The following is a 72,089-nucleotide window of genomic DNA, read 5'->3' as shown; positions in this document are numbered from 1 at the left end:
AAATTACATAAATGTCTAATCTCTATGCTGTACACCTGAAACTAATATAAAATAATATTTAATGTCAACTGTAATTGAAAAATTAAGAAATGTCTTTCTTTAATTACCTATTTTAGGAAATAAGAAAAGTCTTAAAGAGCTCAATTTACACCTTAAAATAGGAAAAGGAGAGGATATTAAACCCAAAATTTGTAGAAAAAAGAAAATAATAAAGACCAGACCAGAAAGCAATGAAATTGAAGTAGAAAAAAAATTATGTAGAAAATCAACGAAATCAAAAGCCAGTTCTTTGAGATCAATAAAACTGATAATCCTCTAGGCTGACTGATGAGAAAAAAAAAGTGAAAACACAAAATACCCATATCAAGAATAAGAGAGATGACATCGGTACAAATGCTATAATTAATAAAGTATGGTAGGGATGATTATAAAATTTTTATGCTAATAAATTCAACTACTAAATAGCCAAATTTCTAGAAACAATTTATCAAAGCTAATTCAAGAAAATATAAACTATATAATCTTTTTTTCTCTTTTTTTAGTATTTTATTTTATTTCATTAATAATTTCAGTACATTGTTTAGACATTTATATAGTTTATGAAACCATCCCCGTGATTATTCTATCACCCATTTGGCTCTACACATAGCCGTTCCATTACTGCTGACTTCATTCCCTATGCTGTACTACCCATTCCCATGACCGTCTCTCAACTACTAATTTATACTTTTTTAACCCTTTACCCCTTTCTCCTAGCCCCATGGACACATAGAACTAGAAAACTTTTCACAAAGAAAAGTTCTGTAAATATGGATTTACTAGTAAACACTACTAAACTTTTAAGGAAAAAAATCCCATTTTACACAAACCATTCCCCCAAACTAAAAGAAATGGGACATTCTACGACTTATTCTATGAGGCTAGCATTAGGCTGATCCTGCAATCACACAGACATTACAAGAAAATAAAACTGTAGACCAATATCTCTCATAAACAGATGCAAAAATTCTAATTGAAATTTCAGTAAATTAAATTCAAATTGTATTATATCAAAAAATGTGATAACTCAAAACCAGATGAGGTTTATCCCATAAAAAGAAGGTTGGTATAACATAAAAAAAATCAAACAGTGTAATTTATCATATTAACAAATGTCATGAGAAACCTGTTTTGAGTGATGACAATATTCTATATTTTTATTGTGATGGTGGTTATATGATTGTACAATTTTGTCAATACTGATAGAACTATCTTTAAAAAAAAGGGTGACTTTTACTATAAGTACACTATACCTGGATAATTTTGACTAAAAACAGTCTTGTTATCTTAAAATTTATAATGTATTAAATTTTTTTTTTTACCAAAATATATATAGCTAGATATCTTGAAGATAGTGTTTTTGATATTTTACTTAAATGGTCTGTTGCTTCATGATTCCCTGACCACAAAAACTAACAATGGCTGGCAATTGATCAACATTATTTGTGTTGAGGTACAAAGCTGAATATAGTGTCTCCTGCCATAGATCTTCTTGACCATATGGTAAAAGTCCATTATTGGCACTGAAACTTAATGTCCATCTGGACAGAGATACATTAATTGCATGAGGTAAAACTTTCAAAATCAACCATCTGTTTGTATGTCATTTTTGCAAAAGAAATAATGTGACATTGAGTTTGCTTAGTAAAAAGCCTTTCAAAACATATGTTGAGAATTGTCACATATAATATTTTGTTGTCTTGAACATATAAATACTTTATTATTTGTGCAACAATAACTAATATGTGTATTGATTAAGTCCAAAAGTTTCTTACGTATTTTCGCTTACATTCCTTTCATCTGATAATTCATGATTGAGGCCAAACTAGGTTTTTACTGTTTTACTTAAAAATATTTATGGCTTTTGATACTTGCGGATTCCTGCATGCCAGTGAATAGATGGGTAAAATGTATTATTTTCGCGGGGGGGAGGGAATTGAAGATTAGTCTTTAATTGCATGTTGCTTCCTCAACAGAAATATGAGATCTTTAAAAGCACAAACTTTGGAGTCACACACACCGAGGTTCAAATTGTTTCTTCCTCTTGTCAACTGTGAGACCTTAGACAATCACTAAATTTGTGCCTCCATTTTGTCATCTGTGAAGGAGCAATAATAATATTGTCTTGTTGGTTAAGAGGATTAAAGGAGCTAAGAGAAGGTATAGCAGAATTATCACTTGTCATTATGATGACAAAAAAATTGTGCATTATTATGGTTATTATCTTTAAAAATACTTGTTTCTCACATGAGTGTGAATAGTGAAAAATAATGAATAAAATAATGAATCCTTTGGGAAATTTGGAAATAGTGATTGAAAACAATATTTCTTTTTTTCATTTTGTCTGTTACAAAGGAACTTTATTTTTATTTTATTTTGTTATTTTATTATATTTATTATGATGACATTGGTTAACTAAATCCAGTAAGTTTCAAGTGTACAATTCAATAGTAAGGCATATATATAATGCATTGTGTGTTCACCTCCCATAGTTAGATTTCTTTCTGTCACCACACATTTGACTCCTTTACTCCGTTTCCTTCCTCCCTCCCCCTACCGCCACCCGCTGGTAACAACTAGTCCATGTCCATGAGTGTCTGTTTGTTTGTCCTATTTGTTGCTTTTAGGTTTATATCCCACATATAAGTGATATCATGTGGTTTTCAATTTTTTCTGTCTGGCTTATTTCACTTAGCATGATTATCTCAAGGTCTGTCCATGTTGTCACAAATAGCAGTATTTCATCTCTTCTTATGGCTGAGTAATATTCCATTGTATATATGTACCACCTCTTCTTTATTCATTCATCTATTCATTCATCTATAGGACACTTTGGTTGCTTCCATGTCCTGACCACTGTGAATAATGCTGCTATGAACATCGGTGTGCAAATATCTTTTTAAATATGAGTTTTCAAGTCTTTGGGGTAAATACCCAGTAGAGGGATTGCTTGATCATAGGGTAGATCAATTCTTAGTTTTTTGAGGAACCTCCATACTGTTTTCCACAGTGGCTGTACCAATTTGCAGTCCCACCGGCAGTGTATGAGGGTTCCTTTTTCTCCGCATCCTCTCCAACACTTGTTATTACTTGTGCAAAGCTGCTTTAATATGCTGCCTACATAGCTATTCCTTGTTTGTTGTCTCCAAACTGTCTCACAGGTTAGAGTGGGATGATGTTGACCACCTGAGAAATAGAATCTCTTCACGGTTTATTATAAAACAAATTTAGTCTTTGTTGGCGTTTCACATGCTCCTTACTATTAGACAAAAAGAATAAAAGTATTAGATTCTCTAATAAGAGCTTCCGTGATTGAGATGAACAATGTTCTTTCCTTTTGATGAAATATTTCAATGTGAATTTTATTTCAGATGAAATGAAAGAACTTTTTGAGCAACATATATGGATTAATTTATTAGAATTCAAAGTTCCAGATGATCTTAGATGATTTACTTGAGCATGATTTTTACCTGAAGTAGTTTTTTTCTGAAATTAGATCAAGAAACTTAAAAAAAAAACTTTTCCTTTAATATTTATATGGTATTAGAGCATGTGAGTCTGAATCTTTTCTAAGAATTTGACCTCATTTAGTATTTCTGCTTTTTATTTCCTTTTTGGATTTGAGGAGTTTATAAATTTTATTTTTTAATAAAAATTATATATGTTTAAGGTACACAACATGATTTGATATACATACACAGTGAAATGATTACTATAGTCAAGCTAATTAACATATCTCGCATAGTTATTATTTTTGTGTATGTGACGAGAGCATCTGAAATCTACTCTTAGCAGATTTTCGTATTCAGTACAGTGATATTAACTATTAGTAACCACGTTGTACATTAGGGCCACAGAATCAGTAATCATACATAACTTCAACTTCATACACTTTGAACAATGTCCCTCGATTTCTCGCACTCCCTGTACCTGATAAGCACTGTTCTACTCTCTGCTTCTATGTATTAAACTTTTTTTTAGATTCTACAGATAAGTGAGATCATGCAGTTTTTAAATTTCTGTCTCAGCTTATTTCACTTAGTATAATGCTCTTCAATTTTATCCATGTTATTGTAAATGTCAGGATCTCTTTCTTCATTAAGGCTGAGTAACATTACATCATACATGTATATAACAATTTCTTAATCTATTTATCCACCAATGGACACTTAGGTGTTTCTATATCTCGGCTATTGTGAATAATGCTGTAATGAACAAAGGAGTACAGATGTTCCTTCGAGGTTTGGATGATTTTAAGTTGAGATCAGACAACTATCCTCTAAATGCAGTAGTTGTTTTATGGGAATAATATATGATGCCTCTGAACACATTTGTATGTATAAATTTTACCTTTTTAAATTACATTAAATAATTAATCTGATATCCATTTAATTGAGTGTAAGAATTATTGTGAATCAAGGTAAGTAAATATAAAAAGTAATTATTTCACCCACATTGATGTAATCTCTACTGAGGTGAGGCTGCTCCCTACCCTTCAACATAAAAGTTATTCTTTCTATCTATCTATCATCTATCTATCTGTCTATTATCTATCTATCTATCTATCTATCTATCTATCTATCTATCTATCTATCTATTCTCATTCCATTCATTCATCTAATTCATTCACCTACCAACATTCATTCATTCATTCATTCATCTGCATTCATTCATCTACTTCCATTCATTCATTCAGCCTATCATCTATCTATCTATCTATCATCTATTCATCTATCATCTATCATCTGTCTGTCTCTCTCATCATCTATCTATATCTATCATCTATCAACATCATCATCTGTTTGTTTATCTATCTACCTATCTAATCTTATTTTTTTCCTAGACCCATAGACTTAATTATCTAACTCAAGATTGTCTAGATTTTCACTTGCAAAAGATGAATTTTTTCTCTACATATTCATGAATTTACATTAGAAAAAAAAAGCTAGAAAATTCTAATATTCAGGTTATTTTAGTACTTCGATCATTAAATTAAACAATTGTTTTATAAAGAATGTTTTGAGGTTACCTAGTCTACTAAATGCATTAAATCAGAAATGAATACAAAACATCTTAAATTTGAAAATAATATTTTAATAATCTGTTATCTCTGTATTTATTTCCAGGGCTATCCTAACAAATTGCCACACATTTGGGAGATTCAAACAACAGATATTTATTCTTTCAAATTTCTGGAGGCTATAAATCCAAAAATAAGATATTGACAGAAGCACTCTCCCTCTGAAAACTCAAGGGGAAAATCTTTCTTTGCCTCTTACATTTCTGGTGACTCCAGGAATTCCTGGCTTGTGGTAGCATAACTCTAATTGTTGTTTCTATTTTCATGTGACCTTTTTTTCCATATCTTTCTCTCCTCTTCTCTTAAAAAGATGTTTATTAGCCTCTGTTGGACTCACCTTAATCTAGGATGATTTCATCTTGAGATCATTGATTTAATTACACATACAAAGTTATTTTTTCTAAATAAAACCATGTGCAAAGGTTCTAGGGAATGTATATTTTTAGGGCTCACTATTGACATACTACACTTATTTAACTGTTTGATTTACTTTCTTCTTACCATATGCTCCTTCAAATGAGAATCAACTAAATTTTACACATCCTATTTTTGCACCCAGACTCATAAACTTGTTTTATTCAAAGTGTTCTAGTATTATTATGTAAGTCTCGATATGAACATTGATGTACATGAGTCTGAAGTTCTCTCATGTAGCATCAGTCTATCTAATAATTCTCATAAGAAATAAGGATATAATTGAGTATTTTTATGAAACATGCAAGTACAAAAATGCATTTGATTTAGTGATTTGTACTTTATAATTGACAAAGTTGGAGTAATCAGCTCTACAAAAGTTGTGAACTCAGTTTTAAAATCAAAACAATTTTAACGTAAAAAATAGTTCAAAAACATCAAGGAGACAACTGAACATTAATCAAAGGAGAGTGGGGTTTCAAATCCTTGCTAAAACAAATCACATCTGTTCTCCTAGCTAGTCTATACATGAGTCACTGGGTTTTCCAATTTATGAAATAAAGAAACCCATTTATGTTTTGCAGTTAGATTTTAAAAAATGTTAGAGACCCTAAAATCCTTCAAATACTTTATCTGGCCAACTTCTGATATTTTTAGATTATATATTGGAAGCTATAGAAATACTTATTAAATTTCTGCCACCATAAAGGAAAAGAAATCTCACAATAAATATCCAAATATACGTGTCTGAAATATGTGACCAGTACATTTTGGTGACATGATTTTAATGAAAATCAAGAATGTCAGAGAAAAGAAATGCTTTGTAGCTTTCATTAGTTTCAAAAGCAATATCACAGATTCAGTAAGTTTAAGAAGTGTGTAGTTGATAAGTTTAATATGGTATTGGAAATTACCAATTTTTAATAAGTAAATTAATGATGTTACTACTAATTATTATTTATGTATTGTTAACTAGTAAAATGAAAGAATATTCTTGGGGCAGATGACTTGAGTTTGAATCTGGTTCCTTTCTAATATTATGATATTGAATAAGTTTCATATCAAATCTGAATTCAGTTAATAATGTAAAAACACAAGTCATAACACTTACCTTGGAAAGATTAAATAAGATAAGCCAACTAACGGTGCCTGTATTCTAGAATGTTAATAATAAACTTTCTTAAATTAGAATTTTAATTTTAATTTTAGTTTTAATTTGCCAGACTTTTTAAATCAAAGTTTAATAATTGCTAATATATAAATTAGTGACTAAATTGTATATTTATTCAGGCTTTTTTTGTTTTGATGGCAACATTTAAAATATCCTAACAGTGAGTTTAGAGTATTTTAATAAACTCCTGATATCAGACCATAGCAATAGCAAAATTCTTTTATTTTCTATGTCAAGGAAGAATCTCAATTAGGACCTTCTATACTGCTGTTCATGAAGAAGAAAACATTTCTGCTGCTATTTTGAAAAACTTGAGCTTGTATTGAAGGGGCAAAAAGAATGGAAACTTTTTTCACCTTTATTGTTTATGGCTCATCTACTTAAGAGAATAGATATTTATAAAATATCCTTTACTGCTCTTGATCAAAGATAGTCTGTCCTTAAAAAAAATCACAAACTATGGAAATTATTTTAGTTTACTCTGAAAACTAATAGCATAGAGGATTAGGGCAATACTTTTAGACATCGAAAGAATTACTTTGGGCTGTGAGTTCTTCACCTCTGTCCTTGTGGGCTTACAGAAATGGTAATGGAAGGAAATTTGACTTTGGTTGGTGAACACGCAATGCAACAACCAGATGATATATTGAATTGTATACTTGAAACCTATGTAATTTTATTAACCAATGTCACTCCAATAAATTTAATTTTAAAAAAAAGTGGTGCAACCTGTTCTGGAGGGAAGGTCATTGGGTCATGTCTCCTAACTTACTCTAACATAAAACAATTTTGCCTAATATAATTATCTCAAAATTTATTGATTTTATATGTAGTTAGCACTTGCAGATGTAAATGATTTGGAAGAAAACATGACATGACTCTGCCCTTAGGAAGCTTAAAATTTACTGGGGGTACAGTCCAAGAAATTCCTAGAACTTGTTATTTAAATTAACTTAATCAAATGTATTAGGTAATCAGTATTCTTGGCCTTTAGAGAAAGTATAAATTAATGTGGATTGCAATAGTTTCAAAAAATTGTCATGAAGGTTGGCAGATTTATAGTGTTGGATATTGAAGAATGAGTAGGGTTTAAATAGATGATGACAAAGAAGGTAAATTGAAGTCCTGGTGAGAGGCATCACGTTGATAGTATGTTCTTAGCTGTATGATGGAACTCTGGTTAATCTACTTGTTATGTGGGAATAACGATTGTGTATGAAGATACAGATATATATATAGACAGAATTGTATGAGCATAACTCTATAGGCAATGAAAATCTATTGTAGGATTTAGAAATATTAAATAAATTGATAAAAGAATTATGTAAGAGGTTGTATAATGTCATTGTTTGAATTAGAAGGATATAGGATTTAAGAACATGGAAGGCCATTACACTGTCCAGGCTTGGAATGGTGAGAATTCGAACTAGGACAATTGAAGCAGATTCGAACATTGTATTTCACACAGAATAACCTTTATTAGGTAGGTAAAACTAATACTCATTAGATAATTTAAAAGCAACAACAACAACAAAAATCAAAGTATCGAGATGTATTAAATGGCAAAGTCAAGTATGAAAATCCAGATGTGCTGGCTCCAGGTACTGAATGTTTTCCAGTAAATAATAAAAATGATTCTTAATAAAAATTGTCTTCCATAATAACTTATTTTGGGTAGAAGAAACAAATTATAATGTTAATTTGTTACAATTAATATTACCTTTCTGTCTTTACCCAATCTGTTGATTATTTTTTCTCTTGAAATGTAAGAAAGCTTTATCAAATGTGATACCGAGCCCTGAAAAATACTAAAGATAATTGGAATTTCTCAGCATCACAAATACTAATATATCTTCTTCAAAGGGTGATGTTAAAAATAAATGATTCTAAAGTAACTACCATACTATATGGTATACATTATTGTATGGTATTATAATTCATATATTTATATTTGTAAAAATATATTATAGTCAATATCAGTTTCATTCAAATGTTTGTTATATTTTGCTCTCTGTCAGTTCCTGGACTTTTTACTTGCCCTCCCTTGGCCTGGAGTATCCTTCTTGATCAATCTCTCAGGTTCCCTCACCTTAACTAATTCTTACAAATCCTTAAGACTGAGGATTCCGATCCACTTAAATTGGGTTAGGGCTCTATACTTCAACAGGATCTTAAGAATCATTTTTTTTTTTTACTTCTTTCTTTTTGTAGCAGTTGTCATAGTTATAATCTATAAGCTCCAAACTCTATGAGATCGAAGACTGTGTATGTTTTTTTCCACTACTCTATTCTCAGTACCTGACAGAGAGCCTCTACCCAGTTGCTATAGAATAAGAATTTGTTGAATGACTAATGAGCCAAAAGAATTGAATAATTCTCTTTGTTCCAGGTGATTAGGACATCATTCTCTACGTACTCACAGGATCTACCTCCACTGTATCTCTATGCAGTTAGTGGCTTTGTCTTCTATATTTACACAGCACTTTGATTCATATAGTTTGTATAAGTAAATACAGTATTTGGTAATTTCTTTTTGCATTATGTTTACAGAGTACCATTTGTATCTGGAAAATCAGCCCCTTGTCTTGAAAAGAGTGGTGGCATTTATCACTAATCAGATGGGTAACAATGGTTTATCTCAAAATCTCCCAGAGCCTCTTTCTTAAACTCTAAAATTAGAGAAATATTAATAAAACACTTTACATGAAGATAGTGGTTTAAATAAGTCAAAATAAATAAATTAAAGCATGTTAATATAGAGAGCATATATATATGCTCTCTATATTAACATATAGAGAGCATATTGAAAAGTATGTAAGTTGTCAACAAACTTTTTGTCTTTTTTTTTTATTCCTGTATGCTTCTTTCTCTTCTTTCTACTTTCCTTTTCTCACTCCTCTTTTTTTTTCATCAATTATTTTTGAACAACAAAAGACTTATTCATTAAACTTTTGCACTAAGAGCATAGTGGCTGAAATATGGTATTCATTTAATGAAGACCTTGGGGTAAAAACAAATGATCGAATTAATGATAACAAAAATTATTCATTTCTGTTCTTTTTCGGAATTATAAAATCTACATGGTGATATTAAGATATAATCTAAACTGAGACAAACTTTTCTGTTAACCCTAAATAGCTCCCTCATCTCTTAACTTCTTATAGATAATGGAAATACAAGTTTTTTTGGAAGCAGTAATTTTTTTCAGAGTAAGAAAATTTATTTCACAAGAGGGGATAGGTGAAGGCAAAAAACGACTTTAAACCATAGATGCAATAGATTTCAGGTTGCTGTTTCATTCGTTTCTCCATTATTTTATTTCTTGATTTATTTTTTCAATGCTTCTTTTCTTCCTTCTTTTAAATCTGTTGTTAGCTGAAAGTTTTTGTAAATGCTCATTATCAGGTTAAAGAAATATAATTCTATTACTAGTTTGGTAAGAATTTTTATCATGAGACTTTTAGATTTTGTCAAATGCTTTTCGAGTGTTTATTGTGATAATCATGTTATTCTTTTTTCAGTTAACATGATGTCTTACATTAATTGGTTTTCAAATGTTAAACTAATTTTTCATTCCTGAGATAAAGTCCATTTGGTCATTGTGTATGAATGGTATTATGTATTGCTGAATCTGGTTTCCTAATATCATCGATTTTTGCATCGAAGTTTGTGAGGGAGTTTCGTCTGTAGTTTTTAATTTTTTCCCTTCATTTTACTTATTTCTTTATTTTTGCATTGGAGAAAACTATCTGATTTTATTTATTTATGTATTTACTTATGTATTTATTACAGCCTTATTGAGGCATAATTGATATACAAAAATGCACATATCTAATGTATATCATTTGATGAGTTTTGTGTATTCTTTGCATCTGGCTTTGGTATCAGAATAGTATTGTTTATTAGATGAATCAGGTGGTGCTTTCTTCTTTAATTTTTGTTATTCATTTAGCAGTGGTGTAACTTAGTGGAATTCATCAATGATAACATCTGAGCCTGGTATTTTATTTGTAAAATGATTTTTAAATATAATTTAATTCATTTATTAGTTATAGGTCTATTAAGATTTTCTCTCTTCTTTAGTCAGTTCTGGTATATTGTGTGTGTGTTTTCTTTTTAAGAATATATCTATTTCAACAAAGTTGTATAATTTGTTGGTATAAAGATTTTTTAAATCATATTTGCTTACAAATTTTAATTTCCATAACATCTATCTATAGTGATGTAGTCCTGATTTTGGTAACATGTCTCTTCTTCTTTCACTTCCTTTTTCTTTCCCCTTGGACACTCTAAGAAAAGTCTTATAAATGTCGATGATATTTTCAAAGACATAACTTTAGGCTTCATTCATTTTTCTACTCCATTTGTGTTTTCTACTTCGTTGATTTTCACTTTTTTTTTATTTCCTTCCTTTCCTTTAGGTTTAATTTGACCTCTTGAGATAGACACTTTGACTTGGAATTTTACATTTTTTCTTTTTAGTAAAAAAAAGATTATTTGTAGACACATGCACATACGAATACATATACTATATACAAGAGCAGATTAACTATTTTCAAATGATCATGGTATTTTTTACTATAGTGTATGTGTATGTGTGTATATACTCTATACTCATAAACAACTATATATATAAACAACTTAATAGTGTCACTCAAATTTCTTTATCCTCACTGAAATTTTGTCAATTTTTTCTATCAGTTACTCAGAGAGGGATATTATCAACAACTCTAAATTTTTAATAGTCTATTTTTTCACTTTTATTATTTATCATGTTATTTAATTTGAGGCACTATTATTATGTAAATGTACATGTAAAAATTTTATATCTTCATATTGCATTGACCCTTTTAATGTTTATAAATATTTTTTAAATTTTTTCTCTAATATTTTGTTGTGCTTTAAAATCTCTTCTGTCTAATATTAATTTAGCCACTTCAGTTTTCTTATGGTTAATGTTTGTTTGCTATATCTTTTAAATCTATTTAATTTCGACCTCTTTGCTTCATTGAATATAAAACATGCTTCTTGTAGACAACATATAGTTGGATCTTGCTTTTTATTCAGTCTGAAAATCTTTGGCTTTTATTTAATGTGTTTAATTCATTCCATTTAACATAAATATTGTTATGGTTGAATTTACATATGAAAATGCGTTATTTATTTTTTATATATTTTTTGTTTCTCTGTTTCTAATTTCATATTTTTGTGGCATGCAATTATTTCAGTATATCATTTTAACTTTTAATTGATATTTAATTATACTTTTTTAGTTTTTTACTTGCTGGTTGCTTTAGGGATTAAAATATACATTTTAATTTATTACAATCTACTTCAAATTGCTACTGACTTAATTCTAGTGAAATATATCACATTTGCTCCAATTAGCTACAATGACGTATACTTATTATCATATATATTACATCTCTAGGATATAAATTATATAATTATTATTATTTTATAATATTTGCTTAGTTTTATTGCTTATAATTACTGTTAATTTTTTAACAAAAACTTTGAGATGTGTAAAGGAATGAGAATGTGACCTATAAATAGTGCTTGATAAAATAGTACATTTATACAATAAAGTTATCATCCAATAAAACACATTGTACCATTATGTGATCACTCTCCATTCACCTTGCCCCTATCTGATTTCTGTCTCTTCAAATTTGTATATTTTAGATATATCATATAAGACAAATCATATAATATATGACCTTTTGTATCTGGGCCTTTCTATTAGTATGTTTTCAAGGTTATTCAAGTAATAGCATGTATCAGTGTTTTTTTATCTTTTTATACTTAATAATATTCCATCGTATGTATACCACATTTTTTAAATTCATTTTTCCATTGATGATTATGGATTTTCGTGTGGATCCATTTGAATGTATTTGGTTGGAATTTATTAGATTCTTGGATGTGTAGATTCATGTCTTTCATCAAATTTTGGAAGTATCTGGACCCTATTTCTTTAGATAGTTATTACCTGTTCAATAGGAATTTTTTGGTGATAGGAGAAATTCCTGGAGCATCCTACTCTCATATATTCCAATGGACCACTATCTCTCTTTGATTTTGTTATTTTGTTAAGATTTTCTCTTTCTTTGTCTTTGAACAGTTTGAGCATTTTCTATTTAGATGTATATCTCTGTGTGATTCTACTTGGAGATCACTGAGTTTTATAAACAGGTGGATTAATGTTTTACAGTTAATTTCATTAGGTTTTAGACAGTATTTCTTCAAATACTGATTTTTTTTTTCCTTGTTTTTTTCTTTTTGCCTGCTGGGACTTTCATTTACAATTATGTTGATACTCTTGAAGTAGTTCCACAATCAAAGATTCTGCATACTTTCTTCAATTTTTTTTCCATCTTCAGATGTTACCACCTCTATTGATCTATCTTCATTTACTGATTTGTTCTCTAGTTTGATGTTGGTATCTTCTAGTGAATCAGTGGATGTTAATTTAAGTTTTTAGTCCTTTTCAGTTCTTTCTCTCTCTCTCGTGAAGTATACTAAATTCTATATCTTGTCCCAATCACAGTTTCTGTTAACTGCTTTCTTCCTAAATATAGGTTAAATTCTCTAATTTCTTTGTGTGTCTCATTTTTTTGTTGTTGTTGAAAAATGTAATATGGATACGATATTGTAGCAAAATTGAATTTTGATTTGTTTTGTCTTTCTTTTATTCTTTTTCTCTTTCTCTCTCTCCTCTCCCTCTTCCTCACTTTCTTTTCTTTCTTTTTTATTTTGTAGCAGGGATGGACTTTAGCTGTAGAACATTCAGCTCTTTCCTGTTTCTTTTTCACAATTTGCAAGAACCTGTATCTTTCACGCAGACACTTTAAAAGTTCAGCCAATTTTCAAGGTTTCTTTGGCTTTCACTTTCACCTGGGATAGCTATGTCTACCTCTAAGTCTACATATTTCCAGTCAGCCAGGAAAGTATGGAAAGCTTGTCATTGGCTTGCCTGGCTCTGTTTCAAGAATCTTCATGCTAAATTTCTTTTAAGAGATCATTTAATGGATTGAAAGGTCAGGCTAGCAGATCTGAAAGTTTCCCAATTGTTTCCTACTCAGTTTGTTTCATTTACTGACAATGTCTCCACTGATTTACACTCCTTGTTTAAAACCAAGTCCACAGACTCTGGTAACAATGTCGCTAGTTTATCCATCCTTCCCTGTACTGGTAAAACTGGTTCTCACCATGTTTTTTTTTTCCTCTGAGTAAATACTTCTCAATTTCTAGTTTTCCTTTGATTGACTTCAGAGCACCGCCGCCCCCCCGGCTTGCTATTAATGGAAATTTTGAAAAAATTTATTTTTCTTTTAAGGAAAGAAGTAATCAGCCTTTTCATACTACTATAGCCAGATGTCCGTAGTAGAATCTATGTTCCAGATCCTTTACTGAGGGAATATTTACTTATTTGTTTACTTTTCAAGACCAGAAATAAGAGCAAAGGGTTTCTTGATAAAAGATGAAGTATTGATATCAGCACAGAAAAGAAGCATGAGATAAATCTGCTTGATATTTTGATTTTTCCAAGGATAGGTGAATGTATGTTAGTAAAATGATATCTCCATAAGCATTTTGATCATGTGGAAACATCCCATGGAGAGGAAAGAATTAGAGTTAGGAAACTGGGTTTCTGTTAGCTACGGTGTATGAGGACGAACGGGGAATCTGAGAAATGCAATCTCTGGGCTTTAATATTATCTACTAATATAGAGTTTGAACTATAAGATTTGGCAGCCATGTATCATTGCTTGACTATAGAGCAGCTGCATTAGAGTTGGTTTTAATATAGCTTTTATTGGTCTCTTGTTTGAATTTATGATTCAGTGGGAGGAGAGGGGGTATATTTTTAATAAGCATCTCTGTGGATTCTATGTGGAGCCAGGATCTGGAGGCACTGCTCCTCTCCCCGACCCAAGGTTTCTTGATTCTTCCTCCAGCCTATATCAGCTATTGTAAATGGCATTCTTCTTTTTTTTCTGCATAATAATGCAGCATCTGTGTGGTGTTTTCTTGATGCATTGTACCTCCTTGAAATAAAGAATGCCTTTTAATTTTCCTCTATTGATTATGGTACCTGGTTCAGACGCCGGATATAATGTATGTGTGTTAGCATTGAGCAGAAAAAGATTGTTGACTTAGTGAAAATTCTGGCACAGTCCTCTCTGCATGGGCCAATGATGAATGTGAGGCCAGAGAGGTCTGGTAAAACCCTTCCAGTAGTTGTCATATTGTCTGTTCACATCTTTTAAGAAAAGGTGTTTTTGCTTTTGGTCTATCACAGAATTCTCTTTTAAAATTGTAAACCTTAGAGAAAAACTTTCTGGGGATATATAAGTTTGTGATGCGTTGGAAATGCCAGTAAAAGAAGCATGTGCTGGCATGCACAGGCACTAACATTAAATCTATGAGCAATGACAATAAAAAGAGATCAGATTAGAAGAATTTATAGACTCTCTGTTTATGTGTCACTGGAAGTCTAGGTGGCACATATCTATAGTTGCTATAAAGTACTGATTATGTTTTCTTAACTTAATGGCATAGAAATCTAGGCTAAAGTGAAGGTAGTGAAGGATGTAATTGGTAAAAATGTCTAAATACCATAAAAGATAATCACGGGCCAAAGAGAGTTTTCATAATTATAATATAGGCACACCTCAGAGATATTTCAGTTTTGGTTCCAGATCACTTCAATAAAGTGGGTATCACAAGAAAGTTAGCAGTAATCTTTTTTCTGGCGTGTCTTGCCTTCAATATTGTAAAAAATGTAACACCTGTGAAGTGCAATAAAGTGAAGCACAATGAAATTCGAGGTATGCTTGTACTTTAATGTTGGTACCAGTTCTACCTTTTTAAATAATATTTTTGCAGCCAATTGCCCTTCGTGCCTCACACATTTGTGAGTTTTGTCAAACAAGAAATAGTGGCCTCCTTTGAAGCATAAGAAACTGACATTGAGAAAAGTGACTTACACAAAGTCATAGGAAGAGAAATAGATGATCTGCAAGGAAGACTCAGCTCGAGGCAATTAACTGTGATCTCATTCACGAAAGTAAAACCTCTGCAAATATCTGCTAGGTGATGGTCTCAGAAAATAATTAAATGAACAAATAATTCAGGAGAACCGGTAGGTACCATTTATCACAAAATGCCGAATGATCTGGAAGGCAGCTCAGTGTCCTAAATCAATAGCACATGTGCATGTTTTTTTCCCATCCATCACTCAGTGACATTAGATATAACAATTTATTTGGTGAAGGCAACAGGATACTGTGCATTTTATTAAGAGATTTGCTACTAGATTTTATGAATTCTTTTGAAAGAAAACTGTCACCATTTTGTAAATAAATAATATTAATCTAAGTATTTAAAAAATGTATTTGTGCAATTCTTGGAAATGCTGAGTTTCACTCTTCTTCGGTCTCATAAAAAAAAAAAAAATGATACATCTCCTCTGATGCTGGTTCCTGACAAATCCCCAGACATACTTAGCCTTTGAAATCAATACCATATCATTCATTTCTCATCATCTCCAAACAAGGGGTACAGATATGTTGTGCATCTTTGGGATTACAGATTATGATTTAAAATATGCTTGAGATAACGAAAAGTCTTAAATTTAAATTAACCTCTATACATAAGAACAATTTCCTAGCATTCTGTGTTCTTCAGCTCCTTCTGGATGAGTGATCACTTCTGTGACAAATGAGCATTAACAGACATACTTCGCACAAAATGAAGTAATGATGAAACAGGATTTACTATTTCAGCCAAAATTTTAGGCAAACTTAAATTGTTGTGTTGCCGCAGATTCGAGGTTCCGAGGAAAGGGGTATGAGGCTCAGGCAATTGGAAGAAAATGTGAGGAGCCTAGGCAACTGCGAGCTGCACAGGTTAACAATAGTGGCACATTGCCAGATAATGGAAAACCATGCATGCGGACCGGCACGTGGTTACATAAGGGAAGTGCTGAGTCATTTCTGCTCAGAAGTTAGCTTCTAAGGGTGTTGGAAGGGAGCCTGACTACAGCCATCTTTCTTTCTCCTCACAAATATATAAATGAAGAAGTTGATTAATATAGTGAAATTACATATTTATCACAATATAAATGAGTTTTACATATTTTCCTTTGAAAATTACATATTTTTTGATTAATCTCACAAATAGCCCCAATTTTTATTTCTCTCACATCTGATGGGTCTAATCTGCTGGCTTGGAATTGCTGCTTCCCCCAACTTGGGCATCTTGATTTTAGACAGCTTCTACCGATTAGCTCCTTTCACCTGCAAGATCGAGGCAAAGTGCACTAGGAGTAGCCACTGCATTCATCAACAATCATTTAGAAAGCCAGAGCCTGAGTCAGACAGCTGCTGCTATTGTAGTGTTACTGTGCTATCCTCTGACTGGTCTCTCTTTTCCTATGTCTTATTTTGGTTGTTGACTGCTGCCTTGTACTCTTGAACCCCCATTTTGTGGTACATTGTTCTCGCTGTCCCTGACTTGGACCACATACCCTGCTCTGCATTTTGGTGATTGTCTCTTTGGTTTTGTTCTCCATCTGTCCAATTTCTGACATTTTCTGTCAGTGAGAGCTCTCAGATAAATAATCTCCAATACTGCTGGTGCATTTTCTAATTGTATTATCATCATTATTTATTAAGGAGCCAGTTTGTCTAATTATGCCAGATATGCCCTTTGCTCTTGAGTGGCTCTATTGCCTGTTGTTTAAAGGGTTGAAAAATGTTTTAAAGCATCTGGCCTTGGATCCAGTCCTGTCTTTCACTGTTGGATGGGGAGTGCAGTTGGAGGAGACCAATGGGTGGGGAATAAATATGTCACCTGGACTAATCTAGTTAACTTGACCTTTTGGTAAACAAAATACTTGCTCAGGATACTTGACCAGGAGGAAGGGACTTTATCTCTGAAATGGTAACAGATGTCCCCAACAGGACATCCCTGAAAGATTATTCAGAACTGTTAAGTTCTCTGAAGGAGGAACGCACAAGGCCGAAGGGGTTAAGCAAGATTTATTGTAGCAGAGTGACTGCCTGACTGAGCTGAAGATGGCATCAGTTCTGAATGCGAGGGGACCTGAAACTTATATGGGTCTTGTGGCTGGCTTTTTTGGTGGGAATATTTTGGGCGGGTAAATTGGCAGGGAAGGGAGGAGAGTCCAGTGAAGCGGGAGGTGAGCATGTAGCATTGCTAACCTGGAAGCAAGGTCTGGTTTCCACACAAAGGTAAGGGGGAAAGAAGTCTGGTCCCACACTACAGGGGTGTAGGGATTGGGCCCTCCTGGACCTAACAAGGACTTACCAGCAGGGCTCCGTAAAGAATATCACAGAGGTGACTCAACTCTCTGGAGTACAAAATGGAGATGTTTTATACTCTAGCCTTCTGTGAGGTAATCCTGTGAACCTCATTTAAACTTCATGTGTTCCGGGCCAGAAAGGCTTATGCGACATGAGAAGAAACTTGGGAGCAGTTCTTGATATCTCTACTTTGTGTGAGTCCTTTAATTGCCTACGTTTTTGGCATTACTTAGTAAAGCTTTACACTGGTTAAATCTCTGGTCCATGTGAGTCTGATCTGATGGTGCGGTGTTTCATATTAGTTTAGGATTTGGCTCTTGTTTGGGACTCTCTAGATTTTAATCCCTGTCCCCTCAAATTTTACTTGTGGGCATCAGACAAGTTACCTAACCTCTCAATTCTCCTACCCATGAAATGGAGATTAGTAATAGTTTATATTTTGAAATAATGCTTGTAAAATTCAGACCATTGCCTAATACATATTAAACTTGAACTCAATGTTAGATATTTTATTAAAATTTAAAAGTGGGATCACAGTAATAACCAACATCTATTATATGGAGTCAGGCACTGAGTCAGGCACCTTAAAATAATTGTTTTTGTGTAATTTTTGTAATCAATCCTATGAGTAGTGATGTACTGGAGAGTAGGTTTCCCCTTTCAACATGTTATCCAGGCTCTTGATGTCTCGAACAAAGAATTGAGAAAGACAATGAAATATAGCAGAAAAGAATAGCTTTATTAGAAGGGAAAGTAAAACAACTGCGCTTCCAGACATGGAAGCAGGTTGAGCATCAGAAGGACACAAGGGCATAGTAACAAAGTCTTTGGGGTTTTTATCTCTGTTTGCTGTGGGTGGTTACTTTTCTTAGAGGAGTAGGCCTTCTTGATTGACCGTTAAGATTGACAGGATTCAGTGACTCATCGTTTGCTTCCTGTGTATGTTCTTTCCCAGAATTCAGTTGATTCTAATGATATTAACAAACTTCCCGGCATCATATTGTAATAATGGTATATTGAGGCTCAGGCGAGTTGAAAGTCGTTGGGTCTTCATTGCGCAGGTGCAAGTGACTGGCTGAAACTAGTGCCCAGTTATCTGCTTACTTGTTTCCTTGTGTGAATTACTTTTAGCCCAAAAATGCCCTCTGGCTTGCTTAATTGTGCTTGGACTAGGGCAGACCCTTTCTAGAATAGGATGATCTCACCGTCTTTGCAGGTGGACCAGAAACCCCCTATCTAACTGTCCTGCCTAACCTTTCTAAGAGTTATGAATTCCTTTTTATTAGTATGGATGTTGAGAGACAGAAGGTCTCTTCTTCTGTATCTGCTTCCTGCTGAAGAAGGTCATAGTTCTTGCCTATTGGGGTTTCATGGAGCTCTCTTTCCCTCTCTGTTTCAGTCACAATGGGGTCTTGGGTATCCAGCCAAAGTGCTGCCTCTGTGCCTAGACAAGGAAAAAGATACAAATGTGTTATTTGAATCATATATCTAGTTATGTTTCTATCATTAATTTGCCCATCAAGTGGGTATAGGAAAAAAAGCTTGGTTAATATATTTTATAAAAGGAAAAAAGAGAAAAGAAAAGAAGTTAAAGGTCCCCTCCCTTCTCAGACTCTAAGGGCCTGTTTTGGCCTAAAGCCATTCCTGCCTTATAATAGTCCAAGGAGAATGCTGAGTTTCAATGATCCTTATCAATAGCCAGAGGACCTGAGTCACCAGGTTCAAGGTAATTATCTAAGTCTGAGGGAGAGGGTCTTTCTCCAAAGAAAAGAGGAAAGAAAAGACTTGAATAGGTTCACAAAAAAAATTAAGGATTTTGCAAATGTATAGGAGACTAAGACAGAGTTTTCACTTTGTTCTTTGAAAACATATATGAGGCTTAATTGCATGCTACTTCCTACCACCAAATTGAATGTCTCTAGGCCCTCCATACTCAAAATGCTATCGGTAGCATTGATGCATCACCTGGAAGCTTGTTAGGAATGCAGACTCTCTAGCTGTATCAAAGACCTACTGATTCAGAATCTGCATTTTAACAAGATCTCTGGGGTGATTTTTATGCCTGTTAAATTTTGAAAACCCCATGTTAGCCAGTTTTATATGTTTCTTTCCTGTGTTATTTTATCAAGTACATCTGCCATGATTTCTAAATAATACATTTTAATTGCTGCATATTTTTATTGAACTTTGTGGTTTATTCTTCACACATAACCTGAAAGTCATTTCACTCATGATCACTACCAGTGCTAAGGAGGAATGTAAGACAGAAAATCAAGGTGAAGCTTTAAGCAGAAGGAAATTTTTCTTAATTGAGCTGAGTTTCTCTCTTAGTTGTTCTACTAACCAAACTACCTTAAAAAGCAGACACGGTCATATGGAATTTGTTTGTGAATAGTTTTAAATAGAAATAAATCTCACATTTCCACTGTCTGCATTTTCTTTCACTTGTATCTCTGAAAAATGAGATCGGATATGGAACATAAATACTTGATAATTATCCAAAGCCACTAGTTTTTTGGGAAAGTAATGGAGCTTAGATTTTGATCCAGTGTCGTTCTTGTTCTATTCTATGATTTATGAAAGATTTTGCAAAAGTTCTATTATATACTCTTTATGGATCAGGTTTAGAGAAAATTTTGCTTCTTGCAGTTGCCTCATTGATTAGAATACCTGGAATACCAATAACATTTTGTTTCATAGCAATGCTATGCATATTAAATCAATTACTGAAACAATGATGCTCATATTGTTGCTTTACATGTTCACTTAAAAAAAAATAGTATAATAATGGGAGCATTAAAACAGTAAATTAAGTGGGGGGTGATACCTCTTTGATAATTCTCACCTTGTAAGAACAATAGCTAGTCATTGATCTTAATTCTCAGTCTGCCATGGGACACTGAAATCATAGAACAGCCTTAGGGCTATATAAATGAAAACAACCTTAAAGAGCACAGAGGCTATTTATTCAGAGCTTGCTAGAGCATGAGTGTCATCAAGATCACTTGCACTTGTCAGAGTCTTAAAGCCAGTCAGAGAGTGGGAAAGCTTTACAGTGAAATAAATGGAATGATTCATTATGTTCTGATTAGAGGTTATTGACATGAGGAAGTAGGAGGAGGGTAAACTAGAATCACAACATCTTATATAATTGATTTGGAGAGCATATTTATTTGTCTTTCTTTAGTTGGTCCTGAGTTGGATGCAGAGGCAAAAATTAGGGAAGCTGGAAGTCATTGACCAAATCCTGATGATTCTGGGCCAATTACTGCAGAGATGGTGTGGCCGCCTGGGCTGGTGGCCGTAGAGGTTGTAAATCAGAGTTCTATTTTCCTATCTCATCTGGCCATTGTTAGACTTGCAGGACAGAATTTAAACTACTGACATGAAAGTAATGCAGGAAGCGGGCAAGAGAACTAAATGCTAAATCAAGCTGTATTCAGAGACTGCAATGTGTTGGTCAGTCCTATGGCTATGATATGGGAAATGTAAAGAAATCTAAGATGGCTACCCTGTCCCTGAGGAAGTTTAACAATCTCCTCTCCCTGGAACACTACCTTTCCCGCGCACACACGCAAAACAAAAGACCGCCAAGTATGCGGAAGTAATCAATGTATAAATCTACCTGCCTGCCTTTGTTGGGGCTCAGAGTAACTCCTCTGGAGAGTGAATCCTCTGAGCCTGCTGGCGTAAATAAACCTCCTTTGATTCTTAGTTCGCTGAGTGCGCTGAGTGTCACTTGGTTCTTCTGGGTTCACAGGCAAAAATCCACAACAGCCAGACCACCAGGAAACCTACAGAACAAAGGAAGATTTCTGCTGAGATTACTAACAAACCATTTACTTATATTATGAAGAAGAAAAAAAACATAAAAAACAAAGTCTTTAAGTTGTGCAGTACACAAAATAAACACCATTATTCGCTCCCTACCACCAAAAAAACATGGGGAATTGCCAGCAGACTTTCTAGCCACATAGCCATTTCTTTCATTATAAAGCCATTCCTGCCTTATAATGGCTTTATAAGCCATTGTATTCTTATCTTTCACACTAGGTACCCATACCATCAAAGAAAAATAGGTAACCAAAGTCTTTAAACTGTAATTCATAGAAACTAAGAATGATATATAAACTGAATTCCCCAAACACTCGGGGTCTCTTTCATTGTCTTTTCTCTGTCCTTCTCAGCTCTCACTCTATGTCTCTGAGAGTAGATCATGCTCTGTCTGTGCAGCATTACCTCTTCTCTAATAAACATTTTTTGACACTCTGGCATGTGCTTGAATTCTTTCCTCTCTACAGTCAGGGATTCTCTGTGCAGGGCCACTCAGGGGAATTTGTCCTGTCCTGCATCAAAAGAACCAAAAATATCAAACCAGCTGTTAGTATACTTTTATGAAAGAAATCTAATGTTCTCACCTGGTTTAAGGCCAATGCCTTCAAATATTAAAACTTATTTAAATATAATACATATAAGCATTTGAATATTTGCATTTGTGCTGAATAAAATGCTGCCTACCAGAATTGCAGGATTGATAACTAGGCAGCCTTTACTATTGAGATAATTTCACGACTACTATTTTCTGTATCTTTTGGACCCCAGAATAGAGCTGCAGCAGGGATTTCAGAGGGGATATTTAAAAAATGGATATGATGACTAAATTTAGTCATTACTGATAAGACTGGGAATCATCAGTGCAACCTCAGAAGCTTTAAACAGTTGAGTGAGACAGAATGATTGGTCAGTACTGTGTCAAGCTCTAGTCTAACCTGTGGGACTAACAAGAGAAATGAAGCAGTGAAATAATTTTAACCAACATATGAGCATTTCTATTGCTCCAGGTGTTACCAGAGAGTAGGGATCTTCTTTCAGAACGTTGTCCAGGTTCTTGATGTCTCGAACAAAGAATTAAGCAAGACACCAAAATACAGTAGAAAAGAGTAGTTTTATTAGAAGGGAAAGTACCCTTCCAGATGTGGAAGCAGGCCTGAGCAAGAGAAGCGTGACTCAAAATACCTGGGGACAAATCCTTCCGGGTTTTTAATCCTTTTTGCTGTGGGTGGTTACTTTTCTTAGAGAGGTGGGCTTCCTTGATTAACAACTAAGATTGATAGGACTCAGTGATTCATCATTTTGCATTCTGCACATGTTCGTTCCCAGAATTCAGTCTGTTATAATGATATTAATGAACTTCCGGGCATATGCATCATATTATAATAATGGTATAATGAGGCTCAGGTGAGTTGAAGGTCATTGGGGGTCTTCATTGCGCAGGTGTGACTGACTGGCTTAAACTGGTACCTAATTCTCTGCCTACTTGTTTCTTTGTGTGAGTTAAAAAAAAATGCCTTTTGCAAAGAATGGGGCAAAGGATTAAAGAAGTACAGATTAGTAGTTGATAGTTGGGCACGAGGATAGGGAGCATGGCAGAGGGAATGCAGTTAGCATTAATATGATGGCTAAGTAAGTGGAGGGCCAGAGGAGGGAAGGAGCAATTGGGAGAATTGTTTTATGAAAAATATAGATGTCTAACTAATGTACTGTATATTTGAAACTAATTTAAATAAATAAATTTATTTTAAAAAATGCCTTTCGGCTTGCTTAATTGTGGGTGGATTAGGGTGGATCCCTTCTAGGATAGGATGACCTCAGTGTCTTTGCAGGCAGACCCGAGACTCTCTAACTTTCCTGCTTAACTCCTTTCTAAGAGCCATGAACCCCCTTATTATTACTATGGATGTTGAGGGATGGGAGAGCTCTTCTTCCATATCTGCCTCCTACTGAGAATAGCCTTAGTAAAACTGTAATTGTAAATATGGCAAAAAAAAAAATGTTAATTTTCTTTACTGAGTTTCATTGATAACTAAGTATATAAAATGAAGAGCCCAGGTTTAAAGCTATTTATCTTTAACTACCAAAACTTTAATATTAATGATGGTAAATTAACCATACATTTTTCCAGTGGTAATTGATTATGCAAAATGCAGTGTTGTAATTTTTAATTAATTTATAAAAAAATTAAATTAAATATATTAGAAAGCCATTTTGATAAGGCATACATTCTCTAATGGCATATTTGTATCTTAACGGCAGGTAAATCGGGTATACATTATGCATAAAACTTATAAATTTACTATCCTTTAAAAGTAGCCTGATAACCCATCAATTGGTTAAAATATACTTATAGTTGCCACAATTCATTCCTAAAATACTGTCATAGTTAAATAGTAGATTTTTTTCATCTGGATAAAAGTAACTAAATGTTTATCCATTATACCTAGCTCCATGAAGACTGACCTTGATATTATTCTTTTTAATATTCACCAGCACATAAGACAGTATCTATGAGATGGGACATCACTTGTAAAATTCGTAATCTTTTAGCAGGAAATGAAATAGGACATCTCTTGCATAGTTAATCTTTTTAGTAAACCTAGTTTTCTTCCCTCCTTTCTTTGGGAAAAAATGCCCTCTCCCTCAAATCCTGGTCATCAGCCCATTGTTAACAGAAATGGTGTTAAGCCAAACAGGGCCCTTAGACTCTGAGAGGGGAGGGGACTTTAGGCCAAAGGTTTTTTTTTTAACTTTTTAAGAAATATATTAACCAAGCTTGTTTCCCTTTACTCACTTAATAGGCAAATCAATAATAGAAATTAATAGATGTATGATTTAAATAACAAGTTTGTATTTTCTTTTCCTTGTCTAGGGACTGAGGTGGCACTTCAGCAGGGAACACAAGACCCCACCCTGACTGAGGCAGAAAGGGAAAGAGCTCCATGAAACCCCTGTAGGCAGAGACTGACAAAAGCCCAGCAACTAATGCTTCTGTAAAACAAAACAAAAAGCATTCTAAAGACCATCTGTTGCTCTGCTCCTAAAGCCTAGCTTTGGAGTTTGACTGCAAACTTCTTCTCCATCCCTACCAAATAACTTTTGTACCCAAGAGACATTTCCCCCTAAAATACACCCACTACTTTTGCTCTAAGTGAATTCTCTTATTGGTTTCAAAGGATATTCAATTTTATTTGAATCCATATACTGGCTACAGATCTCCTCCCTGTGCAGTTTTTACCAATGAGTGTCCATTTTAAAATTATGTTGTAAGGAGCCCTTGAAAGTAAACATGTTTGTTTGGTCATAATCATAGGGAATGCCAGTATAGGTAACAACAATTCTCATATTTAAAAAAAAAATACTTATTCAAAAGCTAAAATAAAAACAAAATCAGATTTATTCTTAAGTGATCAAAACATACATTCTCTGAACTTTCTGTGGGAAATGCTCCATATAAAATATATTCATGGTTATGTGTGCAGCTCACACAACTTTTGTTATATTACCTTAGAAAGACAGATTGCTCCAAAGAAATATTAATTTTGTTTTCCTTTAAATTTCACTTTTTAAAAAATCTAAAGAGGGAGATGAAAATACCTTTGTGACTTTAAAAACATTTAGAAACACTACTAAGAAAAAAGAGAAATAAAAGTTAATGCTTTCTACAGACAACATGTACTTCTAGAAGTCCCACATATTTTCAGTATTTTGACTTTTCTACTGATTCACAAACAAGATTAGTTTGTGAATATATATATCATACTTTGAGAATTATATAATTAGCTTAAAATTTTGATAAAAATAACTAATGAACATTTTCTTTAAAATGAACATTTTAATATTTAATAAAATGAACATTTTAAGTAATTTGCATATCTTTGATGTAGGAACTGTTTTCCATTTGTGTTTGACCTACTCATGACAAGAAGCACGTGCGTTCTAGACACCACTGCAAACCAGTAAACCCTCAGAGTGATCTTACTAAAATCCAGTATCTTCTGATGGATCTGTAGATCAGCACTGTCCAATAGAAATACAATGCAAGACACAAAAGTGAACCACATATGTGAGTTTAAATTTTCTAGTAACCACATTAAAACAATAAAAATAAACATATATTAATTTTAATAATATACTTTATTTAAAGCAATATGTCAAAATGTTATTCTTTTGCCCTGTGTTCAATATGTAATTATTGAGACATTTTCCATTTTTTCTTACTTGGTTATGACATCCAGTGTGTATTTTATGCTTGTAGGACGTTTTTGTAGAACGGAAAGAGTTTGTCCACTGATACTAACAGAGCCGAATCCTAAACACCAATAATTACAGTGGAGAAATATTGTTTATTTTATTGATGAATGAAGCCACCAGGCAAATGAGAAGCAAATGCTCAAAAGTCCAAACTCCCTGATGGTGTGTAGGTTACAGATTATATTGGGCAAAATCACAAGATACCATGGGTGGGTTTTAGGGTCATGCTGGGAGCTGATTGGTCAGAGGTGAGGATGGTAATAAATCATCTATTATATGTTGTGTGACTTGTCCCTTTCAATTCTCATTATCTAGGTCTTTTCTTGGGCACACAAGATACAACACTTATTTTTGTTAGGTAATATCATCTTGTTATGGTTTATTTATTTTTTTTCTAAAATGTCATTCAATTTAATAAAAGTAACATGCTTTCAATGGTTGAGATGACTATGCTTTCGATGGTTGAGATGACAGTTTTCTACAAATTTAAACATGAGATATAATTCAAAGTCCTCAAATGCTGTTTTTAAGATTTTTTTCTGGGTATTTCTGTTACTTTTCATGTCTTTTACTTTGAGGACTTCTATAAATTCACAGTTATTTCTAAAATGCTCAAATTCAAATGTACATTTTATTGATCTCTATTTACCCTTTCACCTTCATGTTTTTATTGTCCCTTGATCTTAATGGGCAGATTCTCATTCCTTGTACACATCTATTTCTTCCTTTGGTGTCCTTGTGCATGGTCATGGGATGGCTTTCACTGCCTTCTCCCTGTCTGTCTCTTAGTCGACATTCAAGATTTTCTTCAATGTCAACACTACAAGAAGTGTTCCCCGATGCCCTACTTGAGTTAGATACCCACTCCTTTTACAGCTCTCAATGTAATAATCCTTGGTAGCATGAAACACTCTTCTCCTTTACCAGGCTGTGAGTTCCATGAAGACATGAGTTGTCGTTTAGCTATACATGCAGTCTTGGTGCTGAGATTACATTGCATTCAGTATTTATTGGAGAAACCAGTGAATTGATGTGTGGGTGTTGAATAAATGAAAGTACATGTGGTATGTTTTGTTTGCTTAAACTTCATCTCATCACATTTGTATATAAGAGATATTAAGATTAAAATGAAGTGGCAAGAAGAACCACCTCATTTGGTCTTAATCAAAACTTTATTCTGACTTAATTATTACAGAAGTGTTTTTCTTTTCCTGAGAAACCTCTGTATATGATTCAAGTGAAGAAAAGAAAGAATCATACATTATTAATATGAGATTCAGCAATTTTCTTTTTTCTGTCATGCTATGGAACTTGGATGAATCTGAGCTCAATTTTGCTATCAGATACATTAGGGTAAAATATCTTGATTTGCTGTCATTGATCAAGATTGCTTTAGAAGAAACATACCCTTTTGTTAAGAAGATATTGGTTAGAGATATGTGCTTCTTTTGTATATGTGTTTGTTTTTTTCCTAATCTAAAGCCAGAATAGCTGCTTTTGTTTTTTAACGTCATTAGTTTTCTCTCAGTGCCATTGTTTCTTTAATAGTTGAAGAAACATTCCAAGAAGCACTAAAGCTGACTCTGTAATCATTGCATTGAGTGATTTTCAGAGCGGCACATTTGTTCAAAAATAACTAATGACGTTGGACTTCTTCCAGGCATCATACACATTTGGAATATTTATTTTTATTCAGTCAAGCAGTATAAACACATGTCTTTTTTCTTAAAAGCTGTCTTAGTTCACCTCACGCATGGACTTAATAAACCCTCCACAATAAAGTAGTGTTGATTATTTCTTTGCACAGTTGTAGCAGCCTCATTAGTTTCACTACATAGCTTGAAATGGTTTCATGCCAAATTAAAAATGTAGGTCATTCAAAGGACTAATGGTGCTACTTCAGCATGAAGTGATTTCAAACCTTCCATATCCAAGTCTTTTATCTTACTCTGCTGCAAACCATTTCTCGCAATGGTTCTAATTTTATATGTCATTTTAATGAAATCATATATAATTGAATTGAACATATGTTTTACACGTCCACCAGATTATGAAATTTTTAAGGCGATAATTGTCAGTGCTTGATAAAGTACTAAGAATTTTTTCCTTTTAATTTCATGGAATAATTTCTATAATTTTATGTGTTCCCAAAATGTATTACATAGAACACTAATTCTGTTGTTTCTTAGTATGCGCTATTTGAAGAGGATACAAATGACCAAGTAAATTTGGAAAAGTATTAAACTCTTTTATATGGATTTCAATACCACAGGACAATCTAAAAGTCTGATACATGCACTGACAAATCCCACTAATGTATCAATACAATTAAAATATTTCAAACTTTTCATGCCTCAGTTTACTTACCTTTTCATCAGTATTTAGCGTCATACATTGCTCATGCTATTTTTAAAAATTCGAGTTTGTTATCTAAATATCGAAGATTAATAGTTGTATATTTCAAATGTCAAAATGTATAAAAATGTATAAAGTAAAAAGTTTACTATGCTTATCCATACTCTGGCCTATCCCCAGATTCAGATATTCGCTATCATTAAATACTGTCTCTTTATATATTGACAAACATGCGTACATATATATATGTGTATACATATTTTTCTTTTTAACATGAAGATTAACATATCACAATATTTAATATCTTCATTTCTAAGTTTTCAGAATATATATTTAAGTTCTTTCATGTTAGTACATAGATAGAATTTTTGTTCTTTCTTTCAGACATAGACATTTGTGTTCAGTACATTAATACTATGAAATTGCAGCAACCTTATTCATACATTATTTCACACATGTGTAGTATATATTGAGTTGATTTTTCCAAAGTAGTATCGCTGAGTACGAACGTATTGCATTTGTAATTTTGATAGATATTACCAAATTACTATTTATCAGGGTTATGCTAAACATTAGTAACAGAATTCCTGTTTTTACACAGACTAGCCAAGATAAAATATATTTTAAAAATATATTTTTCAATCTTTTCTCAGATTGAGATGCCTCTTCCTAATTGTATATTTCTTTTTTATGTGCTTATGTGTGCTGGTGTAAATACTTAATTTAATATAGGATTTTTGAACTGAAAGCTTTAAGCAGTTTCTTTGTAGTTTTATTTTGTTATACAATTTTGACTACATGTTGGTATTAATGTTATATTTGCTTCACAAAATTTAGATATTTAAATTAAAATTTAAGTTCTGAAATGATTTTAAATAGTATTAAAAATCTTTCTTATTTGTTAACTCTGCTTTTATATATATTTATTTGTTCCATTTCCTTTTTTTAGGATACTTTCTCTTAAGGTAACTTTGTGAGATGAATGTTTTAATCACTTATTTTTAATTAACAAAAGCATTTTTAACTATAAATTTTTCTACCAACATTGATTTACCTGCATTATATAAGTTCCCAAATAAAATATTTCTTTTAACATCGTTTACTACATAACTGAAATCTTTTATTTGCATTTTATTTGTCCCAAGAGTTTTTGGAAATTAATTTTTTAGTTTCCCAGTAGCAGGATCTTTTTGTTTTCTGATATTATTACTAATTTCTAGTAATTTATTAAGGTCAGAAGATGTAGATTATACCTGTTGCCCTTTTATACTATTGAGGATGGTTCGTGTTAGAATATATGTTCTCAGTTCTGTATGGTCATTGGCATTAAAATTTTTTTTTTTAACTATTTAGGATGCAGAGGAATGTGTATATGTGTGCGTATGAATGTCTATGTGTATGCGTGTGTTTATTAAGGGTTAACATTTTTCGTTCTAGGAAATTCTTTTATAATTATGTTTATATTAATATGTTCATCTTATATTATATTAGACAATATTTATTAGGTGCCCATTATGAATAATGAGTAATGCAACATCATCTTTGCAAATAGTGTTACCCACTACTTACAGGAAAGAATACTTACCAATTTTAGCACCAATCCAGAGTTCTCCTTTGAGTTCTGAAATATGTATATCTTTTGGGAAGTTCCAAATGAATTTAAATTAAACATATCCAAAACTGACCTCATAATCTTCTCTTTTGCTTGCAGACATTTTTTTCCCCAGATCTATTGCAATACGCCTCACCATTTCTGTCCAAATCTGGAAGGAAAAGAACTTAGACATTGTTGCTTTCTTACCCCACTCTCCATATTTAATCCATCATTCTGATTATCCAACAAAGGAGTCTCCTCTACTCAATTTTTACCACTATTATTCTGAGACAATTTCATGACATTTGTTATTATGATCTCTGTAGTTATCTTCAAACTGGTTTAAACGCACAAGTTTTGGGTCGGTTCTGGGTCTCTTCCAGTATTTCCTTAGCACTCACTATAATTTTTTAATAAACCTTATTTTTAGATTAGTTTTAGGTTCATAGAAATATTAACAGGAAGGTACAGACATGCCCCATATGCTCTCTAACCTCACACATGAATAGCTTCCTCCATTATCAACATCCCCCACCATACTGGTTACAGTTGAATGTGCACTTACACATAATTATCACTCAAAGTTTGAAATTTACATTAGAGTCTACTCTTGGTGTTCCCAGGGTGTTTTATGAAATGCAAATATTTTATTTCATAGTACTCCAAACAACTTCCCTTCTTAGCTAAAGGTACATTTTTCGATTGGCTTATAAGGCTTTGCACAGCCTGATTTTACATAATTGTCCTATCTGGGGGGACTTATTTTGCACCAGGTATTTTTTAAGTTTTTCATACATTGTTATCTTCTCTGTTGATATAAAGTGTTTTTCATTGCCTTTCCCTTTAGTTCTAGCTAACTCCTACACATTTATCAGATCTCATTTCAATAGTCACTTCCTGAATAAAGACCTTATAGACTTTCCAGATCAGGTCAGAGCCTTCTATTCAAATCTCATACTATAAAATACCATTCATTGAATGATATACAACTACTATTTTAAGTATTTGTGTTACTATATTAATATCTGTATACTTAACAAGACATAGACTCTGACTTCTCAAGGTAATCTTAAATCATACTATTATAAAGGATTATAGAAGTGTACATTGAATGAATGAGATAAAGCAGTTCCCAAATGAATTTGATCATAAAACTGTTTTTGAGGAGGAATACCTTGAAAGACTAGTATTCTTACATACGTTGAGAAATACTGTAAAGAATAACAAAGCTAAAATGAAATTTTAAGTATCAGTTTTAGTTCTTGAATAAAGACTTTATAGACTTTCCAGATTAGGTCGGATTAGGTCATCATTGTACAGATGACAGACCTGATGCCCACATGATGGTAAGTGACTCAGTCAAATCACACAACTGGATAGAAGGCCTGAAATTAGAATAAGGAACTCTTCACTCCTAGTCCGTCCTTCCTTCCTTCCTTCTTTCTTTCCTTCCTTATTTATTATGGTGCTGCATAATTTTAAAAGCTGCCATTTTGTTTATGTTTTTTGTTAATTTTTTCATACATAATGAAACTCTGTTTTATGAATTAACTGGAAATAGATGAGACCTACTTGATCATAATTTTAAGAAAAAATTATAAAAGACAGCTGAGTACCAAATGTCTAGTGTACTGAAGAAATTGGCATTTAAATGCACGTCACATGTAAATTCAAGTGAATTCTGTGCGGTGGTGGCGGAGGGGCGGGCGCAGGAAAGGAACGCTTTTTTCTCTCTTTCTGAAGATTTTCATTTTATTCCAATCATCACTACAGCCTCATAGAAAAGTTAAAAAAATCACTTATTTTTTATTAAAATTATTAAGGTGACACTGATTAATATAATCAAATATTTCAAGTGTATAATTCAACAATATGTCATATACATGTCATATATATATATATATATATATATATATATATATATATATATATATATAGCATTGTGTATTCACCACCCAAAGTTAGATTTCCTTCTGTTACCAAATATTTAACCTCTTTTACTCCTATCTACTTCCCTCATCCCCCTTTCCCTCTGGTAACTACTAATCCACTGTCTGTCTCCAGGAGTCTGTCATGTTTGTTTTGTTGCTTTCAGTTTTATATCCCACATATGAGTAAAATAATATGGTTTTTCAACTTTTTCTGTCTGACTTATTTCGCTTAGAATGATTATCTCAAGATCCATTCATGTTGTCATAAATGGCAGTATTTCATCTTTTCTTAAGACTGAGTAATGTTCCATTGTATTTATGTACCACATCTTCTTTATCCACTCATCTATCATAGAACACTTTGGTTGCTTCCATGTCCTGGCCACCATGAATAATGCTACGACGAACACTGGGGTGCATATATCTTTGTGGATAAATGTTTTCAGGTTTTTTAGATAAATATCTAGAAGAGGTATTGCTGGGTCATATGATAATTCTATTCTTAATTTTTTGAGTAAGTTCCACACTGTTTTCCATAGTGGCTGAATCAATTTACATTCCCACCAGCAGTGTATGAGGATTCTTTTTCCCAACAACTTCTCCAACACTTGTTATGACTTGTCCTGTTGATGATAGCCATTCTAATAGGTGTGAGATACTATCTCATTGTGGTTTTGATTTGCATTTCCCTAATAGCTAGTGAAGTTGAGCATCTTTTCATATATTTGTTGGCTGTTTGTTTGTCTTCTTGGGAGAAGCATCTGTTGAGGTCTTCTGCCCATTTTTTAATTGGATTTTTTAAAAATTGTTGAGTTGTATATGTTATGTATTTTGAATATTTTTTTCATTTGTTTTTATATTTCACCATGATGGATGAGTCTTGGTTTGTAGAGCTTTTCATGATATCTTCAAAATATGTCAGAAAACATACTTGAGATTCCCACATAGTTCAGGGGATATTTTATGGCATATAATGACACTCAAGATGAAAGAATTTTTTTTTCCCCCCTTAGGGGTATAGTAATTTCAGGTTTGTAAAGTCAAATATGTTTAATGAAATACGGAAGTCATCTTTTACATCATGAAAGCTGTTCAGTGGCCATGAGTTAAAAATCCCTTTTTGAATTCAGTGATTAGCAAAAAATATTTAGATAACTGTGCCATCTGATGCTTCACTTGGTGTGAATTCTAGAAACCAACATGGACGTATTTCATCAATTTTTTTTTTGATTTGCACAAAGTTCATTATAAATTTGGGAACAGATGGGCTTCCTGTAATATTCAAAGATACCTGATCCTCAGGCTACCATCACTTCAAACCCTATAATTTTCTTTTAATTAAGCAGAGGAAGAATAATTAAGTAAAATAAATGTTCTTTATCTTTAATTAAGTAGACATTATGTGATAAGCACCACTTTTTATTAAGTTTTGCTAGTGATATTTTAATCTTTGTATGAATATAGACATTGTCTTCAGTTGATATTTTTTCATAAAATAGCAGGTAAAGATCTTTTCTACTAGATAGGCTATGTGGTCTATATTCACCAAGAATTTTCAGATTATGTTAGTTACTTTAGAGTTAGGTCTTGAAAGTATGAGTGTGTTGTGTAATTTTTTTTAAAAAAAATTCAACTAATAATGTCATTGGTGTAAAGAAATGGTATAATATTTATTATCATTTGGGCCTGATAACAGGAATGGTGAAATAAGCCAATTAACTTAATTTTATTTCTAATGCTATGCTGCATCACTGAAAATATTTCATATGTATGTTATAATTGCTTGAAAGGAGAAAATAACTTTGAGTTACCTGCTGTCTGGGACTGGTATGATTTCCCTCACAAAAGATATGCAATTTTCCTTATGCATGTACTTGCATTAAATCAATTTCAAAGTATACTTCTGTTAGCAAAGGTGGTTTCAGCAGTATTCTCTTAGTCTTAATTTATACTGAATCTAAAGCTTTTTTTGTAAATTGGTTGAGTAATTTACATTTACTTAATCACCCTCTACTTAATATAGTACTATTTATATATGTGTCACTAAGATTCGTCGGTGATAAAAATGAGTTATCCAAAAAACAACAAACATGTTTTTTGTTTGTTTGTTTTTTGTTCAGTGGATGTTGATGTAGACTGAAACATATAAAGAACCATATCTTCATTTCAGTATAGAATGGTTAGCAAATTGTGTTTTTGGTACCCTGGGAAATTATATATATATAATTATATATGTGTGTGTGTGTGTGTGTGTGTGTGTGTGTGTGTATATATATATATATATATTTACACCTATAGCACCTGGTCTTCCTAGGTGGTTGCAAATATTTTTTTAATGCTTCTATTTATGTGATTCAAGTTCTTCCCCTATTTGTTTATGGCAATACACTTTAATTTTCTAATATCGATCCCATTCTTCTATTTTATGCAATGTGTCTCCATTCAAATTATAACTTGTTTTTTAAGGAGATTGAAATTAACTAAAATAATAAGATGGATACATGTGTAATGTTGGGAATAGGGTACATGCTCGTCAGTTCTTTGCCTTAATTTTATGCAATCTGTTCTAAAGTCTACAAACTTCGAGATATATATGTCATTCTTCTTTCCATGACTGATGTTCAGCTTCTGTAACTTTCATTTTAGTTTCCAAAAATGGCAGTAGAATAAAATGCCTCATATATTACTACTCATATTTGTCAATGGGAACATTCAAACTAACTTCCTCCTTGAACACAGTTTAATAAACCTTTGCTTTTTGACTAGAACATCAATAATTTAAGAGTTTGTCTATGGCCATGTCACCCTGAACAAACCCAATCCCGTCTGATCTCGGAAGCTAAGCAGGGTCAGATCTGGTTAGTACTTGGATGGGAGACCACCTAGGAAGACCAGGTGCTGTAGGTGTAAAAATAAATTAATTAATTAATAAATTAATTAATTTAAAAAAAAGGTAAGGGATTGTAAACTGACAAGGTCTTTGCAATCTGTGAGGTCAACCAAGGGTTGCCTCTCCTAAAAAAAAAAAAAAAAAAAAAAAGAGTTTATGTTCTCCACCTTAGACCTTAGGCATCTGCACAGATGAATGTCTCTAAAATGTTCTCTTTATAAAGTTGAGAATTGCCAAATGCAACTCATTGGAGAGGACATTCTTTTCATTTCAGATCTTTGCATAATTGTATTTATGTGCAACAGCTGTAAGTGCAGAACAAAAATGAGTCAGTCAGATGTTCATTTCATTGAACACATTAGAGAAAGTGTACCTGCTTTGCCATAGGCACCACTTCTTTGAGAATAATAGCATTCTGCATATCTAACATCAAAGGTGCACAGCACTCTCAGAGATAAGTCTTGGTATTATAGATGATGGAAACTCTAGCATTCAGAAGAGCTTAAATTTAGTCATAGCTCTGCCATGTATTAACTATTTTCTGCACTTTTTTTTCCTTACATGAGTGTAATTTCCTAATATTTAAAATAGAGGTAATGTTCTCCGGGTTGCCTTTCTCCTGGGCACCTGCTGTCCTGTTCCTTGGAAGCAAAGTCAAGGCAAGTAATCTTTATTGGCTATGTGAGGTAAAAAACTAGTGATGGTGAGTAGTTTAATTTCAAATACATTTTTATCTAGAGATCCTAAATTAACTATTTTTTTTTCTCAATACATAAATCTAATTCACAGAGGTTAGGGCAATATGAAGAAATATATATATTGTACTCATATATCTTTGAAAGATAGTAACCTATAGAAGTTATATATGTGGACTCTGGAGCCAAACTGCTTGAAATAGAGCCCTGCTGTGTTATCAATATCTTTGTAATCTTTGGGGAGATAATTAGCCACTTGTGCCTCAGTTTTTTCATCTGTAAAACAAGGATAATAATGTCACCTACTTTATGAGATTATTACAGATAATTAAATGAGTATTAAACTGTTTGATATATGGTAAGCACTCTATTATAATAATTATTATTACTTAGCTGTACATTTATAAATTTGTAAAGCGCTTTACTCAGCAGTTTGGAGTGGTATGGTTCTTCTTTGAGATATGGCTAGTCTGTTTAGAAATAGACTATAGTGAGAAAAATGTGGACAAGGAGAGAAGTCTAAAATAATATGTCTAAAGAAATGATGTCTTACTACATTCAATTATCAATTTATTATGCCACCTACTTAAACTCACACGAGACTTACAAAGCTTATTCATTTCTTTATTCATTCCTTTATTCAAATCTGTTTGAAAGAAGGAAGGCAGTATATTATACTAGTCAAAGAAACTAGGTTTGTTATTCCAACTCTACTGGCTACAGCATCTTGGTCAAATTCCTAAACTTTTCTGAGTCTCAATCTTCACATTTGAAAAAGGAGTCTATCGTGGGGATTTAATAAGACAGCTGGTTTTCTTAGAAAGGTCTTTTGGACATAAGCCTTATTTTAAAAAAATAATAACAAGGAGGAGAGGGAAAATAGTATTATTAATTATTACTATTATTATTATTATTATTATTAATTTAACGGAAATTGTTTGGGGTTAAAGAGTTTGTTTTGATTTTTAACTCTTAATTTTGTGGCTAAATAATCTAACTACGCTGTCCAAATCATTTTATTGTTGTAATCATTTTGTTAAATGTCTGTGACAACTTGATGCTAATTTCTTTCAATGTGAAGATTATCGGTTTTTTTTTACACTTTCTTTCCATTGGGAAATATATGAAAATATGTAAAACATAATGTACAGGTTAATTAATTATTACAGAGTTGACAACCATGTAACTAACCCAACACAATCAAAAGAATTATACTAACACTACCATATCTGCCTTAGTTTAAGCAGGTTCATCATAAGTTTCATACCTTATCAAGTCACTTAGCTTTCTATTTCTTCAGGAGAGTATTGTGAAAAGATTATATAAGACTATCCAAAGAGGCGAAAGGGCAATGATGAACTTTAAAAGAAAGGTTCTCGGTCAATTGAGTGAGAAAAACAACATAACAAACAACATAAATAATAAAGAAGAAAAAACAAATACCTTGAATTCTCCCTCACACCAAACACAAAATTTATTTGAGCAGAATCATTTTTTTAAAGGCGATACATGAAACAAAAAAACTTCTAGAGGAGAGTTCCATGATTTAGGATAGCAAAAGAGGTCTTATACATAACACAAAAAGTGCTAATCATAAGAAAAGGCTGATAAATTAAACTTTATTAAAATTAAGAATTTCTGTTTATCGAGTAAACATTACTAAGAGAGAAAAGGCAAACTCTAAGTAAGAAGATAATTGCACAAGTACTTATATCCTGAATATAAAAAGGAAAGTTCAAATTAATTATAAAATAACAATTTTAAAAAAGGGGGAAACAGGATTAAAAATGGGGGAAACAATAGGATTACTTGAAAATTTCAAAAATTCCAAAATGAAATAATAGCACCTTCAGTTGAACATAGTTCACAGAGAAAGATTATGTATTTCACAGCAAGGAAAGGATTATCAGACGCATTATGTAAAGAATGTCAACTGTTCAGCTGGACTGTTCTCTAAGTAAGTTCATGTAATCAAAGTGGAGTTCACGATTCAGCTCAGCAAGGGAGAGAGAATTATTTAGATAAGACTGTATCACTCTGTGGGGAATGGTGGCAACTGCTTCTGTTTAGAGTGAAAAATTTTACAGCAATAAAACAAATTTAATGGACTAGTTCACTCTCTTTCAATCATGCTGTTAAAGTTTACTATTGAAATACTTGCTCTAGGGAATTACCATTCATGCAGTTTATTTGCAGCCTCTGTCCAGTATAACAGTGGGACTTTTTTTTTTTTCCTCAGAAAGATGAAATTGCTACAGCACAGTGAGTCTCAAATAACACAAGCAATTGTATTTTTAAAAATGTTTTAAGACTTCCTACCACAAATAACAGTTTTAAAACAGATTTATTTATTTAATCCACCCTGGAATTAAAGGGATCCTGAAGGTAAATAGTGAAGCTATATAAGGAACAAATTGCATAGAAATGTCTAGCATCACAGAAATATCCCTCATTTACTGCTTTTTATGACTCTCATCTATTCATTGAAAATCAAAAAACACATCAATTATTCTCTATTTTCCTATTTATTCATGTTCTATAACTAACAGAACTTTCAACCAATGGCTTTCAACTTTCAAATCATTATTCTGTTTCCAAACTGTGACAAACAAGGAGTCACTGTTATAGACGTAGTTTTTAATATACCTAGAACTTTTGAGTTGATTCACATGAGGAGTAATTCCTTTATGTTCCTACCTCTTTTATGTCTTTCATCTTTCCTTTTGTTCCCTTTCCTATTAATTCTTTTCCTGTTGTTAAGGTGTTACCACTGTAACTAAAACTTATAGTTGAAATTGACGTGAACCCAATAGGAAAATGGTCAAAATCCTTTAGCTGGCACTTCAAAAATTGGGATATAAATGTGGTTAATAAGTGCATTAAAAGACATCTGAATTGTGTAGTTTTTAATATTAATCTTTATTAATTTTATCTACAATGTGCACATAAAGTTTTTTTTTTTCAATTAGAAACAGATTAGATGTTATTGACATAAGAATGTTAGCTCCCTTTTTATTGATGCTTACCCCTGGGCTGGTATAGTGAAAGCCAGATGGAAAAATTTCCTACAGTGGCCAGACCTTTCATAGACAAGGGATAAAAACTGGATTTTCTCTGCTATATACAGGAAAAAGTGGCAGCTGCTCTCTCTTCCTCCTGAAAAGAGAGATAAAAAGGTTACTTCTTGATAATGAAATGGAAAGTTCTCTTTAAAAGTCAAATGGGTTCTGGTATATCTAGATTTGGTGATCTAAAGTTATCTCGAGGACTTTGGACCTCATTCTCTCTTAAAATGGAGGATCGTTTTATAAACTATATAAATGTTTAACCAATGTACTGTATTCTTGAAACTAATTAAAATAACTAAAAAAATTAAAAATTTAAAAAAAGTAAACACATACCAAAAAAGAACTTTCTGGAGTTCTCTTACTATCCCAGAGTTGTAAATTATTTCCCCAAAGCTTGCTCTCAGCCCAGCATCTTATATTCAGCACTATTTAGTCAGTTATCCCCAACTCTGTAAAAACAAAAAATATGTATGTTCTCTATGTTCCCCAATTTTATTAATCATCATGGAAATTCAAATTACTACTAGAATGTCATCAGTGTGATACCACTATATACCCAACAGAAGTGGGAGGGGAGAGAGACGGAGAGAGACAGAGAGAGAGAAAAAGTATATGAATTAGCACATTATAAGGTCTCAACTTAATGAATATTCACAAAGTGAATTCACCCGTGTTAACAACCATTCAGATCTAGTAATGGAGTATGGCAACCTTAGAAAGTTCTTCTCACGTTACTCTCCTTCAAAGATAGCCACTACTCTAGTTTCTTAAAATATTCATTTTGTAAACTAAAAGGTTTACATTTTAAGGAATTAACTCACACAAATTTGGGGGCTGACAAATCAACAATTTTTTAGGCAAGATTGTAGGCTAGAAACTCAGGTAAGTTTTTTTATATAATATTTTATTTTTTTATTTTTTAATTACAGTTGACATTTAGTATTATTTTATGTTAGTTTCAGTTGTACGGCATAGTGATTAGAGATTTATGTAATTTATGAAGTGATCTCCTGATTAGTCTAGTACCTGCCTAGCACTACACATGGTTATTACAATATTGTTGACTATATTCCCTATGCTGTACTTCATATCCCCGTGACTATTTTGTAACCACAATTTGTACTTCTTAATTCTTTCCCTTTTTTCAGGCAGAATTTGATACTGCAGTCTTGAGGTCTAAGTGTTCTTTTCTGGGAAATCTGTTTTTACTTTGAATGTATTCCATTGATTGAATGAGTTCCATCTTCATTATTAAGAGTGATCATCTTTACTTAAAATTAATTGATTATAGATGTTAATCACATAAGAAAAATACCTTCACAACAAATCTAGATTAGTGTTTGATTATATATCTGGGTGCTATAGTCTAGTGGAATTGACACATAAAATTAACCATAAAATAGCCATTACAATGATTGTTCTATGAACATTCTTGTCCATGTCCTCTGGGAAACATGTATATGAACTAGGGAAGGTTAATACCAATAATACAGAAATAAAATTATTATTATAAGATGGTGCCATAAACATATATTCCAACTGATTATTTTAGCTAATAAAATGAAATCGATGAATCTATAGAAAGTTACAAACTATACAAATTGACTAAAGGAAAGTATAAAAACTGAATAGATCTTTGACTAGTTTCCTGTGACTACTATAGAAGAATATCATAAATTTGGTAGCTTAAAAACGCAGAAATTTCTTCCCTCACAGTTCTGGAGGCGAGAAGTGCAAACTTAATATCCCTGGGCCAAAATAAAAAAGTCAGCAAGACTATATTTCCTTCTGGAGAAGGATCCATTCCTTATCTCTTTTAGGTTGTGGTAGATGCCAACATTCCTTGGTTTGTGGCTGCATTATTCTGATTTTCAAAGCCAACAGAATATTTCTCCCTGCTCTGCCTTAAAAAACACTGCTTCTGTTGTGTGTTTGCTTTATCTTCTTTCATCTGTGTCAGATCTCCCTTTGTGTCTCTCTTATAAGGACACTTGTGATTTAGAACATTTTGGGCCCACCTAGATAATCTAAAATAACTCCCTATCTCAAGATCCTACATTTAATCACATCTACAAAAACATCATCATATGAAGTAACATTCTCATGTTTCAGTGATGGGACCTGGCTATTTTGAGGGGACATATTCTGCCTAATGCACAGTGTTAATGTGGATGACTTAGTATTCTACATCAAAAAACATTCCTGTAACAAGTAATATATAAAATTAATAATGAGAAAACTTCCTCAGAATGAAAGGCTAGACACCACTGAAGCTGATAAAATAGTTAAAGCAAAATTGACACTAATCCTTCAAAACTCTTTCAAAAATTAGAATTTCATTTCCCAAATGATTTTATCAGGCTAGAAATATTCTAAAACCACAATCAAACAAAGATATCATATAAAAAGAAAATTATAGACTGATATCTCCTGGGATCAATGTAATACATCATATAAAAAATAAATGACAAAAATGATATGACCATCTCAATATAGGAAAAGCAGTTGGTAAAATGCAACACACACTCATGATAAAATCACACACATCCACACACACATATATCATACAACAAACCAGAATTACAAGGGAATATTTACAACCCGATAAATTCTTGTATGAAAAAGCTCTACTTTTTAAAAATCATACTTAATGATGAAAGACTGAATGCTTTCTCCATAAGAAAAGGAACAAAACAGAATGTGTGTTCTTACTAATTCTGTTCAGTATTACACTAGCCAGGGAAAATATGCAAGAAAAAGAAATGAAACCCATTCACATGGGATTTGACAAAATGGTTTAGAGGTTTTGTTCATCCCTCGTGAGAGCACGTCAAAGTTGGGACAAAACACGGGGTAAATAGCAAATAAAGTCTCCTGGGATCTAGATGAGCAGAAGCACTACAACTAGGGAGAAAAATAATTAATCAATCTGCAATGGTAGGCGGTAGAAGGGGACGAAGACGCCAGGCTGTCCGGTCCTGAGAGGCTGAGTGGGACAGAAGCTGTGGCAGCCGCAGACTATTCTTAAAGGAGCCATGTCTGCCAGCAGACTTTCGGCGTGATAGACCTGCTCTCTCTGAGCACCAGCACCGGGTCAGTGGCACTGGGGGCACCAGGGACTTACAGGGGAACAATACGTTGTCGGAGCTAGGGCTGGAGGCGAGGCTTTCTCCTGGACAGAAGTACTGGCAGTATCCATTGTGCGGACTCAGCACTGCCATAGCTGAGACATTATCGAACTGGATAACAAAAGTCCTTCCTCCCAGAGGATTCCCTGAAACTCCGCGTCCCCCAACTCACAGCCCCACCCAAGCCATATCCATTCGTGTCTTTGGTGAGTGCGGTGTTCCTTTCTGAACATCACAAAGACTCACACTGGTGGCAGCTGGCCTAGATTTCTGGTGTAGTTTCTTGAGGCAACTATAAGCACAGCATCTGTGGATTGCTTGCTGAATCTTAACAGGTGGCCCCAGAGTGGCACAGGCTGGAACTAAACTTGGCCTGCAGCTGAATCTCTTTCAGGACTGTGCCACTGGACACCTACTACACAAAACCATACTAATAAGACAAAGAGACTTAGGAGCTTTGCTTAGTACATAGTAACAGACACAGAAAGGCAGCCAAAATGGGAAGACAAAGAAGCAGAAACCATATGAGAGAACAGAACAGAGATCCAGAAATAATGGAAGCAATCTAACATATGCAGAGTTCAAAACACTCGTTATAAAGATGCTCGCTGTTAGGGGAAGTATAGATAAATTCAGTGAGAACTTCAACAAAGAGATAAATAACATAAAAATGGGAATAGAAATGATAAAAGAGAACCAGTCAGAAATGAAGAACACATTATCTGAGCTGAAGAGGATATTAGAGGGAATAAACAGAGTGGATAAAGAAGAGAATAGAACCACTGATATAGAGGATGGGAAAGCCAAGGACACTCAATCAGAATGGCAAGAAAAAAGAAGCCAAGACCATAATAATAATTTAAGGAGCCTATGGGACACTATTAAATGTAAAAATATCCATGTCATGGAGATACCAGAAAGAAAGCAAGATGTTGAAGAACTATTTGAAGAAGTATTGTTGGAAAACTTCCCTCACCTGGTGAAGGAAATAGACATAAAACCCCAGGGAGCTCATAGAGTTCCAAAAAAGATGAATCCCAGAGGCCCACACCAAGACACATCATAATTAAAATGCCAAAGGTTAAATACAAAGAGAGAATGTTAAAAGCAACAAGAGAAAAGAAATTAGTTACCTATAGGGAGCACCCATAAGACTGGCAGCTGATTTCTTAAAAGAAACTATGCAGGACAGAATATTCAACGTGATAAAAAAAAAAACCCAGGATCTACAACCAAGAATACTTTATGCAGCAAAACTATCATTTAGAGGCAAAAGACAGATAAAGAGCTTCAGAGACAAAAATAAGCTAAAGGAATTTATCAACACCAAGCCAGTATTACAAGAAATGTTGAAGAGACTTCTTAAAGAAGAAAAAGCATCCCAAAAACCTGAATAAAGAATGGTAATAACTACATTCCTATCAACAAGTACTTCAAATGGAAAAGAATTAAGTGCTCTAAGCAAAAGATAGGGTGGCTGAACAGATAAGAAAACAAGATCTCTACATATGATGACTACAAGAGACTCACTTCAGATTAAAAGACACGCAGACTAAAAGGAAGGGAATGGAAAAAAATATTGCCTCGATGGATCTAGAGTGTATTGCGCTGAATGAAGTAAGATAGAGAAAGACAAATATTGCATGATTTCATGTGCATGTAGAATCTGAAGAACATAAAGGAAATAAACTCATAGATACAGAGAATATTTTGAGGGGGTTTGGGGGATGGCAAAAAAAGGCAAAAGGGATTGAAAAGTACAAATGGATAGTTACAAAATAGAGATGCAGATATCAATTGTAGCATAGGGAAAATAGTTAATAATGTAATAAATATGTAAAGGGAAAGAGGGGTACTAGATTTAGCGGGGTGATAGCTTTGTGAGTTATATAAATCTCTAATCACTATGCTGTACAACTGAAACAATATCATATACCAAGTATAATTGAAAAACAACTCATGAAATTATACAATGTAAATATGAGCAACTAATTGTCTATTATATTTCAATAAAGCCCCTCCCCCAAAAAGAAATGAAACTCATTCGAATTGGAAGATAAGAAGAAAAACTGTCTATATTCACAGATGAAATAATTATATATGGAATTTACAAAAAAAAAAACTTGTTTGAACTACTGAACACTTTTAGCAACTTTACAGAATGCAAGATCAATATAAAATACATTGCATTTCTATACAACAGCAATGAACAACCCGAAAGTTAAAACGATTTAATTTATGATAGCATATAAAAAAAAAGTACTTTAGAGTAAACTTAACAAAATAACTGGATATCTACCTTGTAAAAGAATGACAGTTAGACCCTATATTACACTCTTACATAAAAATAAACTCAAAATAATCATAGACGTAAATTTCAGAATTAAAACTGTTTAACTCTTATAGGAAAATACAGGAGTAAATCCTCTACATGTAATGTTTTCTTAGATATAATATCAAAATCAGAAACAAAAAAAGAAAAATTAGTTCAATTTGACTTCATAAAATTTAAAACTTTTGTTTCTCAAAGGGCATCATTGAAACAGGAAAATCCAATACAGGTCATTAGAGCAAAATTTTAAAATCATATATCTGATAATGGATTTATATCCAGAACATATAAAGAATACATCCAACTCAACAATAAGAAGATAAATGACTCAATTAAAAATGTACAAATGATTTTAATAAACATTTATATATAGAAAATATACAATGGTCAATAAGCACATGAAAAGATGCTCAATACCTAGTTACTTGGTAAATTTGAATCAAACCCATATCACACTCACTAGAATTGCTGAAGTTAAATTTAAACAGATTCATGAATAAAAATGTTGAAAAGAATTTGTATACACCAGAATCCCTCTTGCCTTGTTGGTGGGATTGTAAACTGGTACAGACAGGTTGGAAAACACTTTGATCATTTCATAAACTGTTACATATAGGCATGTCCACATAAAAACTTGTACAAGAGTTTTCCTAACAGCATTATTTTTATTAGAAAAAAATTGGAAATGACCTAAATGCTCATCAACTGACTAATACGGGATAGTTATACAATGCAATGTAATTTAGTAATAAAGAGGAATGAAGACTAATATGTGTTATAGCATGGATGATATTGAAAACATTTTGCTAAATGAAAGAAACTAGACACATTTAAAAGGCCACATACTGATTAATTCTATTTATATAAAATCTCTAGAAGAAGCAAATATGTAGAGACAAAAGATTTGTGTTTCTCAGGGGCTAGAGACATTGCATAGGGAGTGACTCTAAATGGGTTTCTTTTGGGGATGACAAATGTTCTAAATTAAACAGTGGTGATGGTTGTGCAGCTGTGTAAATATACTAATAACTACTGAATTGTACAAATTTGAACAGATAAAATTTGATGGTTTTGTATTATATCTAAATAAGCTGTTATTTTAAAAACAGATTAGTGTGCATAATATGATCTTTCACATCTGTGATTTATAAACATGCTTATTTAGAAAAGGGTGATCAATTTTGATTGAATTATTTATTTTTTTGTTATTGAGTTGTATGAATTTCTTATATATTTCGGTTATCAAACCCTGTTTCAGATACATGACTTGAGAATATATGCTCCCACTCAGTAGACTGTGTTTTTGTTTTGTTTCAGTCAGAATGGCTATTATCAAAAAGTCAGCAAACAACATGCATTAGCTAAGATGTGCAGAAAAAGGAACATTTGTACACTGTTGGTAGGACTGTAAATTGGTGCAGCCACAATGGAAAATAGTGTAGAGATGCCTCAAAAACCTAAAAACCATGTGACTCACCAATTCCACTTCTGGATATTTATCTGAAGAAAACAAAAAACACTAATTTGAAAAGATCTATGCACTCCTGTGTTCACTGCAGCATTATTTACGATAGACAGGATATGGAAACAACCCAGGTGTTCATCAGTAGATGAAAGGATCAAGAAGAAGTGGTATATATGTATACAATGGAATATTATGCAACAATAAAAAGAAGAAAATCTTGCCATTTGTGACAACATGGATGGACTTAGACAGTATTATGCTAAGTTAAATAAATCAGACAGAGAAAGACAAATGCCATATGATTCACTTATATGTGAAATCTAAAAATATAAATTAACAATCAAAACAAAACAAAAACAGATTCATAGAAATAGAGACCAAAGAGTTGCTTGCCAGAAGGGAGGGGGAGGGAAGGGTGGAGAAAAAGGTGAAGGGGAATATAGTCAATAATACTGTGATAAGTTTGAACAGTGACCGATGATTACTAGAATTAGTAGGATGATCACATTGTAAGGTATAAAAATGTTGAATCACTAGATCGTACACCTGAAACTAATATAAGTATTATAATACTGTATACCGAATATACTTAAATTTAAAAGAAGTATAGTCATGTGGATGGATATATATTGAAATTGATTTTCAATAGTAAATATTCAATAATTTTATAATCAGAAAAATGTTACTTTACATGCTATAGTTGTATTTTGTATAATCTGAGAAAATATGAATATTTATATACATGAAAAGAACTGATAAAGAATATGCAAAGATATTTTAAGATTAATATTTATGCAGGTAGAAAAGTATGCATATTATAAACATACAGATCAATTAATTTTTGCAAAATGAGATCACCTATGTAATTATTATTTTTTTATTTTTTTAAATTATTTATTCATTTTTTATGGTAACATTGGTTAACAAAATCCAATAAGTTTTATCTTCACACTTTAACAGTAAGGCATATATATATTTACACTATGTGTTCACCTCCCATAGTTAGATTTCTTTCTAACCACATATCTGACCCCTTTTACCATGACTATCTCCTCTCTCTTCCCCCACCTCCTACCTTCTGATAGTCTATAGTCCATGTCTATGAGCCTCTGTTTGTTTGTCCTGTTCATTTGTTGCCTTTAGGTTTATATCCCACATATAAGTGATATCATGTGTTTCATAGTTTCTGTCTGGATTATTTTGCTTAGCATGATTATCTGGAAGTTCATTAATGTTGTTGCAAATGGCAGTATTTCATCACTTCTCATGGCTGTGTAATATTCCATTGTATATATGTACCACAACTTCTTTAGCCAATCATTTATCATAGGGCATTTCAGGTGCTTCCATGTACTGGCCACTGTGAACAGTGCTGCTATGAACATTGGTGTGCAAATATCTTTTCAGATATGGGTTTTCAAGTCTTTGAAGTAAATAGCCAGAAGAGGGATTGCTGGATCATATGGTAGTTTTTTGAGGAACCTCCATATTGTTTTCCTTCGTGGCTGTACCAATTTGCAGTCCCTCCAGCAGTGTATGAGGGTCCCTTTTTCTCCACATCCTCTCTAACATTTGTTATTACTTGTCTTTTTGATTATAGCTATTCTAATATGTAACTGTTATTTGTCTGGAATTGATTTTATTATGTGATGTGGCCCAAATGTCAACATTATTTTTTATATGTGAGTATTCAGTTAACCTGGCTGACTTGAGGAATGGTTGGTTATTGGGTGATTTGGGACACTTCTCCCAAAGTCTCCTGTTCCAAGAGATGTCTGTGAAGAGTGGTCCAGCTGTTAAATTCAGTTTTTCATATTTGAAATGTAGATGCTGGATGGGTAATGTGTGTAATCAGAGATGGCAGCAGTCTACAAAGTATTTGGTGATTGTGAAGCTTTCTGACTGCACTGGAGAAGTCTTTTGTGCCCCGGTCAAAGAAATTACCAAGTCTTTGTGAGACCAGCTCAGGAATGCCAAACCTGAGAATATAACCCTGGAAGGTGATCTGAGTGGATTGTTTTGATGTGTTCCCTGGCCCTCTGGGTTAATCTAGGCATCTTGAAGTAGCTTCTGTATCCAGTTGTGTTCTTTCGAGTGTCACCAGCCTTTGTATAACCCTCATGTGGTGTTCTGTTATACTCTCTAGTCCATGTATTGAAAATACTGTACTTTTTCCATTGAATTATGTAGGGCCTTAGTTTTAAATCAAATGATCATCATGTATGTGGTTCTGTTTCTGGCGTCTATTATGTTCCATTGGTCCATTTGTTTGTTGTACCAGATCATACTGTCTCAAATTATACCTCCAAGCTGGGATACCTCACAGTGAAAGTCTTTTTTTTTTCTTCTTCAAGTTGGACTTAACCTGGATATTTTAGGTTATTTGTATTACATACCTATTTTAGAATCAGCTTCTATTTTCATAAAACATCTTGGTATTTGGAATTTCATTGACTAAATACATCATTTTGTGTTGAATATTATTTTCTTTAGGACTTTAAATGTGTTATTTAAATGTTTCTTGGTTTATTAGTTTCATATTAAGGAGCTCTCTCCAATGTGGAATTCACTTTACTTAATATTTATTGTGGGTGAATCTTTTTGATCAATTTGGGAATATTTCCAGTTCTTGTCTCTTTCAGTATTGCTTCTCTGACTCAACTCCTTTCGGAACCACAGTTATCCATGTGTCACACCATTTTACTATGATGCTTATTCTTTGTTCAGTACTTCAGTTTGGATATTTTCTACTGATCTGACAATCTGATTTTCTAGACATTTTACTTCTTTGTCTTGAGGTATTAAATTTATTTAAGGAATGTTTAATTCAAGTTTTGAATTTATAAGTCTACATTATCCATATGATTCTTTTTTAAGAATTTTATTCTCTGGTGAAATTTTCTGTCTTTTTGAAATTTTTTTCTGCACCTTTACCTCTATTTTGTTGAACACATTAATATAAGTAATTTAAAGGAGTTTATATCTGTTGTCTGTTTTGTGTTTCTGTTATATATACATGCCTATAGATATGTCTGGAAATTTTTACCTGAATCCTAGACATTTGGTATGATATTTTTAAATCCTCCATTTTTGAGAAATTCCTGTATTACAGTTTAGGTAGACACATTAGGAACCGATCATGTCAATCTAACTAGGGACTTAAGATTGAGTTGAACTTCCCATAAAATTCTGTCAACATTTTGTTTGCTTCAGATTCTGGGACGTAACCCTATGGTAATTTTTTTAAAGCACAATTGAGTTATTGAATATTCTGATTTGCTCATTGTAATATTTATGCAATTTTTTAACTTCTAAACAATATGGCCTCCATTAAAGGGAAAAATGACAGTGTGTCAGGCTCAGTTTTTCAATTCGAGCTTGTAAGTAGTTAGTATCTAGCCCTTTAAGTCTCTAAATTTTTCTTTCCAATCCCATGAGACTACCAGCAGCTCTCTGTCTTCAACAGTATCCCTGTGAACTAACAAAGCCTGAATTCAAAGCCTCTTGCCCTGTACCTAGAATATTGTGATTATTGACTGTAAATTAACATCTCTATATTTTCCCTTCCTGAGGACTCTTAGATCTCCTAGAGAAGTTGCTTCAGCATCATTTTGACATTGACCAAAAAAAAAAAAAATTGTTTCTGTATTCCATTTATTTGTCTAGTGTTCAGGTGTTTTCTCTAGAAATATTGGTCTTCAAACTATTTTCATACTGTTTAAAATACTGTATCATCTTCATAAACAAGAGTAACACTAAGATGTTTTTAATTGTTTCTTTTTTAAAGTGAGCAGAAACTAACCTCTCATTATATTTCAAATATGTTATATAATCATTATTTAATTTTGTGTATAAAAATAAATATATTATGTGAAGAATTTGTTCTTGATTTTCTTCTAACCCCTGAATGCGGAGGAGAATTATATGAGAGTTAAAATGTATCAGTTAGTATTCATTAATTCAGTAAACAATAATTGAACATTTCCGAAGATTAGACAGTTATGTGCCCTGGAACTTATGGAGTTTATTCATCCAATGCAAGACAATTTTATATTGTAATTACCTCATGTAATATTACATTAAGTATATCCTATTATACAAATATATGGTATAAATAGAGTAAAAATCTAAAAAAAAACATTAACTGGGTTAGCTACGGCTGATTTAATGTATCTTTATATGAATATGTATTTTACTTATATTACAATTATGTATTTGTCCTTCAACTCATGGTTTGGGTTGCTATTATTATGCTCCACATGTACAACTGTGATAAAATACACAGTGACCAGCTGCCCCTTCTGTTCTGAAAATCTCATGAGCCATTTGACAAATTATTATTTTAGACTCTGCCAATAGAGCCTCTCCTCTCTCTGTCTCCAGAAGTGCTGCTTCTTACCCTTGCAGGCACACCGTGTTTTCCTTCAAATAGCCATGCTGCTGTTGATTGCTTGATTCCATCCCAGTCTGCGGCTGTTTCTCTCTGCCATTGACATTTATGCCACATTGCTTTATATTATGCTCCATGCATCCCTGAAGAATTAATCCTGCCTCCCTTTTATAAAATTCTCCTTTTTTTTAGGTCATTCTACTTTCTCAGATTTAACATTCAGGTAAGATTATTTAGAGAATGAAAAATCCAGTATGGGTGAATTATGATGAGCCCTGTTTCTCCCTCCTCAGTGACTTACCGGAAACTGACTATTTTTCTGTCCTCAAATGTAGTTTGTGTGAGAAGAAAATAAAATCCTTCCTCAGAATACGTGAAGAGATGGATTGAGTCACAAACTCGGATACAGATAAAATAAGTTTTTCCAAGTAAATAAATTATATATGCTTTTTATAATCTAAGTAAAATATTTACAACTCTGATTCACAAGTCATAACCTTAACTTTGAAGAAATGTCAAAGTAACTATATTTTGGATTTATGTGCACTTTATGTACTCAGTGAATAGTCACAAAACATTTTCCCATCCAAGGGTTATCTAGTTTCCCCATCCAACTGATCAAATTCTCATTATGATAGATTAAATTATAGCACACAAAAATAAAATATTTATTGACTAAGTACTCTGAAAAAGATGATACCCAAATTTATTCAGATTTATTTAGCATAGAGGATACAGAGAGGAAAGGAATATGCCATATTTTGGGCATTGGAAGGTCAAGAAAAGTAGTTTTTCAATACATGATCTCTACCAGTCAATTTCTATGAATAGTAGTTTAGCTCCCTCATACCTATCATGTTCTTCAAATATGGGCTTCCTGCTTTAGATGTTGACCTGAGAAATGACCCAATTACACCATTTTTTTTCCTTAATGCTCTTTGTTCTTGTTTTTTTTTAATTTTTTTCCCCTCCTCTATCTCATTTGCTATGTTCAGTGTTCTTCAAAGAGGGAGGGACTTATGATAGTTTTATATTTAATTCTTTGAAGAACCTACAAACTGTTTCCATAGCTGCTGCATCACTATACATTCCCACTAAAGGTACAAGGGTTCCAATTTGTCCAGCTCCCCACTTCTGGGAAAATATCCCAAAGAACTGAAATTAAGATCTAGAAGAGATATGTGCACTCCCATGTTTATTGCAGCATTTTAAACAATATTCAAGATATAGAAGCAACTGAAGTTTTCATCAACAAATGACTGGATAAAGGAAATATGGTGTATGTGTGTGTATATATGTATATAATGAAATACTTCTCGGCTTTAAAAAGGAAAGAAATTTGGCCATTTGTAATATGGGTGAACCTTGATAACATTATGCTAAGTGAAATAAGTCATATAAGAAAGACAAATACCCTATGACCTCACATATAGGTTTTAAGAGTACAACTCTATAATACATCATATGTATATTGTACTATGTGTTCACCACCTGAAGTCAAATCTCTGTCCATTACTATATATTTGACCTCTTTTACCCTGATCTACTACCCCTTCTCTCCCCCTTTTCCCTTGGTAAACACTAAACCGTCGTCTGTGTCTATGAATTTTTGTTTGTCTTGTTCATTTAGTTTTACATCCCACATATGAGTGAATCTCATGGTTGTCAATTTTTTTGTTTCTTATTTCACTAAGCATGATAATCTCAAGATCCATTCATGTTGTCTAAAATGGCAGTATTTTACCTTTTCTTATGGCTGAATAATATTCCATTGTATATATACCGCATCTTCTTTAATAGAAAAGATAGCCACTATGACATTGTTAGAGTAAAAGGTAAAACTGAAGCATCACTTATTTTTATCTCACTCTTTTTTTCTTTATTTGGATTCATTTTCCTTAACTTAAGCATTTACAGAAAGTTTTAGGTAATATAAATTAATAATTTAAAATCTATGCTTCCAAAATATATTCCTTAGAATACAATTCCCTTCAGATATTCATCTAAAAATGCATTTGCTAATGTAAGCATTTTAAAAATTCTGCATAAAATAATCTCATTTTGAGAAAAAAAAATGCTTTAATTTATCCAATGAATTAAATGAAGATTTTTGGTAAACTTTTTGTAACTCAGTATTTCCCAAACTTATTTGACCACATAGATTTTATTTATTTTATATATAACTTTTCTTAACATCCTTGTATTCCATCTCTTTTTGTTTTCTTCCAGCATAACACTTAACACATTAACAAAGCTAATTCCTCAAAAACCTTAAAGTATTACACAAAAACATATACATATGAATAATGGATTAACACAGTGTTCATTGGCTCTTTCTGGTTTATCTTTTATACTATTTTCAGAGCTGGCTTTCTAAAGCATACTTTAGTCTTTGAGGGAAAAAAATCAAAATAAGTCTATCAAGATGAGTCTACTGTATACTCGTTTAAGATATGTTATATTTTATTTAATATTCATGTATGCTATAACAATGAATGCTATATTCAATATATCTTATCATGAATAAATTCCCCTAAATTTTAGTCATACCATACCATTTCACTGAAGTAGTTCTCTAGTTGTATCTTAACCCCTTAACCTATGTCAATTTAATCTCACTGTATGTTATTTCATTTTCTTTCCCACAGTCAAAGTCATACTTATCTGTCATAGTTGCACAATAGTAAAGTTATATTTTATTTAAATATAACCTCCCTACACACCTTGTAGAAACTTAAAATTTACACTGATCTTTCATCCGTGTTCCCAGAGCTCATGAGTTGTATTTCCATTATAGAATGTGTTTAAATCCAAGTTATTCCATAGTCTGTAAGTAACATCAGTGTCTCTCTCAAGTTTAGTGTATTGTTTTGATCATACGATGTATGTAGTGATTGCCAAGTGATCAAAGTTCACATTTTTATACGATTTTTTTCTAATTATTTTCCCCTCTGTTATTCTTAGTGTTCATTAATTGAAACACATTTTTTTCTTATTTATTATTATTATTTATGCCTACAGCACCTGGTCTTCCTAGGTGGTCTCCCATCCAAGTACTAACCAGGACCAACCCTGCTTAGCTTCTAAGATCAGACATCGAGCTTGTTCAGGGTGGCATGGCCCTATACCATGGACCATGGCTCCACTGGGGAGCGAACCCAGGACCTTCTGAGTGTAAAGCAGACGTGCTAACTGCTACACCATGGAACCATGTCCTGAAACACATTTTTTGGATGCTTTATTTCTTCTGCATAAAAACTTAAAATACTTAAAGGCAAAGTGTCCAAGTCAGAAATATTTTTAAATACAAAATAGTACCTGAAACAGATAGGCAAATAGCAGCCTTAATAAATACTTCTTAGATGGAAAGCATTTCTGGTTCTTTTTTTAAGTGTTATTACTGTTGTCTAAACATTTCTACAAGAATCTTTAGAGCATTTTTAGAGAGGCAATAGTAACAGATAAGACTACACAAGGAGTCTAGGAGTCTAGTTTCATTCAATAATATTTGCATAATTAAACTTGATAGAGCAGCAAGGGAAGCAAACACATTTTACTTGAAGTGAAGACTTGCGCTGTTGTAGAATTCTAATAAGTAAAGCTTGTACTTGCTGGCCCATAGAGAATAAAAAAATTATGCTCTGTGAATGTCTAACCAAGCTAAACATCTCTAGAAAAATAACTTTTCTGTCACATCCCATTATATGAGTGAATAGTCAAACAGATAAGAGACCAAAAAGCTCACATATTTTAGAATTTTATACTCAAGATCTCTTTCTTCACACACACACACACAAAATGAAAATCTAAGATGAATAATTGAAAAATTTAGGGAACTGTTGAGCATATTTGTCATTGCTATATTTACTGCTCACTTTTCCTCATATTTTTACATTTCCTCAGTTACCTATTCAATAAAGTAATGAAGTATGACTGCTTCAATTTATATCATTAGAGCTCTTATATTTAGATTTGTTCATTTCCTAGTATAAGCACAATGATGATCTATTTTGCATATAGATTCTGAATTATTTAGAGAACATTAGTGATTTTCATTTTTCTTTGAACTTGGGAAATCATTTTCTGTCCTGTTATGGAAAGAAGGATCATATTGATGAAATATTACTTAACTTTTCTGTGCTATTCAAAGCACCTAATTTTCTAGGGGAAAAAGCATTGTAAGTATTTTAGAATCAGAAATACTTTAGATTCAAATGAAATAAGTTTTAATTTCTGTTAAGGCGTCTTTTTTGTGCTTTTTGAGGCAGGAGGGAGTGGTGTAAAGAAGCTAAGAGGGACTTTGATTGCTTTTAAAATACCAAGTATAGAACTCTTCTATATTACAGCTACCATGTTGTGAACATCTTCTTCCAGTTTTCATGTATCTAAATAATACGCAACCATCCCGAAAAGTAGTTTTAGCATTCATGGTATGATTGGCAAATGATTAAATTGTTTTCTACATTTTATATATGATTGAGAGCTCTAAAAAGCCACTTTTTAAACTGACAAGCATATATGGCCAGGTAAAGAAACATGTCCATAAAGATCATTTGAGCATGTTTCTGTTTACTCAAGGAAAGGAAATTTAGAGAATTCCTGTTTAGTTAGTTAGACTCAATCAACATCTACCAGATGCACCACTTTATCTTCTCTTTCTTATTGTCTGGCTTACTCTTTTCCTCGATGACTTAGTTTTCCCTTCCTTCCAGTTTAGTTTATGGAAGTATTTGTCTTTTGTGTGTCTGTATGAAGATAGAGAACATACTTTCCTCTGTCTCATTTTTCTTATGCCTTACCCTCTCTCTGTGTTATTTTCTGTCAGGGATCACAAAGTGTGTCCTACTGAAATATCACTAATAACTATGGAATTAGGAGGAGAAGATAGAAAATGTTCATTGAATCTTGAAGGCTTTATTCCAGAGTTTTTACATGTTATTTATACTCACATCTCATTAACTATTAGAATGAAATGCAGTTCTACTTTGTGACTGGAAGGAGGAGAAGCAGAAATGCTATAGATTAGTACTAAGGACTACTACAAGAAATTAATTTAACCCTGTAATAATCTATAATTTATCTTTAATTTTTAATGAAATTGTTCAATTTTAACAAATTGAACAGTAAAATTGTTCAATTTTAACAAATTTGTAATTAAAAATACTAAGCCATGATTTAGTTTACTACTAAAAGTAACTCATATTGTATCTTACATAGTATCTGCTAATTGTCACAATAATTTGGCTACAGGTGACAGAAAGAAAATGTGCATAAACCACATTATCTGAGAGTTGGGAAGGCATTTCAAGATGGATTACCTATCTTGTCTCTTACTTTGAAGCTGGTGTTGGGCAAGGATAATATATGTTGATATAATTATTCTTTATTCCTCATGAATTATTTTCACTGGCAGATGTGGGCTCTAGAAATGTAAATTATTTTTGCCTCTTAATGTCAAAGTCAAAGTTGGATTTCTCATTTTTCAAGCATAATTTGGCTATAGTTAACCTCTACTGAGTATAGTAAGCAGAATTCCAGATAAGAGTTGAAGCATATTTATGTTTTCCTGTGTTTACATAATTCAGGTGTTAGCAATAAACTCAGAAAGAGTTTATACAGAATTTGGGCTCTTCTTCTTTGGCCCTCTTCTTTCTGAGTTAACTCCTTAATTTCCAGCAGATATGGTCATGGTTTTTCTGGACCTTGTCCTTTGATTCTTTAAGCCATAAAATGTATTTATTAGTGTTTTAGTCATCTGCATGGTTCAGTATGGGTCATTTTATGGGGTCAGGGCCATAAAAATAAGATAGTCAATCAATGTTGTTCCCATGTTTCAAGTTTTGACTTCCCTCTGCTGTCTACCTACTTTTCTAAACTCTCCAGTTCCTCTGGTGTATATATTTGTTATCTACATGAGTTTTGGTACAATAAGAGCTGTACAGCCACACCTGAAACATAATTCTTAAATATGAACTTTTAGAATTACTCTCAAAAAACATTTCAAGAGTAATAGAAGTTAATATATCTGAGTCTCCTGATACATTCTACAAAAACTTACAGTTTAACAATAAAAAACAAAATATGAGGGGATGACCTGTTGTGAAGGGTAAGAGGCACAGGCAGAGTAAAGAGACTTTTCCTGGAGAGGAGTGGCCTGGCCTGAGATGTAAGAGGCTAAACAACCAGAAGAGTATCCATTCATGGGGCAGCCCAATTACTATCTAAAGGGAAGAATTGATTGGCATGGCATATTGTAATTCAAACAGAATCAAGGGCATTTAAGTGCAAGATGTGCAAATGAACAACAGACATATCAAAAGATGCTCAACTTCACTAACTGTTAGGGAAATGTCAATCAAAACCATGAGGAGATACTACTACACTTCTGTTGGGATTATTATCAGCTATTACCAATAAGATAAATAATAAAGTGTTAAAGAGGTGGGGAAAAGAAACTCTTATATACTGCTGGTGGGAATGTAAATTAGTACAGCCACTATGGAAAACAGTATGGATCTCCCTCAAGGATTAAGAATATAATTACCACAAGACTCAATAATCTTTCTTCTGGTTGTCTACCCCCAAAATTTGAAAACATTTATCTGTAAAGATATATACATATATATATACCCCAATGTTCATTGCAGCATTATTCACGGTGGCCAAGATATGGAAACAACAGAGGTGCAATTTGATAGATAATAGGATAAAGAAGGTGTGGTATATATACATGATGGAATATTACTCAGCCATAAGAAAAGACGAAATACTGACATTTGCAACAACATGCATAGATCCTGAGATTATCATGCTAAGTAAGATAAGTCCTGAGATTATCATGCTAAGTAAGATAAGTCAAACAGAAAAAGTTGAGGACCATATGATTTCACTCATATGTGGGATATAAAACTGAAAGCAACGAACAAATAGGACAAACAAACAAATCTCATAGACACAGACAACAGTTTAGGGATTACCAGAGAGAAACGGGAGAAAGAGGGAGGTAGGTAAGGGAAAGAGGATCAAATATATGGTGATGGAAGGAGATTTAACTTTGGTGGTAAACACACAATGCAATATACAGATGATGTATTATTCATTTGTACACTTGAAACCTCTATAATTTTATTAACCAATGTCACCCCAATACATTTAATTTAAATATATGTGGACGCAACAAAAATCAGAATCTAAGCAAAGAGAGGAAGCTGTCCTAATGGAGAAAGATATAGTAGCAGAAGTGGGAGATCTATTACATGAGGATGAAATGAGGTGATGGAATAATATACATGTTAAAGATCATTGGAGCCCTATTTCTCACTTTCTCAGAAGTAGTTACAAACCCAAAAACAGGATCATGAGGCAACGAGTTGTCAAACTACTTTCAAATAATTCAATAGAAAGTTATTCATATTTATTTTATTTCCACAGTTTATAAATATTTTTAAATCTAAAATATATATTTAAAAATAATTTAAAATACATCACTGTACTGTTTTAGATCTGACATGAAAAGAGCTCAGAAGATATCACTCCCATCATAAAAATAAGAAAAAAACTTAAACAGAAAATCATTGATGTTTCATGGACCCATCAGAGAAATGAGTTTGCAGGACAAACTACCACCTAGGAATCTCGAAAATCTGGAAAGTCACAGCACAGGTAGACTATTTAGAACAGAAACTATTGGTAGGAACACTTACATGTAAATGTAATGAATTGCTGGAAGCTGAGTGTATAATATCTGAGAAACTCCTGAGGCTTCAGTTTTATAGAGAAACACCATAATTTTGTAGGTTTACCTCTTGGTACCCTGACACAGTCTCATGATAAAAATACAAGAGTCTCCCCTTGTTTTGGAAAAAGGAAAGAAAGAATAATCATTTTGAAATACACCTTGAGCATTCTATATAACAAAGTCCTACTCTCAATGGGTAAAGACAAATGTCTTTGAAAAATGTCTGATTCTAATTCTGTGTAGTTAATATGCAAGATGAACCTATAGTGCCAGAATGTAAGGAAAGCTAAAAAAAAAATTTACTATTATGAATGTATGTCAAAGAGGTAAAGAAGCCAACTGAAAGGGCTCTCAATGGCCAAAGGCAGAACAATTTAACAGGAAAATACTAAAGTAGTAGTATATTCAAATGTATAAAATAAATATCCATGTGTTTACATTAATATGATAAATGTTTAAATTAATAGATAAAGTAAGAGAAACACATTTATCATGCAGAATAATTCCAAATAATTTATGTAGATATTTTGCCTTCAAAGACATAGAGAACAACCTTCCACTCCTAAAATGAGGCTATATCTAGTGATTTCCTTCTCAAAATTACAGTATGGAAAAGGAGGTATGCATGGGTAAGAGTAACTTTACAGCAGAGAAATCTGAAATCAGATGATCAAGGTCAACATCAGCAGTAATAAATCACATTGATAGCATGTATCCTTGATAGATGTAATAAAAATAATACTTTATCTCTATAATCTCCTTCCCTACAATCTTAGTCTATTCATAACTAAATTATCAGACCAATTCCAATAAAGCCACATCCTACAAAACACCTGATCAGTGTTTCAAAATTGTCAAGGTAATAAAAAACAATGAAAGTCTAAGAAACAGACTCCAAAAGATGCTTAAAGATAGGACTACTAATTGTAATTTTGCGTTCTGGATGGAGTCCTAGAATAGAAAACAATGATGCTAAGTAAAAAACTAAGGATCTAAATAAAGTATTGATTTTAGTTTATATTAATGTATTAGCTTATTAATGTATTAACTCCTTGATTGTAACACATGAACCATATAATGAAAGAGGTTAATAATAAGAGAAACTGTTGGATATAGAGATTCTCTGTACAATTGTCAAAACTTTTGTTAATCTAATTCTATTGTCAAAAAAAAATTGGTTCAAAATATGTTGAAGAAATTACTTTACAATGATGAAAATATTTTACTTATAAAACAATAATTTCATCAAGAAACTAATAATCCTATTAAGCAACTCTTAGGACAAACTGAAAAATCAAAAATGCAGAATTTCTAAAGCATGCTAATAATGAAAATACTGAATATTTAATGTTTGTGGATTTCAATTAAAATTCTGACCATAGGAATAGGAAAATTTTTAATACTTGTGTCTAAAAATATAAGTTTACAAAGAGGATTTTATGAATTTGACCTCAAAGGCAAGGGAAGTAAAAGCTAAAATAAATGAATGGGATTACATCAAACTAAAAAGCTTCTGCTCAGCAAACAAAACAGACACTTCTCCCTAGAGGACATACAAATGCCCAACAGATATATGAAAAGATGCTCAACATCACTAGCTATTAGGGAAATGCAAATCAACACCACAATGAGATACCATCTCACACGTGTTAGAATAGCTATCATCAACAGGACAAGTAATGACAAATGTTGGAGACGATACGGAGAAAAAGAAACCCTCATACACTGCTGGTGGGACTGCAAACTGGTACAGCCACTATGGAAAACAGTAAGAATGATCTACCATATAATCCAGTAATCCCTCTACTGGATATTTACCCCTAAAACTTGAAAACCCATATCTGAAAAGATATTTGCACACTGATGTTCATAGCAGCATTATTCATGGTGGCCAAGACATGGAAGCAACCTAAGTGTCCTATGATAGATGATTGGCTAAAGAAGCTGTGGTACATATATACAATGGAATATTAGTCAGTCATAAGAAGAAATGAAATACTGCCATTGGCGACAATAGAGACAGACCTCCAGGTAATCATGCTAAGCAAAATAATTCAGACAGAAACAGTTGAAAATCACATGATATCACTTATATGTGGGATATAAACCTAAAAGCAACAAAAATAGAACAGGACAAACAAACAGAGACTCATGGACATGGACAATAGACTAGTGATTACCAGAGGGAAGGGGATGGAGGAGGAGGGGACAGGTAGACAGGGTAAAGGGGGTCTAATATGTGGTGACAGAAAGAAATCTAACAATAGGAGCTGAGCATACAGTGTAAGTATACATATACCTTATTGTTAAAGCGTACAGATGAAACTTATTGGATTTCATTAACCAATGTCACCATAAAAATAAATAAATAGATAAATAAAAAGTTAAAATAAAATTAAAATATAAGTCTAAAGATGATTAAACTAAATTCTCAGTATGAAAACATATAAAATATATAACAAAAACAAAGAAAGAAAGCAGAAAAATAGCAAAGATAAAACAAAAATTAATTAATGGAAAATAGTAGAAGTAATTAATTTTAAATGTTTTTTTCTGAAAAAGACATTTATCCAAATATAATAATTAACAAAAATGAAAAAAATCCAAAAAATCCAAAAAATATCAAATTAGACATGACAGAGAGGAATTAGCTAGTGAGACATGAGCTCTTTAAAAATATTTATCAGATAACTGCAAAACTGTATATATGTATTTTTAAACAAGCTTGATTAATTGATTCTTTTCATAGAAAAATTTAATTTGCATAAATTGACTTTAGTATATTAAGAAGCCTTAAATTAAATGATCAAACATAGCAGTATTAATTAATGAGGCAACCTAAAATGTGTGCTTTTTAAAGTAAAGCAGTATAAAGCCCAAAACACCTATGAAGTAATCTTGCCATTAATGAACCTGAATTTTATCAAACCTCTAACCCTAACTCTCCGTTTACAGAGAATATAGCCAAAAGTTAAAGGAAAACATGAAGAGACATCTAAAAAAGTAATGTATGTGTGTCATTTTACAAAAAAGTTTTAGTCTTTTTAAAAGAAAATATAACTAATAAAATTAGCAATGACCAAAAACAAAACAAAACAAAATTCAAGAGGATTGTCTGGATGAAGAGACTAGAGATCTAAAGAATTAAAGAATTAAATAAAGAAAGAAAGAAAGAAAAAAAAGAGATCTAACAACTGGATGCAATATTTAAATCTTGATTGGTTCCTGGGGAAATATAATCATTAATATTAGATTGATAGATGATGGATGTATAGATAGACAGATGAATGTATAGATAGATGATAGATGATAGCTATGTAGAGAGATGATAGATAGACAGTGTGTGTGTACATGCATGCATGTGTATAAAATGGATAACTGGTCATTTTTTTATTCCTTTCAGCATTTATTTGCATATGGCAAGAATTTAATAAATATATGTTGAAATCATTTGACTATAAGTTAAGCAGATTGTACTTCTTTATAATTTAGTTTGTGATCCTTCAATGGAAGCTGAAAGAAAAGATATGTGATACAATGTTTCTTAAAAAGCAAATTAAAATATTTTTTCAATAATCAACAAAATTTTCATTAAATATTAGTTGCCTTTTTAGAAATTTACAAATATTGACTTATCAAAAGTTTAGTTATTTATTTTTAAAAAGACTTATTTAGTACTTCTTGGGCCTTGTCTATCCTTAAAAAGATACCACTTTGACATAGAATGTATTTAAATCTATTTATAACAAACTTGGGTTTAATTGTCCAAAAATAACAAATATTGCTTGAATGTGTCTGATTTTTTTCCCCTTATCAAACATATTTATAACAAAGATTTTTTAAAAAACTATATTCTTTCCTTTTTTCACTTTGTATATTATTCCTCAATTTAAAATATGAAGGAAAGTCTGATGACACAGCATCACAGAAAAGTCTTTATTAGCCAAGATTTATTTAGAAAGATTCCTTCCTCCATGTCAGGAAACTACAGCCCGTGGATTAAAGCAGGCGAACCACTTTTTTTTTTTGTATGGCTTGAGAGATATGAATAGTTATTACATTTTTTTAAATGGATGTACAAAAATAAAAAGTAAAATAATATTTTGTGACACGTGAAAATTTTATGAAATTCAATTTCGTTGTCCATAAATAAAGTTAAGTAGTTGTGTCAAAGACCACAAAGCTGAAAATATTTACTATCTATCCTGTTAAAGAAATTTTGCCAACCCCCGCGCTAGGACACTCTATAGTCCTATCTGAGCATCAAATGATCAGCAACGACTTGGTGTTGATCACAGGCCTCTGCAGACCAGTCTCCCCTTGGTGTCACTAGGTTTGCCATGGCTTGGGGTTATGACCTATTTCACCTGGAAAGAGGATAGTGCAGAGTGAAGGCTTCTCTACTTTCAATATATACAGGAAACATGAAACATGAAAATGATAAAGATCCTAATGTGTGCTATTGAACCATATATTTAAGAAAAAGCCAGATGAAATAATCACTCTGAAAAACTATCTATCAATATTTATTAAACTTATACCAACCAAATATCTCCTAAAAGCAATTCCACTCCTGGGTGTATGCTCAAGATTAATAAATGCATATTTCTACCAAAAGACATATATAATAAAGTTTACAGAAGCTTTATTTATTAGCTGACAAATGGAATAACCCAACTGCCCATCAATAATAGAATGCATAAAGAAATTGTTTGATATTGATGCAATGTAATACTACAAGTGTATAATATGGAACAAAAAATGACTGCTACACATAATACCATAATTAATTAAAAAGCCAGACAAAATATATCTGTATGATGCCATTTATATGAAATATAGAGCAGACAAAACTAATCTATGGTGCTAGGACCCCAAACAGCAGTTACTTAAAAGGAAGTATGACTAGGGTAGGTGTCGAAAATGTTCCATAGGTTGATATGATTAATGCTTTTACAGACACATACCATATATTTATCACTATTTCTACCTCTATTTCTGTTGCTATGTACAGATACAGTCATAAACATATATACATATGTAAATATTAATCGGGATATATACTTAATATTTGTGTATTTTACTGATTGATTGTTGTCTCACAATTTAAAAATGAATAAAAGTCAAATGGCACAGTACAACTGAGAAGTCTTTGGTAGCCCAGAGTTGTTTAAAAAGATTATATAGATTAAAAAAACTAAGCAAAAACACAAACAAACAAACAAACAAACAAAAATTCTTAGGCATTTAGTTTAAGTTTCCCAAAAAACTTGTTTCGATATTGATTCATTTTGTTTCATAGCCTTTACAGATGCAACTGCAAACAGAGTAAATTTACTCATTGGGCAAATCTGAGAACATGTACTACAAAAAGTGAATTTAGATAGTATAGTTCTCCCATGGGATAGGGTGTGTAAAAGATTAGTTGCTGAAAATATGAATGAATTATATGAATTACATAGTCCTTTCATCTCCCAAAACTATGCAGACCAGGATATAAATGCAAACATATTTAGGAAAATGGTTTCAGGAAACATTTGAAGAACTATATGAAGCTCTTTTTTGAATCCTATTTAATTTCCATTTTCTTAGCTTCAAACATATAATATTATAATAAATAAAATAAATATAACGTTTCCCTGTAGGAGAAGATAGTATAAAACCTGTGCTTGGTTTCCTAGAACTCCTTATGCTCTAATTTAGCTTAATGGAGACTTAGAGCAGCTGAAATACATATTTTCATATACCACAAGTAAGCTTTCTGTACAACCCATTATCAAGTTTTTAAGAGGTTTCCTTTATAGTAAAGACAATGAAATGATGTGGAACCCAGGCTAATTAATGAAATCAACAAAGTAAACTCTAAGAAACCTGTATGTTATAAATAGTTCTTTCTGAATTGCCCTTGTGAATTAAGAACAAAAGGATAAAAATAAATAATCAGAAACAATTGTTAACAGGTCTTGTCAAAACAAAGACTTTGCATAAAATATCATTATGAAAACATCTTAGGAGATATTATTATAAAATTATCTTAGTGTTTTATTTTTCTTGACTTGGTTTTATTAAGAAAATCAACTTTTTTCCTCTAGGAGTTCACAAAGAACAAAAATGCTGTAGCAATGTTTTTTCATTTTTCTTTTCTTAAAATTTAGTTTTTCTGCTAGAGGCAAAGCTGCTTCTGGAGGAAGGTGTTAAATCATGCTTCTAGCTCTGCTCCATTATTTTATACACTTTAGAATAGAACTAGAAATATCTTCAAATAGAAATTTATATGGTAGCATTAAATAACTTCAAACTCAATGTGCTTCTTCAAGGATGAACTAAGTGTTCATAGGCAGCTTGTACTTAATAGTCAAGCAGAAGCGCACTGAAAATCTTTAAAGAGTAGGAAAGGACTGAGATTTTCTACAGTTTTCAACACTTGAAAGTTTTAGTGATGACAAAATCATTCTTAATAACCGTTGCTTTTTATGGTCTATCTTTTTCTAGAACTTCCATTTATCAAAATTATTTCGATAGTTAAAACTGAGCAAAAAGATATCAATAATAAACTGTATAATTGAATGAAAAACAAGACAAAGGAGCCCTGTGCAAGCACATAAAATACAGTATTATATAATATTAAATCTACTGCAGCTAGCCAGTAGCATACATTCAAAATTAAAATTAACAGGCTGATGTTCCGGGCTGGGAAACATTGATTTAGTTCCTACTAATGATCCCCTAACAGAAAGCTTCGATGCATGATGGGATGCATTTTTGCATAATGTTATTTTGCCACAAGCTGACTTTCTTCAGTTTTTACAAGGAATGAAAATGCTTAAAGAGAGTATTTTAGAGGAAATGTAACTTTGTGCAGAGACATCTGAAAGATACCATTACTAACTAGCACCTTCTTTCAGAATGATCTGCATACGTAAAATGGAATCATCTACTGACTACAAACTGAAAAATAAATGACTGAAAGATTATGAATGGATGCTGGCACTTGGTGAATTCTCTAATTCTTTTCTCAGGGTAGAAGTCAGTAGTGCCAGTGAAAGTTCTGAAAGTAAACACTCCTCCCTGTGGGCGGTACATGAATACCTCATGCCGGTACATGGAATTTTGAAGCTACTTGGTTGTGCTGACAGAGGAGATCATCCTAACAGAGGCTAGAGAACAGGACGTTGACACTGTACCTAAATGGCAGTAAGGGCTATCTATAATGTACTTTCCTTTAAAGACCATTTTGAGTATCTGGAAGTAAAATTTCAACTATATTTCCATTTGCGGACTTTAACATTACTAGAGTGGTAGCATTTCCGAGAACACAGAATGAGGCCAACCTGGAAAGATGGTTTTATGGACACTTACCTGAAACTTACTAATAATATCCAAGCTTTGGATTTTATTCATAGATCAAAATTTTATGTGGCCTTCGTAAGCTCCTGTAAGATTAAATCGAAATGATAAGTGAGACTGTTTGTTGAGCAACACAAGGAATATTTACTAATAGTTGGTAAATCGCTAATCATGGCTATTTGTATCCTATTGGTTAGACTTGTAAATTGAACACATAGAGAAAAAGCTATTATATCAAAATGTCCCATAAAGTTAGGTGTATTTTATATGTGCATTTATGAATAATTTAAATATCATGTACATTTATTGTAGAGTAACCATTTTACTTTGTTTCTAAAATATTAAGGGATTCTTTAAGATGAAATTTCTGGTGCCTACATAGTAAGAAATTTTCACTCTACAGAATTTGTAATAATTTTATTCAGACTATTCTGTTCATAAAATAATAATTAATAAAGTGAAACATGTAGAAAAGTACAATATTCCTGTGTGAAACATGAAAGATAACAGATTATTTTCAGGATTTAGCACTAATTTTGACTATAGAAATCCTAAAGTGATTATTTTTTGTTTGCTATATCAAAACCAAGTGAATCTCTATTATTTATCTCTTGGATAATAATGACTATTTGCTCCAGATTCTTGAAAGAAAGAAAATGAACTTTTTAAAATTAATTTGAATTGCTCTTAGAATTATTAAGATTTTGTTTTATATAAAGAACTGTTAATAATTGCCTGGACTCAAACCCTGTGCTTTTATGTAATTCAAAGAAATTATGTTTATTATTTATTTTTACTTACCAAGCAATAAAGAATGAATGGAATGTAGAACACTTCTTACTGATTATACATGGAAAGTACCTGTACTTTTATTCATACATGAGAAGTATGTCCTTTAATAAAAGTAGATTTTAATACATGCATTGAATACCCTGTTAGAATCATATTCCATAAACTCTACTAGTTCTATTATTTTATCTGTAATTTAAAAATTATAGATATTTGGAAAATTCAATAGTAGGAAAAGATGCCCATCTATACTGTCTTTTTATTTTCCTTCAGTGTTTTTCCTTCCATTAATCTATGACTTTGCTGCATTTTTGTGATCATGTGTACCAATAGTTCTCAGTTGTCGAGGAAAAGTAGAATCACATGAGGTTTTTTTTTTTACTCTACCACTACCTGGGCCCACCCCAGATATGTTGAGTAAATTGGGAGAAGTCCTGGACCAGGTATTGGTATTAATAAATTTTTAAAAGAGAAAATCAAACAAAAACAACAATTCCACATTGACCCTAATGTAAGTCAGGTTTGAAAATTACTAAAATATAGGACTTAGGTTGAGCACAATTATCCTGCTATTTATCATTCTACATGAACTGATATATCTTGTGTTACATAACAGATATACTGACACATCTTCATTAAAAAAAAAAGAAATACAAATTTTTAAAAGGTAGAAAGCTAGTAAGTTTGAACCTTATAAATAAATCAAGGAAAATTTGAATACATATTGATTTGAATGAAAATGAAAACCTTTACATCATTGTCTAAATCGTTAAAGAATATCATCCTCATTCAGGACAATTAGTAATATGAAACAAAAGCCTTTTAGAACATGGTTACTCTTCACCCAGTAATTACATATCTAAGATTTTATTTTAAAAAAATAATCAGGAAAGTGAACGATAGTGTGTTATAACATGCTTTCTATTAGTAAAATTTTATGACTGACTATATATACACCAAAGGAAATTTGGTTAAAATACTATGGCATAAACTTCTAGTTATAAAGTAAATGAGTCCTGGGGATTTAATATACATAGTGGTAACTATGGTTAATACTGTATTGTATATTTGAAAGTTGCTAAGGAACCCTCGTACACTGCTAGTGGGAATGTATATTGGCACAGACACTATGGAAACAGTATGGAGTTTCTTCAAAAAATTAAGAAAATAATTACCATAAAAAATTTTTAAAAACATTATTTACTATTGACAAGACATAGAAATAACCCGTGTCCATAAAAGGATGAATGGATTTTAAAAAAGTGATTTTAAAAGAAGGAAATCTTGCCAACTGGTGGTTGCATGGGGGGCGGTGGGGGGCAAAGATGATCACAGGGTACAAACTTCTCATTATAAGATGAGAGCAATTTCTGGGGATCTAATGTACAGCATGGTGACTATAGTTAACAATACTGTATTGCTGAAAGTAGATATTAATATTCTCATCAGAGAAAAAAAGTAACTATATTAGGTAATAGATGTGTTAACTACCTTTGTCATGGCAGTTATTTTGCAATATTAGATATATCAAATCATCATGCTGTATACTTCAAATTTCTACAATGTTATATGTCGATTATATTTTAATGAAGCTGGAAAATAAATATTTTTTTTTTTTAGAAAAGAAGTCTTGATAGGATGTGAAAGGTTGGTTTACCTGCTTTGCCCAAACTAAATCCCAGAATCTTGACTTCTATGGTGGTGATTTTATTTTTAATTTAGGGTTTACTAAATCTGAAAAACTGCTTTCTTTTTTTAAAAGAATGGCCACACTCAGAAACTATATTGGACAATTAAATATGCCAAAACACTGAATTCTGTGTAATAGGCTTTAATTTCCTTATCACTGAAGATCTAGCAAATAAATAAATGCAGTTTAATCATAATATCCTTTAATATTCTACAACAATAAGAGTTCCAGATATAGAGTGCTCACTATATACCAAAATCTTTTTTTTAATCCAGTCAATAAGTTAACTCTTTTAGTATACAAGATAGTCCTATGGTTTGGATACTATTATTATTCTCATTTCTCAGAGGAGGAAAATTAAATGTAGAGACTGAGTTATTTGCATGAGTTTATACAGTAGTTAAGTAGTTGAGCTTGGATTAGAAACCCATCAGTCTAGATTTAGAATCCTCGTTTTTATTATTCATGTTTTTATGCCTTATATTTAACATTTTTTCCAAATGTGCTTTCTAATAATCCTGTGTTATAGACAAAGAATATACAAGGAGATTCAGGGACAATATGTAATTTCCCTAAATGAGCAGCTAATAAGTGGCAGAACTGAGATCATGTATAAGTGACTCCAAATTAAATCACGTTTTTCTACATCAGAGTTTGTTATGTATATCTCCTCAAAAAAGTGTATTATAGATCCAGTCATGTTAAATCTATTTTCTGCTTATAACAATTTCTTGATGATAAACTTCTGTGATATTATTCTTTGATTAAAAACATGCAAGTACTTTTGTTTGGTCTTATGTTTATTTTGGTGATTTAAAAATTTGCAAAAATCAAAGATATTAACTTATGTAGTTTTAAAAGCAAAACTAAAGTCAAATGTTCTGAAGTTCAGTGTTCTTGAGTCACAGCTTCATTATAATTCTTGCTTGTCGCAAGTCAGAATTATTAACAATGTTTAAAAAACCCAAATGTTTTCCTAGATTTTATTTATCATGGGTGCAATTTTTTAAGTGCTAATGTAATAATACTCGTAAAGTTAGAAAAAAATGTTTGCTTTGATTTTCTGTCACTTTGTTTTTTAAGATAAAATTCTTTTACCTGTGGCACTAATTACTCTTGATGCAACAACTACTTTAAGTTAAATAATAAATGTCCTCTGAGAATGTGCTTTCTAAAAAAGGAAACCTGACTCATCTGAATTCCACACTGCTTTTAAGATATTGTTGTTTCCCATAAGTATTACAGTAGGCCTTACTACAAATAGTTCTCTGCTCCAAATTTATACAAGTGAAATTAATCTGTGGTTATATCTATATCTACATATTTCAATGTATAACTATTCATATATAGATATATCTGAAATATATGCAACTGTTATGTTGACTTGATGATTATTATATAATTTATCATTATAAATAAATTCAGATTAAATATACCTTGTGTTGTATAGCAAATATTGTTTTTATGTATCATTTCATATTTACACAAGATTTCAACAAGATGTTAAAAGAATATTACTCGGCTATAAAAGATATGAAATACCGTCATTTGAAATAACCTGGATAGACCTTGAGATAACCATGCTAAGTGAAATAAGACAGAAAAAGTTGAAAACCATATATTACTCAAGGAAGAGAGTTAAGTACCTTCAATAAAAGCTGCAAGTTCTATTAGTTCATCCAGAATCTTTGCATTATTCACGATAGCCAAGAAGTGTAAACAACCTCAAATGTTCATCAATGGATGAATTGGTAAGGAAATGTGATTGATGTTATAGATATTATATGTTAAAGCCAAAGAACCCAGGTACTTCCATTTAAAGGACATTATATATACACGCAAACATACACACATATGTATATATATAATAAAATATTATTTAACATTAAAAAATATCTTGTCACATGCTATGACTTGAATTAACCCAGAGGACATTGAGCTAAGTGAAATTAGCCAGTTGCAGAAGGACAGATACTGTATGATCCTGTACGAGGCATCTAAAATAGTCAAACTCATAGAAGCAGAAAGTAAAATGGAGTTTGCCAGGAACGGGGTGGGGGAGAGGAAAATGGTGAGTTGCTATTCAGTGGGTATAAAGTTTAACTCACACAAGATGAATAAATTCTACAGATCTGTTGTACGACATTCAACTTATACTTAACATTACTGTACACTTAAAAATGTATTAAGAATGTAGGCCTCATGTTATGTATTTTTTACCATAATAAAAAAACAGAAAGCAAGGACGTTAAATGTGTTGGAGAGTCACATACCTTGCAAAGGTATCCACCCTAAATACCAATAATGACAACATTGCAAAACATTGTGCAGTGAAAGATATAATATAAACAATCATATATAAGTAATAATAGTATATTTTTTTTAGAATAATTAATGTAATATGATGGAGAAATCAAAGTTGACTTTATTTTTTTATATGCTGCATTTCCAATATTGGTACAATGTCTAGCTTACGCTCAAGTTTTAATAATTATTATTTCATATGAGTAACTCGTAGATGTTTAAAGGTTAAAAAATATATGAAGGATAATAAAAAGACTGAAGAATCATTTGAAAAATATGATGTAAATGAAGCTCTGTTCTTTCAGTATATGAGATGACTATGGATAAGGTCAGTGATGGAGAAAAGAGAATATTTTCCAGCTTTTAAAGAATTAAAACACTGAATAGGGAAAGAGTAAGGTTGGACATCAAGAAAAGAGAGGAAAGAAGAACAGAAAAGAGAACATACCCTAACATTTTGGTAAGGCCAAAGAACCCATGCGCTTCCTTTTAAATGATAGGTTATGTCAAGTGCTTCCAAGAAGTTAATGATATATGCAAGATTCAAAAGGGTCTACTTGATTAATTGGTTATAAAATACTTTGCACAGAGTAAATATTCCAAAAATTTTGTTAAATGATTTTCATTGGTGAACTTGAAGTTGACAAATTTACAACAGTAAAAGCTTGAGTATAAAGTGAAAGATTAAAGCAGAAACCTTTTCAAGAAATTTTGTGTTAGGAATAAATTGAAACAATGGGTGGTGACTTAAAGTGAGAGGGTATGAGGTAATAAATTTTTATTTATTAAGGTTTGGGATCGAAGTTATAAATCTTCAGTTAAAAAGTATTTATAGAGTACTTACCTGTTTTAGGTCCCATGCAAGACTGTGTATCACAGGCATATTTATAATGGAGAAGCACACGCATATACAGAAACATACACGTCAGAGTTCCACAGAATTACCTTTTCATTTACCTTTCAAATCCAGAAGGCATCATGTTGAAAACTATCTGCTATAGCTCTATGAATATTACAGCACTTTTGGCAATCTAATGTGCTCCCCCAGAAATTTCATCTGCCTTCTAGTGTTAGTGTTTCCAGGATTGGTAGAGAAGAAAAATATACCGCCTGTTTTATATTCTTCATTTTGTCATTTATGGGCACCCCTATAGTCTGAAAATATATGCCAGATAATTTTAGGTCGAATAACTTATCTCTTAGTGGATATGATGAGGACTAAAACTATAAAAATCATTTTTTGGTTCCCATGATCATACCTTCAACCCTAATCATTTATGAGACTTTGATGTTGCATTGCTCTATGAGACCCTCTGTAGAGCATACCTATTAAACACTCATAAATAATACAACATCATTACAATGAAAAATTCAATAAATATTCATGGTTTCATGCCCTACGCCAAGTGCTGTATATAAAGATGGAGTAAACAGAGTTGGTCCCAGCTGTCATGGAGCTTGTAGTTCGATCACTAAAGAACCGTACAACAGCAAGATTCAGTTCATGAAGCATTACTAAATTTCTACAAACGGAAATAATCTTTCTTAAGGTTTGTAGCTCTTCATGTGTACCTCTATTAAAATATTTTATGATCTGACTTGTTGATGCATTTATATGTCAACTGTTCCTTGTGGACTATACACTATTGTATAGCTGTATATGCACATAAAAAAACATTGATAAATGTTATTTTAAATTCAATAAAATTTATTTTTCACTATATAAAATAAACTACATCATATTTCTAAATCACTAAGAGACTAATGAGTTTGGGTGTCAGAAATATTCTAAACCCTAATAAAAGCAGCTTCATAAGTATTCAGGCAATAAATTTGTGGTTCAATGTCGTTTACTTGATTACAATTTTAACCACAAAGGGACATAGGTAAAGATCTTAATAATACCCTTATCTTAGATTGGGCTAATCATAGGCAAGAATTCTCATAGCATAATTGTCAGGAATATTGTCCCGAAAATGTGAAGAAAGTGCTTTGTGAGTGGCTTATAGTTAGAGATCTGGCTCATTTATAGTGATAAATTTTACCCATTAAGCAGTGATTATCAAACAATATATTCTTATTGTTGGAGATTCTAGTGATAGAATCTTGCCACATACAAATCACAACCCTTTCCTGAGAGTATATGCATAGTCTCTAATACTTCAACTCTGTCTTACAAAATTGTCTGAAAATAAGTTTATGTATTGGGTTGTATGATTACATTTGTAGTGCAAGGTTTGAATAACTA

The 72,089-nt window shown here is 32.2% G+C and overlaps 1 pseudogene; it reads left to right on the top strand.

Annotated features, from left to right (window-relative positions):
• The first annotated feature begins 34,793 nt into the window (after positions 1 to 34,793).
• Positions 34,794 to 34,912, top strand: LOC120601295 (uncharacterized; annotated as a pseudogene).
• Positions 34,913 to 72,089: the final 37,177 nt, after the last annotated feature.

Source organism: Pteropus medius, unplaced genomic scaffold, assembly GCF_902729225.1.
Source record: "Pteropus medius unplaced genomic scaffold, Ma_sr-lr_union100, whole genome shotgun sequence".
NCBI lineage: Eukaryota > Metazoa > Chordata > Mammalia > Chiroptera > Pteropodidae > Pteropus > Pteropus medius.
Note: the sequence above shows the minus strand (reverse complement) of the source record. Positions and strands in the feature narration are given on the sequence as shown.